Source organism: Bubalus kerabau, chromosome 21, assembly GCF_029407905.1.
Source record: "Bubalus kerabau isolate K-KA32 ecotype Philippines breed swamp buffalo chromosome 21, PCC_UOA_SB_1v2, whole genome shotgun sequence".
In the NCBI taxonomy this organism is placed as follows: domain Eukaryota; kingdom Metazoa; phylum Chordata; class Mammalia; order Artiodactyla; family Bovidae; genus Bubalus; species Bubalus kerabau.
The window spans coordinates 52396710-52457657 of record NC_073644.1 but is presented as its reverse complement, the minus strand read 5'-3'; the positions used below and the strand labels follow the sequence as shown (position 1 = coordinate 52457657).

The 60948-nt window shown below is 43.7% G+C and overlaps 1 long non-coding RNA gene across 1 annotated transcript; it reads right to left on the bottom strand.

The window, feature by feature from the left end:
• Positions 1 to 943: 943 nt before the first annotated feature.
• Positions 944 to 31887, bottom strand: LOC129635911 (uncharacterized). The gene is made up of 2 exons (XR_008706529.1): positions 31760 to 31887; positions 944 to 1259 (listed from the first exon to the last, which is right to left on the bottom strand). It is a non-coding gene; the product is annotated as an uncharacterized LOC129635911 (long non-coding RNA).
• Positions 31888 to 60948: the final 29061 nt, after the last annotated feature.

Genomic DNA, 60948 nt, shown 5'->3' with positions numbered 1-60948 from the left:
ACACTGTGTTACCCCAGGAAGCTGAATTTCAAAAACAGTGAGACAAAAAAGGGTGCAGGTGGGAGTTTTCCAGTTCAACTTTCTGTTGGAACAAAATTAGTCAAGAATGTGTTTTTATCAAGAAAGAGTCATTTTACTGAAATGCCTTGAGCTTTTGATCTCAAAGATAGCAAAGATCAGCCAAGAAATCTTAGTGCTGCTTCTGACTTTGGCCGCATCTTACATAGGGCGGCTCCTCACTGGATCAGAAACCTGGTAACAGAGCTGACTGGAGATGGGGGTGAGTGGGCACGGAGAAAAAGCTATTGAATTCACTCTGCTAATGGAAAGCTCAGTAAGTGAAGACAGCCAGACTGCTCACACCCCTGTTAGAATGTCTCTTTAAACTCTATGGGTTAATTAACAGCCATTTAGGGGCATTTCTAGAAATGCACCCAGAGCCAAGCAAGTCTGGACCCATTCTAAAACTGTGTCTTCCCCACTACTTGGAAACAAGCAGGCCCCCCACTTGCAAACTGCCCTTAACCTGGGCAGAGGCTGTGGGGAAGGGGTTGTAACGTCCTTATTTAACATGTTAATTGATGGAACTTTCCTTCTCTCTCATTGCTCCTCTACCTTTTCACATGCTGGAAGCGCAAACCAAAACCATAATGAGGTAGCACTTCTCATCTATTAGGATGGCTGTTATCCAAAAAAGTAAAGAGAACGTAAGAAGTGTTGGCTAGGAACTGGAGGGATTGAAACCCTTGTGCATGGTTGGTGGGTAAAATGCTGCAGCTGCTGTGAAAAAAAGTATGGTGTTTCCTTGAAAAATTAAACATAGATTACCATATGATCCAGTAGTTCCCTTTCTGGATATGTTGCAGGAAGGGGAATCCCTTCCAAGCCCGAAACTGGGCTCTTGTCTAACACTTGGAAATGAATTGTCTGAGGAGACACATGCGCTAACAAAGCAAGAGATTTTATTGGGAAAGGGCACCCGGGTGGAGAGCAGTAGGGTAAGGGAACCCAGGAGAACTGCTCTGCCATGTGGCTTGTAGTCTCAGGTTTTATGGTGATGGGATTAGTTTCCGGGTTGTCCTTAGCCAATCATTCTGACTCAGAGTCCTTCCTGGTGGTGCACGCCTTGTTCAGCCAAGATGGATGCCAGAGAGAAGGATTCTGGGAGGTGGTCAGACATCTGGTGTCTCCTTTTGACCTTTCCTGAATTCTTCCAGTTGGTGGTGGCTTATTAGTTCCATGTTCCTTAGCAGGACCTCCTGTAAAACAACTCATGCAAATGGTTACTATGGTGCCTCGCCAGGGTGGGCGGTTTCAATCAGTGTGCTTCCCCTAATAGGTATATCCCCACAAGAATTGAAAGCAAGGTCTTGAAGAGATATTTGTACACCAATGTTCATAATAGCATTATCCACAATAGCCAAAAGGTAGCAACAACCCAAATGCCCATGGGTGGATGAATAGGAAACAAAATATGTTATTTATACAATAGAATATTATAGAATATTATTCCATCTGAAAAGGAAATGAAATTCTGGCATACGGCACAACATGGATGAACCTTGAAAATATTATGCCAAGTGAAATAAACCAGACACAAAAGAACAGATGATTGTATAATTCTGTGTATATGAGGTACCAGGAGCAGTCAGACTCAAAGAGACAGAAATGGAGTGGTGGTTATGATAGCTTATGGTGAACAATGATGGATTCATGATCTATGAAGAAGACTTAGCTTTGGGACCAGAGACCAGGCTTGATCACTCAAGAGCTTTTGTGTAGCCGAGTTTTAGTAAAGTATAAAGGGACAGAGAAAGCCTCTGACATAGACATCAGAAGGGAGACAGAGAGTGCCCCCCTCACTAGTCTTAGCAAGAGAGTTATATAATTTTTCAATTGGTTATTACAGTAAATCAAAAGAATGTCTCAAGGTTGTAGGTCTTATAAGACCCACTCCCATAAGATACATTTCAAGATGACAGGATTAGTCAAAAGGGTCTCAAGAAGGAGAAACATGTCCTCAAGCAGGATACATTGTTGTTATCAGCCTTGGGGTTTCTTTGGAAGAAATGATGCTAAAGCTGAAACTCCAGTACTTTGGCCACCTCATGCGAAGAGTTGACTCGTTGGAAAAGACTCTGATTCTGGGAGGGATTGGGGGCAGGAGGAGAAGGGGACAACAGAGGATGAGATGGCTGGATGGCATCACTGACTCCATCGATATGAGTCTGAGTGAACTCCGAGAGTTGGTGATGGACAGGGAGGCCTGGCGTGCTGTGATTCATGGGGTCGCAAAGAGTTGGACATGACTGAGTGACTGAACTGAGCTGAACTGAACTGAACAGAGTTTTAAGGAAAAACATATCCTTGAGCAAGATGAGTTGTTTTGTTGTACAAAAATCAGCTCTGGGCTCTAGAAAAAAAAAAAAAAGTTTCTCTTTCTCTCCTCCTTGAGAACTCCTTGGAAGTGGTCAAATAGGAGATGGCAAGAGTGAATGTCAACATTCTAGGAATCAGCAAACTAAAACGGACTGGAATGGGTGAATTTAACTCAGATGACCATTATATCTACTACTGTGGGCAAGAATCCCTTAAAAGAAATGGAGTAGCCATCATAGTCAACAAAAGAGTCCAAAACACAGTACTTTGATGCAATCTCAAAAATGACAGAATGATCTCTGTTTGTTTCCAAGGCAGACCATTCAATATCACAGTAATCCAAGTCTATGCCCCAACCTGTAATGCTGAAGAAGCTGAAGTTGAATGGCTCTATGAAGACCTACAAGATCTTCTAGAACTAATACCCAAGAAAGATTTCATTTTCATTATAGGGAACTGGAATGCAAAAGTAGGAAGTTAGGAAATACCTGGAGTAACAGGCAAATTTGGCCTTGGAGTACAGAATGAAGCAGGGCAAAGGCTAATAGAGTTTTGCCAAGAGAATCCATTAGTCATAGCAAACACCCTCTTCCAACAACACAAGAGAAGACTCTACACATGAACATCACCAGATGGTTAATACCAAAATCAGATTGATTATATTCCTTGCAGCCAAAGAAGGAGAAGCTCTATACAGTCAGTAAAAACAAGACTGGGAGCTGACTGTGGCTCAGATTATGAACTCCTTATTGCCAAATTCAGACTTAAATTGAAGAAAGTGGGGGAAACCACTAGACCATTCAGGTATGACTTAAATCAAATCCCTCACAACTATACAGTGGAATTGACAAATAGATTCAAGGGATTAGATATGATAGAATGCCTGAAGAACTATGGACAGAGGTTCGTGACATTGTACAGGAGGCAGTGATCAAGACCATCCCCAAGAAAAAGAAAAGCAAAAAAGGCAACATGATGTCTCAGGAGGCCTTATGAACAGCTATGAAAAGAAGAGAAGCAAAAGGCGAAGGAGAAAAGAAAAGATATACCCATTTGAATGCAGAGTTCCAAAGAATAGCAAGGAGAGATAAGAAAACCTTCCTCAGTGATCAATGTAAAGAAATAGAGGAAAACAATAGAATGGGGAAAACTAGAGATCTCTTCAAGAAAATTAGGGATACCAAGAGAACTTTTCATGCAAAGATGGGCACAATAAAGGGCAGAAATTGTATGGACCGAACAGAAGCAGAAGATATTAAGAAATGGTGACAAGAATACACAGAACTATACAAAAAAGATTTTCATGACCCAGATAAACATGATGGCGTGATCATTCACCCAGAGCCAGACATCCTGGAATTTGAAGTGGGCCTTAGGAAGCATCACTATGAACAAAGCTAGTGGAGGTGATGGAATTCTAGTTGAGCTATTTCAAATCCTAAAAGATGATGCTGTGAAAGTGCTGCACTCAATATACCAGCAAGTTTGGAAAACTCAACAATGGCCACAGGACTGAAAAGGTCAGTTTTCATTCCAATCTCAAAGAAAGGTAATGCGAAAGAATGCTCAAACTACCGCTCAATTACACTCATCTCACACGCTAGTAAAGTAATGCTCAAAATTCTCCAAGCCAGGCTTCAGCAATACATCAACCGTGAACTTCCAGATGTTCAAGCTGGATTTAGAAAAGGCAGAGGAACCAGAGATCAAATTGCCAACATCAAAAAAGCAAGAGAGTTCCAGAAAAGCATCTATTTCTGCTTTATTGACTATGCCAAAGCCTTTGACTGTGTGGATCACAATAAACTGTGGAAAATTGTCAAATACCAGACCTTCAGTGCAGTGGCTGAACTGAAGTGACTGAGATGGAAATACCAGACCACCTGACCTGCCTCTTGAGAAATCTGTATGCAGGTCAGGAAGCAACAGTTAGAACTGGACTTGGAACAACAGACTGGTTCCAAATCGGGAAAGGAGTACATCAAGGCTGTATATTGTCACCCTGCTTATTTAATTTATATGCAGAGTACATCATGAGAAACGCTGGGCTGGAGGAAGCACAAGCTGGGATCAAGATTGCTGGGAGAAATTTCAATAACCTCAGATATGCAGATGACACCACCCTTATGGCAGAAAGTGAAGAAGAACCAAAGAGCCTCTTGATGAAAGTGAAAGAGGAGAGTGAAAATGTTGGCTTAAAGCTCAACATTCAGAAAACTAAGATCATGGCATCTGGTCCCATCACTTCATGGCAAATAGATGGGAAAACAGTGGAAACAGTGACAGACTTTATTTTATTGGGCTCCAAAATCACTGCAGATGGTGACTACAGCCATGAAATTAAGTGATGCTTGCTCCTTGGAAGAAAAGTAATGACCAACCTAGACAGCTTATTAAAAAGCAGAGACATTACTTTGCCAACAAAGGTCAAAGCTTTGGTTTTTCCAGTAATAATGTACAGATGTGAGAGTTGGACGATAAAGAAAGTTGAGCACCAAAGAATTGATGCTTTTGAACTGTGGTGGTGGAGAAGACTCTTGAGAGTCCCTTGGGCTGCAAGGAGATCCAGCCAGTCCATCCTAAAGGAAATCAGTCCTGAATATTCATTGGAAGGACTGATGCTGAAGCTGCAACTCCAATACTTTGGCCACCTGATGTAAAGAGCTGACTCATTTGAAAAGCCCCTGATGCTGGGAAAGATTGAAGGCAGGAGGAGAAGGGGAAGACAGAGGATGAGATGATTGGATGGCATCACCGACTCAATGGACATGAGTTTGAGCAAGCTCCAGGAGTTGGTGAAGGACAGGGAGTCCTGATGTGCTGCAGTCCATGGGGTCACAAAGAGTCAGACAGGACTGAGTGACTGAACTGAAGTGACTGAGAACTCCTGACCCCTATCTCTTCCTTGGGGACCCCAGACTTCTTGTCAACCTGCCTAGGAATTGACTCTCTCAGTTACCAGGGCTAGGATATGTAATTGTTTAATTTTTGCACAGAATTTCTATTTGGGATGATGAAAAAGTTTGGGAGGTGGTTGGTGATGATGGTAGTATAACAATGTGATTGTACTTAGTGCTACTGAACTGTACACATACAAGTAGTTACAGGAGTAAATTTTATGTTATGTATACTTATCATAATTTAAAAGTTGAAAAATACATGATAAAAGAAAATTTCACAGAGGTCTTCAAAAGACTTAATTATAAAATATTTAAACAATATACATAAAGTCCTCCTTGATTATGCCATGACCTCATCAGATACTATCCTTGTTTTCAATTTGAGGAATTTCCCTGTAGACAGTTTATGTATATTTCTGGTGGGATATGTTTACATATAGAATTAGTGTATTTCTGGTTTTATATTTTTTCAATTTTTACATAATTATTGTCACACTCAACTTTTCTTACTATACTTATTTCTGCCTTTATCTTTGGACTTTCTTACCATTACTTCCTCTTCTTTGTGTTTTCTAAGGCTTGACTATTTCCTCCTTGACTGATGATTCTAGGCCAATGGGTTCCCCTTTCTTTAATTCCAAACATTTTAGAGGCATAAAGACACTTAGAACATATTTGGTGTGGCCTTGAAGTCGCACGTGACTGCCCTGCCCCTTACCTGTCCTTCCTTACACCAGATCTTGTTTCTAATCAGATCACCTCACTCAACCATGAGGTTCCTGTCCAGCACCCAGCAGAGCAGTAGGCTCTAACAGGTACCGAGAAAGAATTCAAAATCAAAAATGAAAGCAATCAAACCAAAATCTTATTGTGTACTTTCCTAGTGAACCTCTGAGTCCTGCCAGGAACCTGGAGGCAGTTAGCAGAAAAGGAAGTAATGTCTGCTTTCCTTCTCCGACTTCCACCTGGCAGCACAAGAGTGTTTTTTCCATTTCATTCCACTGTTTGGAAAATTCTTGAGCCAGCACCCAGCTCTGTCTGCTGACTGCATGTTGACCCCTTTTCTGGAGAAGTGGCTCCAGGGGACAGGTCCTCTGATATCATCTTCAGCAAGTCCCAGGTGGGAACAAGTCCTTCCAAGAAGACAATTCAAACATTAATCAGAAACAAAAATCGATGAGGATGAAGGTGGGAGTTGGATACTTTTTGAAAGGCTCATTAACGGGAGCAAGACCAGGCCTGCTGGTGATGACGCACCAGACCAGACCATGGGACTCTCACTTGCAGTCACTTGAAAATGGAAAAGTGTGGGTTCTGATGCTATTTGCCAGCAGAAGGGCAACGAGGTTTTCTCTGGGAGCCTCCTGAATACTTTGCAGGCTCTCGCTGGCTGGGTCATTGAGCGCGGCAGACAGGGATCAGGTCCAACATTACCACACGACTCTGCTGGGAACAAGGTCCCAGCACTAGCTTTGGTGAGAACTTGATGAGATTTTTGTGCTTTTTAAGTTAGCATTCCAAGATAGAATAATCTCCTGGCCTTTTTTATAATTTATTTTTTACAACTTTATTGATGTATAATTAACATGCAATAAATTTAAAGTATACAGCTTGATATGTTTTGGTATGTGTATATACACTTATAAACTGTCACCTTAATCATGATATGAAATATTTCTAACACCCTTAAAGTTTCCAAGTGCTCTTTGGAATCATCCTCTTCCTTTCCTGGCAACCACCAATCTGCTTTTAGTCACTACGGGTCAGTTTGCATTTCCTAGAGTTTCATACAAATGGAGTCGTACAGCAGACACTTCTGTTGGTTTGGCCTCCTTCAACTCAGCATCATGATTTCAGATCCATTCATGTCATTGCATATATCAATCGTTCATTCACTCTTTTTGTTGCTTAGCAGTATTCCATTGTACAAATACATAATTTGTTTATTCATTCACCAGTTGATGGACATCATGGTTGCTTCCAGTTTGAGGTTATTACCAAAAAAGGCTCTGATGATCATTTGTATACCACTTTTTGTTCATTTTTCTTTGGTTAATACTCAGAATGGCTGGGTCATATTGATGGGTTTTTAAACAGAGCCCAAAGGAGCCAAGGGGTTTCTGCTTAGGCTAAGAAAGGAGTATGAAGAAAAGGATTCCATTTTGCATTTCAAACACAGCAGAAGCTCCAAGGGTATCCTCACTTGGTTGGCTTCTTCTGCCAGCATTTCACTGAAGAAAGGTTTTCTTCCTCATGGCCAAGAAGAAAAAAGTTTGAGAATCCAACTCTCCTTCTAACTATTCCACCCCATTATTTTACAGATAAAGAAAACAGCTTGCAACAAGCCCATGGCCAAGGTTGGTAGACTAGATGTCTCTATAACTTCCTAGGCCTAGGACTCTAGGTCAGGGACTTTGGCTTCTTCTCATGCATGACTTCCGCCTCCCTGCGGAATTTTGAAGCTGCCACTAGTATCAGGTTGGCATCAGATAGAATCATATCCCAAATATGTGGACATTTCCTTTAGAAGCCCATGAAGCCGGATATAGCAGACAATTTAGGCCAAGGGGTCAGGAAGGACTGTGGGGACTTTCCATAGCTGCAAAGCACTCTTCCAGGGAGTTATTCTTAGAGGTCCTTGAGTCAGTATGAGCCAGACCGTGTCAGAAGGGAAGGGGTTATTGTTCCTATGTGTCTAACCCCTTCCAAGAGGAGAAAAAAGAGGCATCTCTAAGGGTTCATCTTTTTTTTTTTAATTTTTAATTTAATTTTTATTTTATATTGGGGTATAGTTGATTTACAGTGCTGCTTTAGTTTCAGATGTATAGCAAAGGGATTCAGGTATGTATATGTATGTTAGTTGCTCAGCTGTGTCTGACTCTTTGCAACTATGGACTGTATGTAGCCCACCAAGCTCCATTGTCCATGGGATCCTCCAGGCAAGAACACTGGAGTGGGTCGCCATTCCCTTCTCTAGGCTTCCCAACCCAGGGATCGAACCCAGGTCTCCTGCCTTGCAGGCAGATTCTTTATAATCTGAGCCATCAGGGAAATGCATACACAGATATATCCATTCTTTTTTCGATTCTTTTCCTATATAGGTTATTATAGAACACTGAGTAGAGTTCCCTGTGTTATACAGTAGGTCTTGTTGATTTCTTTACTTCATTCCTCCTGCAAGGAAAATGAAAGGCCTTTCCTCCAGGCCACTCCAGTGGTCCAGCCTGGCAGCCCCAATAAGCCCCAGGTGCAGGGGATGGGGGCTGAGCCATTTCACCACTGCTTGCCCAGCTATTTGAGCTGATTCACACACAGTGTGTCTTCCTCTGGTCTCTACTCTTGAGCAGTTTACAGATAAGGCAGGAAAGAGGTCAGATCACACAGAATCTTAAAGACAGGTTCAGACTTTCCAATGCCAAGGGAGGCCACAGAGGGCTTTCACAAGATAGGCCTGGTCATCTTTCAACATTGTTGAGCACACCTGGGATTTAGGGAGAAGAGTGATAAGCCAGCTCTCCAGGAGCGGCCTCTGGTGAGCAAGACCAAAGGAGGTCAAGTACAGAGCAAAGGTACAAGCCATTTGAAGTGAAAGCCTCTACGTTAGCTCATTGCTAACCCCAACTGGAGGATTCAGAGCAGGCTTCCTGGAGGAGGTGACACATAAGCAGGGCCTTGAAGGGTGTGGTAGTTTGATGGGTAGAGGGGAGGGAAGGGAGGCTTAGAGGTCTGGAAGTGGAAAACCTGCCTTAGAAACAGATGGCCCATCAGGGTAGATGGCCTACTGGGTAAGGGAGGCAGAGAGGCAGGTTAGGACACAACAGCACAGTGTATTAAATAGGACGCTGAGGAGCTGTGGCTTTTTGTGTAGGGAGAGGTGGTCTTGAGAGCAGGGACCTGGGGCCAGGCCAGCTGCTCGGGAAACACAAGGCATCACTCATCTGCGGGGTGTTCTGGAAAACGGAGCCTCACTTATGTCTCCCACATAGGTTGTAACTTGGAGCCATCTCTGAGGGGAGCAGAGAACTAACAGTCACTCAGCCGCGTGTCTCCCCACCCCCATTCCTACACTCATATCTTCCCAGGTGACTCAGTGGTCAAGAATCTGCCTGCAATGCAGGAGATGTGGGTTCAATCCCTGGGTCTAGAAGATCCCCTGGAGAAGGAAATGGCAACCCACTCCAGTATTCTTGCCTGGAGAATCCCATGGAGGAGGAGCCTGACGGGCTACAATCCATGTGGTCACAAAGAGTCAGATACGACTGAGCTACTAAATACATATACACACAATCTCTGTATTCAAGGAGATCAGCTCACAGGGTATGGGGCTTGGAAATAATGAATGTCTCAGTTTGGTTCAGTCACTCAGTCGTGTCATGCTTTTAAAATGGTCTATATAAAATTTTTTTAAAAAATAAACTTATTTAAAAATTTCCCCAAATTCTGTTTTGACTATTCTACCAAATATTTTAGGCTTCCCTGGGAGGTCTGGCTTCGATCCCTGGGTTGGGAGGATCCCCTGGAGGAGGGCATGGCAACCCACTCCAGTATTCTTGCCTGGAGAATCCCATGGACAAAGAAGGCTGGCGGGCTACAGTCCATGGGGTTGCAAAGAGTCAGATATGACTGAGTGAGTAAGCACACACACACACCAAACATTTCAGTGGCCAAGCCTCCTCATTTCCCTCCATCACCTGAGGAATTACATCATTTCTGTGAGCACCGACCCTTTCATGCAAGGGCCAGACAGAAAGCCATCTCTTAGGGCACTTCGGCAGATAAGGGTCAACAAAGGAGAGAGGAGCCAGGAATAAGGGGAAGTGTGTTCCATGGTGTGAATTCTGTGAAACTGCCAGTAGATAGGCACTATTTTTAATCTTGAAATAAATGTGCTTTCCACCCCAAGTGACAGTCTTTGCTAACAACCATAGCGCACTGTGGACAGATCCTCGATGCAGGTCAACTTGCTTGTTTCTGGGGATGCCCAGGGTCCCAGACAAGAAGCAGAGGATTTGGAAGTGAAGGTGTGAGTTAGGGTGGAGAACAGCAGACTTGTCTAAAGCGTTTCTGACAGCACCAAGCTGTGTAATAATCTCCAAAAGAAATTCGCTTCCAGACAGTGCAAGCTTTTTCTAAATTTAGACCTGCAGTCTTTGATTGACACAGGTGAGTGATTCCAGCCCTGTGGTAACCACTGGAGACAAATACTTAGTCTCTTCGATTTTTACAAAGCAGACACATGAGACATACTCAGCAGACCTTGGCCCTAGACCAGATTGTTGTGAAAACCAATCGCAAAGCTAGATATTAAATGGGATACCCAGAAGTTCTTAGCCATCACGTTCCTCCTCAAGGAACATATAATCCAGCTAAGAAAAGAGATATGTGTGTATAAAAGGATAACATGGCATCAGTGTTTATATAACTGAGATTAGTTCTGCTGCTGCTAAGTCACTTCAGTCGTGTCCGACTCTATGCGACCCTATAGACGGCAGCCCACCAGGCTCCCCCGTCCCTGGGATTCTCCAGGCAAGAACACTGGAGTGGGTTGCCATTTCCTTCTCCAATGCATGACAGTGAAAAGTGAAAGTGAAGCTCAGTCGTGTCCGACCCTCAGCGACCCCATGGACTGCAGCCTTCCAGGCTCCTCCATCCATGGGATTTTCCAGGCAAGAGTACTGGAGTGGGGTGCCATTGCCTTCTCCGAGATTAGTGCAGCTGCAACTAAATATCTCACAAGGAGATAGAAAGTCCACAGATGGGTGTTCTCGGGCTGGTGGGACTCAAGGCCTTTCCTCTGAGCCTTCCGCCATCTCTAGGGTGCGACTCTCCACCTCTTGGTCCAAAGCACAGATGCATTTCAGGCAGCAAAAGGGAGGAAGAAACTAGGAAGGGCTATCACCAGAAAGACAAGAAATAACAAGTGCTGGCGAGGGTGTGGAACAACGCGTACACCCCCTTGTACACTATTGGGGTGCGTCTCATTGCAGTGCCTGTGGGAACAGTATGGAGGTTATTCAACAAGTAAAACTAGGGCTGCCACACGCTCTAGCAGTTCTACTCCTGGGTATTTATCCAAAGGAAACAAATCACTAACTCAAGAAGATATCTGTAGCCCAATTTACAGTGCCCTTTATTTACAGTGACCAAGAAATGGAAATAATCTGTGTCCATTGATGGAAAATGGATGTAGGGAACTTGGATACAGATACACAGAAATTCTGCTGTTTGTGACACATGAATGAACCTTGAGGGCATTATGTTTAGTGAAATGAAGTCAAACCGAGAAAGACAAATACTGTATGGTTACACTTACATGTAGAATCTTTAAATACCAAACATAGAAACAGAGACCTGATGGTTGCCAGAGGTGGAGGCTGAGAGTCATCCAATGGTGCAAACTCCCAGTTACAGGTCCCAGGGATGCAGTGTACTGCATGCTGACTACACGCGATAGCACGGTCCTGTGACTTTAACAGTTGCTAAGAGAGTAAATCTTTAAAGTCCTCATCACAAGGAAAAAAAACGTGTAACTATGTGTGGTGATGGATGTTAACTGGACTTTTTGTGGTGATCATTTAGTAATATATACATTGTTTTGCTCTTGAAACTAATACATTATATGTCAATTACATCTCAATTAAAAATGATGTACAGTATTTAATTGCATTGAAACATGCTGGTAGTACTCTTGAAAAAAGAAATATAAGACCCCAAAAAAGAGTCTGAAATAATTTTCACTGAATATTTTGAAATTAGTCTACAATTATTGCTATAGTTTACTTTCCTGGTCCTTAATCAAAATGGATATACTATAAGCTATTTGTAACTAATAATAAAGAACTGATTATGTTGAACATTTTCTTTTACAAAACTAGAGAGGATTCATGTTATTCCTCTATGGATGTCACTTGTTAATTTTATTCAACATCCTTTTTTCGATACTGGTGAATGTGTAAGTCATATCACTTGTGCACTAGACATCGTGCCTTATGGGCTTCCTAACTTTCTCATAACAGAGCTCTTTCAGTATTATAATGATACTTACAAGTCCATTTAGTGCTTTCTTTTCTGTCGTTGCTATGACTGTAGGTTGGATTTTCCAATAGTATTAAGCTGTATATTCAAGAAATATTTCCTGAGCTTCTACTATGTAGGGTGATGATGGTCTAATGATGAATAAAAATGACGTAGACCTGGCTTCATAAAATTTAACTTATTGCAAGAGTGATGGACATTTAACAAAGGTTAATATCTATGAGACATTGACTGCATGTGCTTCTCTAGCAGTCATCACAGAAGCCAGACCCTTCTGTGGGCTAATGCTCTGAGAGCAATAGAAGAATAACCTCTAACTTAAAATACTCCACAGCAGAAACCGACTGCAACACATTGATGGACAAGTAGCTACTTCTTGTGTGTTCTTCACTTTGGACACAAAACAGAATTTCACAAGTTAAGAGAAATTCAGACCAGAAGATTCTTCCTCTTGGGTGTAACTTTAAAATTTTTAGAATGGCCCTGACTGATACCATGACTCTCCTGATTTTGGTGAATTTCCTGACTCAGTTCAAGCTACTGATTCAGCAGATATTTGGCGCCACGTCAGACCATCGTGGAAACCAACACATGAGGTCTGGTGCCAAGCAATTTCCTACATTCAATAGGATTTGTACAAGAGATGAATGCATGAATAGTCACACTAAACAATTCTCTTTCCATCTTTACCTCTTTTTCCCCCTTCCTTTACTTTGTTCCTTTCTCTCTTTTTATTCCTTCTTTCCTTCCTCTTTCTTTCTTTCTGTTTTCCCTCTCAGGCTCTTTCAATTCCTTCCCCACTCATGCTCCAGTGCTTCTCTCAGGCACGTGGGATTTTATGGTCCCTTGGGTTGGAAGATTACTGACCCATCAAAGTCCAATGATGTGGAATCAGAAGATCTATTTCTTTCCCCTACCTTTTAAAGAAGTGTGTTGTAATTTCTGCAGCAGGAGTAAAGGCTTAGTGAGGAAGGTGTGTCAAGAGCAAAGACAGGCTGAAAGCTAGACCTCCTGTGCTAAACAATTAGCCAAACTGTGAATGCAAAGGGAAAGTTCTTGAAGGAAATAAAAAATGCTACTCCAGGACTTCCCTGGAGTAGCAGTGGTTGAGAATCTGCCTGCAGGGGACATGGGTTTGATCCCTGGTCCAGGAAGATTCCCAATGCTGTGGGACAGCAAAGCCCATGTGCCACAACCACTGAGCCCGCGCTCTAGAGCCTGAGATCCGCAGCTACTGAAGTTTGCAGGCTCTAGAGCCGGTGCTCTACAACAAGAGAAGCTACCACAGTGAGAAGCCCGCAGACTCCAGCTAGAGAGTAACCCCTGCTCGCCACAGCTAGAGAAAGCCCAGGCGCAGCAATGAAGACCCAGTGCAGCCAGAAAAAAAAATTTTTTTAAGTGAAAAACAAGGTGCTGCTCCAGTGAACACACAATGATAAGAAAGCCCAACAGCTTATTGCTGACATCGAGAAAGTTTTCATGGTCTATCTGGATAGGAGATCAAACCTGCTCCAAAGTTTCCTTAAGCCAAAGCTTAACCCAGAGAAAGGCCCTAACTCTTTTCAATTCTGTGAAGGCTGGGAGAGGTGAGAAAGCTGCAGAAGAAAAGTTTGGAGATAGCATAGGTTGGCTCCTGGGAATTAAGGGAAGAAGTCATCTCCATAACATCCAAGTGAAAGGTGAAGCAGTAAATGCTGATATAAAAGCTGCAGCAAGTCATCCAGAAAACCTAGCTAAGATAACTGGGACAGGAGGCTACTCTGAACAACAGATTTTCAATGTAGACAAAACAGCCTTCTACTGGAAGAAGATACCATCCAGGACTTTCATAGCTGAAGAGGAGAAGACAATGCCTGGCTTCAAAGCTTCAGAGACAGGCTGACTCCCTTGTTAGAGACTAATGAAGCTGGTGACTCTAAGTTGAAGCCAATGCTCATTTACCATTCTGAAAATCCTAAAGCCCTTAAGACTTATGCCAAATCTACTCTGCCTATGCTCTATAAACAGAAAAATGAAGCCTGGATGACAACTTATGATATACTGAATATTGCAAGCCCATTGTTGAGACCTCCTGCTCAGAAAAAAATATTTCTTTCAAAATATGATTACTCATTGACAATACACCCAGCCACCCAAGAGCTCTTATGGAGATAAATGACAGGATTTATGTTGCTTTCATGCCTGCTAACACAACCTCCATTCTGTACCCCTGGATGGAGGAGTAATTTTGACTTTCAAATCTTATAATTTAAGAAATACACTTCTTTCTTTAGAAAAATCACTGTAGTATCTAAGGACCTTTATAAGAGGAAAAAATGAAAAACGCTTACGTTTTACTATCACTGGCATCAAACTCTAATTTTCTACATTTCCTAATTCTCTGATTATGGCACCCATGTCTCCAAAAAATGAATTATGGCTCTTTGGCTCATGCAGAAAATTAATTTGAGACACTGACTGCAGAGAAATAGTCTATGAGGAAAAACTACAAGCTACTGCTTCGGGTCTGATCTGCTTGCTGGGCAGCGTAGGTCTAACTGCAGCTATGACAGCCCCCGGAGAACGCATGCTTGTCAGTTTGTCTGTCAGTTTCAGCAACAACTATGTACGTAACACACGTTACTCTAGGTAAACAGATAGGTCCCATATTAGAAAAAACACGAGTTGTTTAATCTGTAAATATTTGATTCTCTGAATCTTTAAAATGCTCCTAATGTTTTAAGGCAGATCAAAACTCCACCATGATGTATGTCAAACATGAAAATCCTCCCCACAAGAATACTTATTTCAGAGAATTGATAAACTTAGTAACTGCTAAAGGCACATCGGAAAGTATCAACTATATTTTAAATATTAAAAAAATAAAGATATCTAGTGCAGAATTCAAACCTTTATGTTGAACTAGGTTATTTAAATTAAAAGTCATTATTGATTTCATGAAGCTGGAAAACGAATTGAACTGACTTTTTAAAAAATGCAAAGAGTAAAAATGCTAACAAAAGATTGATTATTAAAGATGCTTCTAGTCTACAAATGTGAAGTAAAATAGGGCAGACCTGAACATTAAGTAACTACTGTATTGCTTTATTCCTAGTGTCTATAAAAGTGAAGTGAAAGTCACTCAGTCATGTCCAACTCTTTTGCAACCCCGTGGACCATACAGTCCATGGAATTCTCCAGGCCAGAATACTGGAGTGGGTAGCCTACCCCTTCTCCAGCAGATCTTCCCAACCCAGGAATCAAACTAGGGTCTCCTACATTGCAGGCGGATTCTTTACCAGCTGAGCTATCAGGGAAGCCAATATTTTTCTCAAGTTTGTATAGGTTAAGTACAATTCCAGTGAAATACCTGTATCTTTGGAAGAGGAGAACTAAACTTGCCACTTCTTAGGCTAAGTAGAGGACGGTTCATTAGGTCCCCCCTTCCCCACTGATTCTCCTTGCCAAGCCACTGCCAGTCGGGGGAGACCTCACCACCTCTCAGCGGTGTGTGGCTCCTCCAGTCTTAGACTCACTTCCAATCCCATCTCTGAACTCTCTTCCTCTGGGTGAAATCCCTCCCTTCGTTGCTCAATCTCAAAGGTACGCTCTGTTTCTCTTTTCCTTTTGCAGCCATTTCTATGGCCCATTAAACTCTAAATCAGAATAATGGGATGGAAAAAAAATAATTTCCTTCCCTTGAGCACAAGGAGCTATTAATCTTCCAATTTTTCACGGATGTGAAAGTTAATTATACTCCAGTTTTCCAGTGTTGCAGAGAAAAATAAACCAAAGTAGTGAACTTTCCACCCACCTGTGGATTTGTCTATCTCTCCTCTTCTACCAGTTCTATCATATGTTTTGAAATTCTGTTGTTTATATACACATTTAGGATGGATCCTCCTGGGCAGACCTCTAGTTCCCCCTCTTTTGTCAATAACACCCCTTTCTCATGAATTCTCTCTGTAGTTTGGGTGAGTCTAATCCCTCCCCCTGACTACCAGGTTGGTCCATGACACAGGCATCACTGAGGAGAGTACCACTACCCCAGCACTCCCATCCCGTGGCAATGGTTGACTTAGGAGTATATTCATCACACCGAGTGGACTACTCAGAGCCAGTAAGCACATCCCGGGGAGTTTCACTGGGCCCCTAACCAAGTCTGAATATCTTTGGGCATGAGACATCTCACCTGCCTCAGGTGATTCATATGATGTTAAGATTTAAATGCAAATCATTACATGATTAGTAGTAGAACCAATAGCTTCCAAACAGTAGAGTAATAAAAGAGGGGCAGAGGGCGGAGACCTATACAGTTGTATCCAACTCAACATACAGCACTGACGAAGGGAAAGGAAAGAAAAAAAGGGAAAATTCATGGCAAATAGAAAGCAAAAATAAGATGGTTTGCAATAAATATAGTGGATATGAGTCACTTATTTAAAGATGGATTTATCACACTGAATGAAAAAAAGAAAAGAAAATCCAGCTACACACTATAATCAAGACACTGTGCTGAAGCAAATTCATTCAGACAAATTGAAAAGAATGAAATGGGAAAAATATACCATGCAAATGTTGATCAAAAAATGGTATAGCAATATTAATGTAGAGTTAATATTGGAAAATCAAGTGGAATTACAGAAAAATAGTCCGTTTTGTAGCAAATAAGATCCTCTTTTCTATAGTTATTTCTATATTTTTAAAATTAATTAATTTTTTCTTTTTTTTTTAATTGAAGGATAATTGCTTTACAGAATTTTGTTGTTTTCTGTCAAATATCACCATGAATCAGCCATAGGTATACATATGTCCCCTCCCTCTTGAATCTAAATTAATTTATTTTTAGTTGAAGGATAATTGCTTTAAATAATGTGTTGATTTCTGCCATATATCAACATGAATCAGCCACAGGTATACATGTGTACCTATGGGAGGTTCCCCCTCTTAAACCTCCCCCTCATCTCCCACCCCATCCCATCCCTCTGGGTGGTCACAGAGCACGTGACTTGAGCTCCCTGCATCATACAGCAAAGTTTCCACTGGCTATCTATTTACACACAGTACTATGTATGTTTCCATGCTTCTCTCTCAACTGTCCCAACTTCTCTTTCCCCCACTGTGTTGACAACTTTGTTCCTATGTCTGTGTCTCCACTGATGCCCTGAACATAGATTCATTGGTACCATCTTTCTAGATTTCATCTATATACATTAATATACAATATTTGTTTTTCTCTTTCCAACTTACTTTACTCTATATAACAGGCTCTAGGTTCATCTACCTCATTAGGACTGACTCAAATGTGTTCTTTTTTATGGTCGAGTAATATTCCATTGTATATATGTACCACAACTTCTTTATCCATTCATCTGTTGATGGACATCTAGGTTGCTTCCATGTCCTAGCTATTGTAAATAGTGCTGTGATGAAAATTTGGGTACATGCGTCTCTTTCAATTATGGTTTTCTCACGGCATATGCCCAATAATGGGATTGTTGGATCATATGGTAGGTCTATTCCTAGTTTTTTAAGGAATCTCTATATTGTTCTCCATAGTGGCTGTATCAATTTACATTCCCACCAACAGTGCAAGAGGGTATTCTTTCCGCCACACCCTCTCCAGTATTTATTGTTTATATATTTTTTGATGATGGCTATTGTGACCAGTGTGAGGTGATAACTCATTGTACTTTTGATTTGCATCTCTCTAATAATGAGCGATGTTGGGCATCTTTTCATGTCTTTATTAACCATCTTATGTCTTCTTTGGAGAAATGTCTGTTTAGGTCTTCTGTCCATTTTTTGATTGCTTTCCTGATTATTGATATTTTTAGCAGGACATGTGGGCATCCAGAACAAACACTCTTTTCCAGTCTCTTGGGCATGGTCTACATTTGGACCAATAGGATGTGAGCAAAAGTATTGTGTAGTCGCTTCTTGTGTCATGTGTGTTCTTGGGGAGGGACAGCTCTGGAGGTCACTGCTCTTAATATCAACCTCGCCACATAATGCATCTCTCACTTTCTCGGGCTGTGAAGTGCTGAAACTGAGCTCATTTGCAATCTAAATGCGTGTGTACGGTGGTACTCGGAACACTGCATTAATTTGTTTATGAACGAAAGGTATGTTATTTTATTCATCTTCAGATTGCTTATAAATTGTGCACCCTTATATAATGCCTCCTATGGCTACAGTGTCGCTGCCCTTGACCCTACAGATTAAGGCTTTGCCCCCACAGTAGAGTAGGGACTGGGGAGAAACATCTGGGCGGGGGGAGGGGGGGGGCAGTGTCCCTCCTGTGGTGGCAGATGCTCACTTCCCTTGGGCCTGGATCACAAGAAGTGCTTCCTCAAGGACTCTCCCTAACCTTGTGGTCTGGAGAGAAAAAAAATCCCCCCTTGGGCTTCACACTTCCTGTCTTTACTAGTCTCTTAAGCATTCCCACTGAAATCTTGCCGCAGTCTAGCTGTGTCAGCCAGTGCTCACTCCTTGTCTCTCCCTGTGGGCACTTGTTTCTTCTTGGATTTCATTCTAGTTGGTTGTACTCAGTTCTCCCACGGGTTCAATAAAAGTTGTCAACTTGTCATTTTTCCAGCTTAAAAAAAAAATCTTTGCCATGGTGGGAGTAATATGCTTTCCTGGTTGCCACATCTAAGACAGGAACTGGAAGACAGAGTTAAGTTACTTTTTTAAAGGAAAAGAAAATATATCATTTTGCTCATTCAGTTTATGGACTGAATAGTAATCCTTTTTTCATATAGTAAATTGCCATTTGGTTCTTTAGTTAAAGTTTTTCTCCATTAAAAAAAAAAAATTGAAGTATGGCTGATTCATAACGTTTCAGGTGTGTAGCAAAGTGATTCCGTTATACATACATACATACGTGTGTGTGTTTTCTTTTCCAGATTCTTTTCCATTATAGGTTATTACAAGATCTTGAATATAGCTCCCTGTGCTATACAGTAGGTCCTTGTTGTCCATCTATTTTATATATACTAGTGTGCATCTGTTAATCCCAAACCGCTATTTTATTCCTCCTTCCCCCTTTCCCCTTTCATTCCATAAATTTGTTTTCTATGTCTAATGAATCTGTTTCTGTTTAGTGAATAAGTGCATTTGTATCATTTTTTTTAGATTCCACGTAAAAGTGATATCATAAGATATTCGTCTTTCCTGTCTGACTTTCCTTCACTTAGTCTGATCATCTCTAGGTACATCCATGTTGCTGCAAATGGCGTTATTTCATGCTTTTTATGGCTTAGTAACAGTTCATTGTGTACATTTACTACATCTTCTTTATCCATTCAACTGTCAATGGACATTTAGGTTGCTTCCTTATCCTGCCTCTTGTAAACAGTGCTGCTGAGAACACTGGGGTGTATGTATCTTTTTGAATTAGAGTTTTCTCTGAATATATGTCCAAAAGTGGGATTGCAGGATCATTTAGTAGTTCTAGTCTTTTAAAGAATCTCCATACTGTTTCCAGAGTGGTTCCACCAGTTTACATTCCCACCAACAGTGTAGAAGAGTTAGTTCCCTTTCCTCACATTTATTATTTGGTATTTATTATTTGGCCATTTGATTCTTATAATTCCATGAGGTAAGTGATTGCTACTCCCATTTACAGATGAGGTTTGGAGAGGACGCGGGAAGGAGCAGGGATTTCCTTTGATCCTGCCTGATTGCCTGGGCACCTCTGCTCTGTGCTGCCTTCTGAGATCATGGGGTGTGAGCGTGAGATTAGGGAGGGAGCTGGGGAGGAGGCAGGCCTCCTGTGGCCTTAGCCAGTGCTCGGAGGAGCTTTAAGGCCTGAGCTGGGGAATGACAAAGGTGTTCAGGGTGAGGAGAGAGAATGGCATGGTTTGTAGTGCGCTTCATATGTGGACTCCAGAGCTTCTGCTTTTCTGCATCCTGTCCAGGGAGGCCCAGCTCACTCTTAAAGCCCTCTTGCCTCCAAGCTGTCTGGGTGCCCTCTTCAGTGTCCACCCTGGATGCCCACTCTGGACAGTGCCTGGGCTCGTCTGACCTCCTTGATGCCTTCTCCCACTGAAACTGATCTATTAGGAGAAGAGGTAACGCAGCCACTTCATAAGCCTTAAAGTATCGCTCACCCACCATACATAAACTCACCACTGATCCAGCGGAACAAAGCCAGAAGGTGGAATTTCAGGGCCTCTGATGAACCTTGTAGCTTGCGACCTGGAGTGCCTGGGCCCAAGGCTGGTGGACCTGACTTGTCTTAAGAGATGGACTTGGGGATGCACCTGCCTGCAGGAGCAAATCAGAGGTGCTCCTCAGGTTGGAGCCCATTTAATGGTCCAGTCACTGGCATTTTTTTCCCAGTGGAGTTCCTGGCCAGTTTCCTAGAGGTCCTCACCCCAGATAAGACACTGACACCCTCTGTTTGTGTGGCCATAGAGCCACTAGCAAAGGGGTGTGTAATTCTGACCATGCTAAAAGGCTCGTGCACTCCCTAACCTCTGTATCCCTCAAAGAGACCCTTGGCCAGCTTGTAGCAGGCCTCTCTTCCCTCTCCTCCAGCCCTTCATCACCATCCCCGCCAGACCTCCTTCGCACAGAACCTCTGCAGAAGGCAGAAGGAACCCTGCCAGGCTCCTGTGAGCTGGTGCAGACACCCCTAGATTTTATTCAAGGTCCTTTTGGTCTTCTGTCCCCACTATTCCTCCCATTCACCAGTTTTTCCCTCACTTAATCCCCCACTCTAGCTGCTGCTGCTGCTGCTAAGTCGCTTCAGTCATGTCCGACTCTGTGCAACCCCATAGACTGCAGCCCACAAGGTTCCCCTGTCCCTGGGGGGATCCTCCAGGCAAGAACACTGGAGTGGGTTGCCATTTCCTCCTCCAAAGCATCAAAGTGAAAAGTGAAAGTGAAGTCGCTCAGTTGTGTCCAATTCTTAGCGACCCCACGGACTGTAGCTCACCAGGCTCCTGGGATTTTCCAGGCAAGAGTACTGGAGTGGGGTGCCATTGTCTTCTCCACCCACTCTAGCTACAGCCAGCTAATTATGACAAAGCAGCTTCCTGTTTGATATAGAGAGCAGATTTATGGGGGGTGGGGGTCGGGAGGAGTAATTATTTACTAGAATATCAGGAAGCAGGGGGCAGTTACACAAGAGGTTTTGGGAAACCAAGCTGATTCATATGACTCAGATAGGATTCATTTCTTCTCATTCCAATGCCTTTAGCTTTCTAAGGCACCGGGGCCTTGGAATGCAGAAGCAATTTTTCTATATTGATCTCTGAAGAACTTGCATTGGCAGAAAATGCGGGTTTGATCCCTGAGTCGGAAAGATCACTCCAGTATTCTTGCCTGGGAAATCCCATGGACAGAGGAGCCTGACGGACTACAGTCCATGGAGCCGCAAAGAGTCCATGAGGCTGCAAAGAGCTGGACACGACTGAAGTGACAGAGGACACACACCAAAGAAGTTAAACCAATAGGCACTTTTATTTTTGCTTCCAGACTTTTAATTTTGCTTTCCTTTAGAGTTTTTTCCTTGCTGGAGAGTGAAAATGTTTAATACATAATTGCATTTTGACTATGTCTTCTAGGATTGAGTACATAGAGGGTGCAACCTGGACAAACAATACAAAAATGAATTGTGTGCAGTGACTCAGCAAAGAGGAGTTTGGGAAGCCATGGGGGATTTGTGTTTATTTGACTTTGGATCTTTGACACAGGAAATACACAGGTGGTCTTTTAAAAAAAAAAATTTAAGCAATTTTAGATTATGAAAAAAATGTAAAAATAATATAGATGTCCATATAGTGGTCTCCCAACTTCCCCTGATGTTAAATTTTACATAACACAAACATTCAAATTATCAAAAGCAGAAAATTAACACTAATGCAACCCTATTAACTAAACTATAGATCTTAGTGGAATTCCAAAGTTCTCCCACCAATGTCCTTTTCCCTGTCCAGGATCCATTCCAGAATTCCACCCCATATTTAGTCATCATGTCTGTTTAGTCTCTTCTGGTTTGTGAAAGTCTATCCGTTGGAAGGTTTGTCAGATGTTGTCTTGTGAATAGACTGAGATGATGCATTTTGGCAAGAATGCCACAGAAATGGTGTCGCGCCTTTCTCTGTGTGTCACATCAGGGGTGCGTGATGTCTGTGTGTGTTATCACTGGTAACGTTAATCCTGGCCACTTGGTTCAGATGGTAAGTTGCTCCGTTATAAACTTACCATTTTTCCCTCTGTAATTAAGGGACACTTCATGGGGAGATAGTTTGAGACTCTGCAAACAGGGTGTTTGCCCTCACACTTTTGCTCACTGATTTTAGCAGCCATCAGTGGTTCTTTTCTTGCTTCTAACAGCTCTTAGTGTGAGTTTGCCCAAAGCCAGGCTTCTGTTTGCTTCATTCTCTCTACGTTTATTGACTGGAATTCTGTAGGACTTCTCCAATATTTTATTTAGTTATTTATTTATAACAGTATGAACTAAAGGATATTCATTTTATTCCAGGGTTATACTATATTACTATCATTATTTACATGGTCACTAAACTTCTTCCACCTTTGGCATTAGGAATGCCTTCAGGTTGGCACTTATGTCCTTTGACGTCCTAAATTTGGTTTTTAGTACTTCTTTCCTTCCTGGCACCATAAGATGCTTCAGTCTAATTTTATATATTTTTTTCAGCCTCATCCCTGGAATCAACCGTTTCTGCAATGAGTTCTGGTTTCTTTTATTTGCGAATGGTGTTTAGAAACTAAGACCTGGACACCTGGTGTTCTCGCTGCTAATGAGCTATCCTTTCTCCTAGGGCCTCTCAGCAGACAGACCCAAGAAACCACACACACATTCCTGAATCCTTCAGTGTGTGTGTGTATTTCATTCTAACCTTCCACCTTTCCTTATTTATTACTCTTCTTGAGCAGTAAAAAAACAAAAACAAAACAAAAGTATCTTTCATTATCCACAATATTTTCACTTTGTTCGATCTTAGTATAGCCATAAAGATAGCATATTAAAAATCAGAGACATTACTTTGCCAACAAAGGTCCATCTAATCAAGGCTGTGGTTTTTCCAATAGTCATGTATGGATGTGAGAGTTGGACTGTGAAGACAGCCGAGCACCAAAGAATTGATGCTTTTGAACTGTGGTGTTGGAGAAGACTCTTGAGAGTCCCTTGGGTTGCAAGGAGATCCAACCAGTCCATTCTAAAGGAGATCAGTCCTGGGTGTTCTTTGGAAGGAATGATGCTAAAGCTGAAACTCCAGTACTTTGGCTACCTCATGCAAAGAGTTGACTCATTGGAAAAGACCCTGATGCTGGGAGGGATTGGGGGCAGGAGGAGAAGGGGACGACAGAGGATGAGATGGCTGGATGGCATCACCGACTCAATGGACGTGAGTCTGAGTGAACTCCGGGAGTTGGTGATGGACAGGGAGGCCTGGCGTGCTGCGATTCATGGGCGACTAAGCGACTGAACTGAACTGAAAGTAGTTTCAGGATTGCTATCTTATACCCCGTGGAAAACAAATTTGCTAGCTAGAGTACAGCGTTTGCATATATATATATATATATATATATATTTGCAACTTTTCCCTAATTTTTTAAAGATTTTTGGTTCTTTGTTCCTTAGGAGTTCTTTGAGTATTAGGAGGGATTCCCAGATGGTGCTAGTGGTAGAAAACCCGCCTGCAAACGCTAGAGATGTAAGAGACTTGGGTTCGATCCCTGGGTTGGGAAGATTCCCTGGAGGAAGGCATGGCAACCCCCTCCAGATTTCTTGCCTATAGAATCCAATGGACGGAGGAGCCTGGAAGGCTGCAGTCCAGGGTCACAAAGAGTCAGACACGACTGAAGTGGCTTAGCACACAAGCACACACAGGGATTAGGAACATTGACCTGTTGTCTATGGTATATGGTGCAACTATTTTCTCCCCCTATTAGTTACTTTTACAGCTGTTTATGATAATTTTTTGCCTTGTGCTTCACTGGGTTTTTTGTTCACTTGATTTGTTTCAATTTAGTCAGATTGATCCGTGTTTTCTTTTGTTCTGACTGGGCTTTGAGGCTGAGTTAACTGAGTTAACCTCTTAACTGAGGTTAAGAGGAATTCAGCCATGTTTCTTTTCCAGTACTTTTATGGTTTAGATTGCTAATCCATTTGGAATTTACTCTCACATATGGGGTGAGGTATAGATCTAATTTTATCTTTTTCCAGTTGTTTCAGCACCATTTATTAGAAAATATCATCTTGTAATTTGAGACGCTGCGTCTCTCATATACTAAATTTCCATGAGTATTTGGGTCTGTTCTATTCTCTTTCACTAGTCTTTTTGTCTGTTTCAGCACCAACACCATGATGTTTTCATTATGGTCATTTTGAGATAGGTTTTAATGCCCAGTGGAGCTACTTCCCTCAGGAGTTTTTAATGTCTCCTGGTTTGCTCTTGTATGCTTCTTTTTCTATATGAATTTTACTTATCAACTTGTCTAATTCCATAAAGAGCTTGTTGGTGTTTTTGTTGTGGTTTCATTAAATTTTAAAAAGTAACAAGAAAAGGGAGAACTGACATAACGTTTATAACGTTATCCTATTCAACAACAACAAATGTCATTTCCATTTGTTAAAGTCTACACTTGTGTTTTTCAAGAGTATTTTTATATTTTCCTCATTTAGATTTTGCATGTTTTTCACTAGAATAAACTTAGTAAAGTTTGTCCCAAAGTATGTCATTCTCCCCAAGCTATTATAAGTGAAGTTTCTGGCATTGCTGTCTGCATACACTCTGCATACTTGACTCTATCCTGCCTTGCATCATTCTATCTATCAAAATGGAGCACCTCAGGAAGATCTTAGTTGTCTCATGAGCAGAGACCTAAATTTATATGTTCCTCCTCTGTGTCCCCTACTTATTTGGTTGAGATTTTTGCTATGACTAATTGGTGAAATGAAGCCTCTGTGTCTGACTCTGAATCTTACTCCACAGACATGTCTTAGAAACAAAAGGGTATTTCCTGTTTATCTTTCCAAATTCATGCCCCTGTTGCTTTAACTGCAGGCAGTCAGTCTAAGTGTGGAGACAGCTCTCTTCCTGCCTAACGTGACCAAGCCTTCCATGACCAAGTCTTCCTAGAAGTGGCTTGGTTATATCCTGATTATATTTTGCTCTCTGCCCATACATCTCTTCCTGGAGTTGAGCCAATGTCCAGAATCTAAATATTCTGAACCGCTCATTTCACAATTTTATCCAGGGTCAGCCTGGTAACTATTGAAGTTTACAAGAACCAGAGTCCATGGCCTGTGGGTAAATGACCATCTGATAAGGCCTCTGGGTCATGTGGGAACAGGCAATCTTGAACTTACACGTGGCGGCTGCCACCATCATGGCTTCAGCAGTGCTGGGTACACTCAGTGGGTGCTTAACAAATATCTTCTGGATGTCAGCTGGATGGATGGATATATTGACAATGGACTGACTAATGGATGGACAGGTGGATATATGGATGATTTTTAAATTTCATCAATAGTCCCTTAGGCTAGTAGTGAGTGTTTAGAGTATACATGTCCACAAGCAATCTTTCTCCTCAAACGACCAATATCCGGAAAAGCTACATAGCACAGCCAGTTCAGTTCAGTTCAGTCACTCAGTCATGTCTGACTCTTTGCGATCCCATGAATCACAGCACACCAGGCCTCCCTGTCCATCACCAACTCCCGGAGTTCACTCAGACTCACGTCCATCAAGTTGGTGATGCCAAACTCACGTCCATCAAGTTGGTGATGCCATCCAGCCATCTCATCCTCTGTCGTCCCCTTCTCCTCCTGCCCCCAATCCCTCCCAGTATCAGGGTCTTTTCCAATGAGTCAGCTCTTCGCATCAGGTGGCCAAAGTATTGGAGTTTCAGCTTCAGCATCATTCCTTCCAAAGAAATCCCAGGGCTGATCTCCTTCACAATGGACTGGTTGGATCTCCTTGCAGTCCAAGGGACTCTCAAGAGTCTTCTCCAACACCACAGTTCAAAAGCATCAATTCTTTGGCGCTCAGCCTTCTTCACAGTCCAACTCTCACATCTATACATGACCACTGGAAAAACCATAGCCTTGACTAGACGGACCTTTGTTGGCAAAGTAATGTCTCTGCTTTTGAATATGCTATCTAGGTTGGTCATAACTTTCCTTCCAAGGAGTAAGCGTCTTTTAATTTCATGGCTGCAGTCACCATCTGCAGTGATTTTGGAGCCCAGAAAAATAAAGTCTGACACTGTTTCCACTGTTTCCCCATATATTTCCCATGAAGTGATGGGACCAGATGCCATGATCTTCGTTTTCTGAATGTTGAGCTTTAAGCCAACTTTTTCACTCTCCTCTTTCACTTTCATGAAGAGGCTTTGGAGTTCCTCTTCACTTTCTGCCATAAGGGTGGTGTCATCTGCATATCTGAGGTTATTGATATTTCTCCCGGCGATCTTGATTCCAGCTTGTGCTTCTTCCAGTCCAGCGTTTCTCATGATGTACTCTGCATAGAAGTTAAATAATCAGGGTGACAGTATACAGCCTTGACGTACTCCTTTTCCTATTTGGAACCAGTCTGTTGTTCCGTGTCCAGTTCTAACTGTTGCTTTCTGACCTGCATACAAATTTCTCAAGAGGCAGATCAGGTGGTCTGGTATTCCCATCTCTTTCAGAATTTTCCACAGTTTATTGTGATCCACATATGGATGATTTTTAAATTTCATCAATAGTCCCTTAGGTTAGTAGTGAGTGTTTAGAGTATACGTGTCCACAAGCAATCTTTCTCCTCAAACAACCAATATCTGGAAAAGCTACATAGCACAGCCAGTTCAGTTCAGTCGCTCAGTTGTGTCCAACTCTTTGCGACCCCATGAATCACAGCACACCAGGCCTCCCTGTCCATCACCAACTCCCGGAGTTCACTCAGACTTACGTCCATCAAGTTGGTGATGCCAAACTCACGTCCATCAAGTTGGTGATGCCATCCAGCCATCTCATCCTCTGTCGTCCCCTTCTCCTCCTGCCCCCAATCCCTCCCAGTATCAGGGTCTTTTCCAATGAGTCAGCTCTTCGCATCAGGTGGCCAAAGTATTGGAGTTTCAGCTTCAGCATCAGTCCTTCCAATGAACACCCAGGACTGATCTCCTTTAGGATGGACTGGTTGGATCTCCTTGCATTCTAAGGGTCTCTCAAGAAAAAGGGAAAAAAAGCCTTTCGGGAATTCCTTGGCAATCCAGTGGTGAGGACTTGGTACTTTCACTGCCGGTTGCATAACACAGCCAAAACAAAAAAATAAATTTTTTTTTTAAAAAACTTGTTTAAGAAAAATTAATTAGGAAGTTGTTAACTAAAGCACTGTCATAGTCACCATTACCATCATCAGTATCACCTTAAAATTACAATAGAATAGATATTATGTATTTAAACAAGAATCTCAAGGAGAAAAACATTTGGGAATTAATTCAGAATGTGTGATAACATCAATCAACATGCTATCACACTTTCTAAAACTACTATGCATGCACTAAATACACAGTCATTTAGTAGGAGAAAAGGAGTTTGGTGTTTCCTCAAAACGGATAAAAGTATATCTTGGAAATCAAATTAATGTACACAGCAAAATAGCAAAATAAATTTGATCAACTCTAAATTGTTGGATCCAAAGGAGAAAGGAGAGCATGACCATTTTCAAGTCATAAGTTATCCTCAAGCTTTATTTCAGGCCAGAAGCTTCTACCCTTTTACAAGAGCACAACTCTGTCCTTGGTCAAAATTTCATACCCCAACCCTTTCCTCTCTCTCCCCTCTCCCTTACTAGCTCTCCTTACCTCCTCTTTCTTCTCCCCAGCTGTTAATCTCTTATTCCAAAAAGGAGCTGACAAACTCATTAACTTGAAATGTATGTGACTTATACCTATGTCTGGGATTATGGCTTCCAAGGGGATTCAAGCTTTAATGGGAGCCAAGAACTACATTGCTTTTAACATAGTATAGTGATTTTCAAAAATTTAAGTATGATTGATTTACAATGGTATATTAATTTCATGTGTGTATCACAGAGATTCAATATTTTGATAGATTACCATCTATTTGAAGTTATTACAAAATAATGGCTCTACATAAAAAAGAATGACATAATGCTGTCTGCACCAACATGGACGCCACTAGAGATTATCATACTAAGTGAAGGAAGTCAGAAAGAGAAAGACAAACATCATATGATGTCACTTACATGTGGACTCTAAAATATGACACAAATGAACCTATCCATGAAACAGAAACGAACCATGGACACAGAGAACAGGCCGGCAGTTGCCAAGGGAGGGGACTGGGGAGGAAGGAGTGGTCAGCTGGGGTTAGCAGGTATAAGCTTCTATACATAGGATGGATAAACAAGGTCCTTCTACACAGCACGGAGAACTGTATTCAATACCCTATCATAGACCATAATGGAAAAGAATATGTATATGGCTGAGTCACTCTGCTGTACAGCAGAAATTTATAAAATTATAAATTAACTATACTTGAATTTTTTTTAATTGACAAAAATAATGACTCTATTACTTCATGCTGTACCATATATCCTTGTTGCTAAGAACCATGTTTGTAAGTGAGAATTTTCAAAGTATATCAAGTCAGGAAGGAGACCCACATTGGGGGTACATATTACCCTGCATCCTTGAAATCATTCCTCCCAACTCACAGTCTTCTCTGGGGTTCCCAGCCTCCCAGGAGGAGCAGCAGTAGCCAGGACCTGAGACCAAGCTGCCCCAGTGTCCTGCCCTGGAGACTGGCAGGCAGTGGTTTCTGATCTTTAACCTACTTCCTCCGGTGCCTAGGGATCTAGGTTCCAGTCAGACCATCCTCCTCCACGCTGTAAAGCTTTCAGGAAAGACAACAAACCTTTGACTTGAGAAGTGGCTCTTGGCAAGAGCTATCAGGCCTTATCTCTACCCAGAGCTAATCATCAAGAAGTGGGCAGAACATCAAAATGAACGCGAGAGCCATCCACCCACCTGGGTTACTGGTACTTACTATTTTCCAAGCATTTCTCCATCATTTCCTCACTTGCTCCCAACAGCCGCAAGACAAGTATCATAAGCCCCAGTGCAGAGAAGAACACTGGCCCAGAGAGGTTACATAACTAGCTTTACATAGCACATTGTAGACTCTGGCAGAGATTCTGGGTAAGACTCGGACTATCTGCCTGGCAGCCTTCCTGCTCTGTTGGATGGTTCCAAATGAGAGAGGCACCTACATCTGGAAAATTCTAATCAGGTCAATAGCCCAGGAATTTGCACATCTGGTTTATAAAGGTTGCCCCAGCCTGGGACATGGTGAATATCTATACACACAGGCACATCTCAGAAGTGGATGGTTGACAAGGTGAATCCAGGCACAAACCAGCACACAGCACTGTCTTATGTGTGGGTTTTGAATTTCAAGTGGTTATTGTTCTTTAAGCCCATAGAAATTAACATTGTTACTTTCTAGATAAGGTTTGAGCATGATTCTGGGACAACTCAGCTAAAGGTTGACTCAGTAGGGCTTGCCCAGACTGGCTCTTCTCTTTTCCCATCTGAAGGCTCCTGCTGAAAATGATTTTACCTCATCAAAGTTTAAGCAAACAAGCAGGTGGGTAGAGATCGTGGGACCCAGTGTAGGTAAGCTACATGGAACCTACCCTTGAGAAGATCTGAATTCTAACCCTAGTCCTGCCTTGAAACCACTTTGGGAAAGTCTTTCCTTTCCCCAGGCTTCAATCTTCCCAAGAATGAAATGATAAAACTGGAATTGATCAGCCCTGAATTTCCTTCTGGCTCAGACATTTCATGGTTCTGAGATCTGATAAGGAGGTATGCTGTAACCCGGCACACTGGAAACACATCCTGGACGCTAGGTGAGAGACATTGTGAGTTCATTCACTGACTTGTAGTTGCTTTAGACATGTTCCCTTCTCCCTGGTAATGTCATCATCTGACCCAAATACAAATGCCATCATAGGGAAAACCTCATCTCAGACTCCTGGGATTCCCCCCACAGATCTGAGAAGCAGGAAATACACAGGCCTTCTGCAGACTAAGTAAATATCAGAGCTGAGGAAATTCCCTGCTAAGTTTCCCTGTGAAGAAGGCATCTGAGGGGTTAACACATCCCCGTGAATCTGCAGATCAGTCAGGAGCTGTGTTCAGGGCTGGAGAAAACAGACCAGAACTAGAAGATTCGAGATGATATGGAGGCCACGGCTTGATCAGAAAGAGGAAAATGACCTCCACTCACTTTCCAGGGAGACTTTATCAGTAAAACTGCAGCAGCTATAGCTGTTTAGAAGCTGTTGCATATGGGGAATGACCTTCAGGCTAACTGGGTCTACCAGATAGCTGAGGGGGCGGCCCCACACTTCATATACTGTGGAGCTCACAGTGGGCCTTCAGTGATGTCTATGGAGTGAATGCATAAACAAACCCTTGAGAAAATATTATTTTAATACAGACTTTTCTATAGTGATACTTCTTTGCAGATATATTTTTTTAATATTTCTTTTTTATTTGGCTGTACCAGGTTTTAGTTCCGGCATGTGGGCTCTAGTTCCCAGACCAGGGATTGAACCCGGGCCCCTTGCATTGGGAACATAGGGTTTAAGCCATTGGACCACTAGGGGAGTTCCAGATAGGGTTTTATAGAAAGATTTGGCAATGAAAAGCACAGTAGTTGTTAGTCTATGACCTTATGCAAGATGCGTGACTTCCTCTGCAAAACAATGATATAATAATCTATACCTTACAAGATTGTAATGAGAAGGAAATGAGGCAATTATGCAGAAGTTTTTGCCAATGGTAAAGTACCGTGTACAGGTTGCCATCTGATCCTCCTCTAATCTGGATCGACACAGAGCACTATCTCTTCCTGATCATTTAAGACCATTATTGTAAGCATCAGCCATCACAGTGTTCTTTAGCTACAGCTGCTGGTGGACACATGGACACTGTCCTGTGTAGCAGGAATGCCCTAACCCCAATCCCATTCACACCACAGAGATTCAGTGGATCTGTGGGTTGGGGCACAACCCAAACATCATCTTGCTAAAACACCCTGGGTGATTCTGATGTTTCCTGGAAGCTGTACTTAATGCATCAAAATCAAACATATTTCTCTCCTTTCCCAGGTGAGGGACAGCATGAGCAACTGTCCATCCCCTTTCTCTCCAAATCAGTGGAGTCATGATGTTCTCTGTTTAATGATCACCATGATCACCATGATCACCACCAACTTCACTTGGGACCATTTGCTGCTCGCCACCGGAGCTCCTAGCTCCTTGCTGGTTTGGTTTATAACCACAATTGCTCTCATCCCTCAGTGCCCCCACCTTTGCCCCAGTCCCTTTTTCTCTAGGTCCTGTGGCTTTTCCTTCACTCTGTGACATTTGTAAGTGAGGACTGGCCTTTGGTAGATCTCACCAACCTACCTCAATGCCCTTCTGCTTCTGTCTGCTGAACAGCCCCATCTCAGCCTGGGCCAGTCTGGTTCAATGGATCTCCTTCTGGTACCTGGAGGTGAGGGGTTGCTCTCTCATGTTATGGTCTGAATGTTTGTGTCCCGTGAAAATTCATACGTTGAAATCCTAACCGTTAATGTGATCCTATCAGCCAATGGGGCTTTGGGAGGCGATTACATCATGAGGGTGGAGCCGTCATGAATGGGATTAGTGCCCTTATGAAAGGGACCCCAGGCCTCTCTCTCAGCCCTTCTGCAGTCTGCCACCTGGAAGCAGCTTCTCACCAGAGCTCAACCGTTCTGGCTCGCTGACCTCAGATGCCCAGCCCCTGTCCTCGGTAAGCTGCCTCGTCAGTGATGTTCTGTGACAGCAGCGTGGATAGAGCAAGGCTACTTGTCTGGTTGGTTTTTTTCTAGAAGGCTTTGACACCAGCAGTGCCTGTGACCGGATGCCTGAGAGACCCAGAGGAAAGAACAGTGATGTCTGTAGGGGCTCATCGAGGGAGAGGTGGGCTAGGGCTTCCACAGACGGTGGTTAAGTGGTCGGCCCAACAAATGCGGCCCCATTGCCTCCAGGAAAAATGCAGAAGGACTCCCAGTTGATATTGTCAACTCTCTACTAATTCATGGTAAGATCAGATGAGTCATGTTTATAGACCCAAAGTTTGTTTCTTTCATAACTTAGCTCTCTTCTTTCTTCCCAGTTTTTGCTGGAGAGACAAACAGCCCAAAGCAGACAGAGGCTGTGGTTACAGGCAGCACGGTCCCAGAGAGCAAAGGCGTGAAGCACTCAGAGACAGGACAGAAGGAAGGCTCCCCCAGACACACTGCGCTGTCGCCCGCTCTGGGTTTCTCTGCAGGGCTCCTACTGAGGACGGGGCGCTGTGCCCTCTCGGCGCTGCCGCTGGGGCTTCATTGCGGAGCTTTCTTGTATGCTCTTTGGATGCTTTGGTCTTGCAGATTTAGGCCAGTTACTGGTTCACGTGGAAAAGTGCAGCTGCTTTGCTTTCTCGATGTACTGGTTTGCCAGAGCTGTTGTTTCAAAGCATCACAAACTGGGTGCTCTAGTCTTATGGTTCTGGAAGCTGCAAGTCTGAGATCAGGGTACCGGCAGGATTGGTTCCTTCTGAGAGGGGGAGGGGAAATTCTGCTCCATGCCTCTGCTGTAGCTTCTGGTGGTTTGCTGGCAACCTGTGGCATTCCTTGGCTACTTGTCTGCTTCCACTTGACTTGGCTCAGTGATGCTCAGAGAGCTGATAAAACATTATTTCTGGTATTTCCAGATGAGATAAGTGTTTGAATCAGTGAGTAAAGCAAGTTGGCCCTCACCAACACAGGTGGGCATCACCAGCCTGTTGAGGGCTCAAATGGAACACAAAGGTGAAGGAGGCGGGCATTTGCGTTTTGCCTGAGCTGTGACGTCCATCTTCTCCTGTTCTTAGGCATCAGTGCACCTAGTTCTTGAGTTTTGGGGATCAGACTGGGACTCACACCATCTGCCTCCCAGTTCTCAGGCCTTCAGACTCATTACACTGAATTACACCACCAGCTTTCCCCGTTCTCCAGCTTGCTTGTAGACTGCAGACTGTGGGATTGCTCGCCTCCATAACCACGTGAGCCAGTTTCTGTAATAGACCTCATCTTATGTCTCTCTCTCTCTGTATCCTATTGGCTGTGTTTCTCTGGAGAACCCTGACTCATAGAAGTGGGTACATAACATCCATAGCACCAGTGATAGCAACCCTAACAACCTGATTAAAATGGTGTTTTCCAGGGACTTCCCTGATGATCCAGTGGTTGAGAATCTGCCTTGCAATGTAGGAGAGGCTGATTTAATCCCTGATCGGGGAGCTAGGATCCCACATATTGCAGAACACCTAAGCCCACATACTGCAACTAAGAAAAAATGTGGCTAAATTAATTAAGTTAAAAAAAAAAAAAAAAAAGATGGCATTTGCTAGATATCCCCACGGTGGGAGGCAACTACTTCCTCTTTCTATATCTGTCCTCTGGAAGGAAGTCTCTAAGTCTGGCCCACACATGGGGTGGGAGCAGGAGTAGATTAAGTTCCCCGCTCCTGGAGGTGGGAATATGAACCTATATTGTTTAACCTTCTAAAAGGAAGATTTGTCTCTTCGGCATTTATTCATTTATTTGACCATTTATTTATATCACTATAGACTCTTGTGTCAATGCCACTTTTAACATTCAGCATTACTGCTTCTCCATAAAATTCTTGTGCAACTCTGGATATGCTGGCCTGAGTCCCAGCCTCCCTTTCCCACACAGGCCTGTTCATCCTCCTCCACACTTTGGCTTTTGCAGCATTTGCTAAGTCCAGAGTGTCTCGCACATGCTTTTTCTCCAGCCAAGTCCTAACTGTTTTCAAGTGACCAGCTCAAGACTCATCTCTCCCATGAAGCATCACTCAGGTCTATATTCCTCTTTTTCTCCCTCTCTCTTTCTTTTAATGACTTCTATAACAGCAACCGGGCTCCCCAGGAGGCTCAGTTGTAAAGAATCTGCCTGCCAATGCAAGAGCCTCAGGAGACGCATGTTTGATCCTTGGGTCAGGAAGATCCTGTGGAGGAGGAAATGGCAACCCACCCCAGTATTCTTGCCTGGAGAATCCCATGGACAGAGGAGCCTGGTGGGCTACAGTCCATGGGGTCGCAAAGAGTCAGACACGACTGAGTGAGCTCACATAACACGCTGCTGTTGTCCAGTCTCTGAGTCATGTCCGACTCTTCGTGACCACATGCACTGTAGAATGCCAGGCTTCCCTGTTCTTCACCATCTCCTGGAGTTTGCACAAACTCATGTATTGAATTGGTGATGCCATCCAACTAACTCATCCTCTGTGGTCCACTACCTCTTATAATTCTATCAGCTCCGTAAGGAAGGAGAGCAGATTGTCTCTTTTTTTTTTTCCTTTCCGAATAACAGCTATCCAACAATTCAATTCATGGAATTGAACAGAATCAAAAGCTCAAATTCAAACAGAACAGAACCCATCCAGATAGATCTGGATCGATTCTTTACACCATGCTATTTCGCAAGAGCAAATAAGCAATTTTATTTCACGACTGATATGTCATTTTCCTGTAATCAAGGCATTAACCTGAAGGCCTGTGTCCTTCTCTGGACCAGATGCTAAATCTGTTCTTTTTCATGACCGAAAATACCTGAACCCCTTCTTTTGTTCGGCAGATCTCAGGAGTCAATTTGTCTGATCAATGTTCATAATCAAGGAATTAGTGGACTAATTGTAGATTGTGTTAATATTTACAAAGCAAGCATGGGGCCTTTGTTCTGGCTGTGTGTAGGGGGCAGACACTTTTCTCGGGCCCTCCACGTGAAAAAGCAGCCTTCAGAGGGTAGCACTCCAAGACAGTGAACACTGGTTTAAAGAGGATAACAATGGCAGGTGGACATGAGGGGTGTGCAGTACATCCTCTGATTTCCAGGGCATGTTGTAACCACCATCTCCTGGTCCCCAAGTCACCCTGTCATTCTTGAAATATAACCCTGCCCCATGAATGCCTGATCAAATGGGACTGTCCATCAATACAGGGGGCAGGTCTGCCCTCCACACCAGCCTTAAAGGAGGGCTTCCCAGTGGCCAGACCAAGCCTCTTGGGTAGGCTTTGAAGGAAGGGTTGGTGGGAGAGAGGTTGGTGGGTCTCTCACTGCCCTGTGAATTTCAGGCTGAAAGACCCAGTTCAGAGCCAACTCTGTGGTCACTAAAATGACCATTTGGTGAAACCATCAGCTTGATGCTGTTCTCCTAGCCATATGACTGGCTCTTGATGTGATCGGATGTTTACTACATCAGTATCTCTCACATGTAGCTTTTACCCTTCTCAGGAAACTTTCTGATTGGCCAGGAACCTGCCCCCTATGAAACTGTCTATGCTGCTCCCCAGGGCCCTCAGGCAACACTGCAGAGTTATTCCAAGCTTGGTTTCAGGAGTTATAAGGTCATGAGAACCCCCCAGAGCAGTTCCACCCTCAGCCCTGTGAGTAGAATTGCTAAGACTGTTCCGCTACTGTTCCCCCAAAGAAGGGCTCATTTTCCCAAGCCTGGGAGCTGAGCACTGGGCAGTAAGAGTGCCAGGGCTTCTATTCATGAATTCACAACACTGACCACATTGTTCACAGTTGGGGTGGACATAAGCATAAAATTATTGTTCAGTGGTGGCCATGTGTTATATTGGCAGAGAAAATCAGTTCCAAATACCTCATTAGCACTGTACCTTCAAGCTCAGGAAAGAGATGGAAGCTTTATGGACAACTTACTGAGCAAGCTCAGCTTTCTGTTACCATCCTAAATCAAGAGGAAAGAACATGAACTGGGACATTTAAAACACAGATGAAGGAAATGTGCTCCTATCTCCTACCCAGTGAAAGGCTAAACATAAGGTCACCCGGAGGTCATCAGAGACTACTCTCATGTTCCCAAGGCTTCACAGCCAAGAGAGTCCTTCCGCGGACCAGCAACCTCAGCCATGCACTTTCAGCTTGCAATGATTAATCTTATGTGCCAACTTGGCTGGGGCACAATACCCGATAGTTTGTCAAACTTTACTCTGGATGTCTCTGTGCAAGTGTGTTTTTAAAATGAGATTAACATTTAAATTGGTGGGACTTCCTTGGTAGTCCACTGATTAAGAATCCACCTGCCAAGGCAGGGGACATGGGTTTGATCCCTGGTCCAGGAAGATGCCACATCCCCCAGGGCAACTACTTAGCCTGTGCTCTAGAGCCTATGCTCTGCAACAAGAGAAGCCACCACAATGAGAAGCCCTCTCACTGCAACTAGAGAAAGCACATGTGCAGCAACGAAGACCCAGGATAGCCCATAAAAAGTAATTAAATAAAAGCATTTAAATTGGTGGAGTTTGAGCCAAGTAGGTGACTCTCCATTATGTGAGTGGGTCTTACCTAATCAGTTGAAGGCCTTGCTTACTAGAACAAGGACTCATCTACTCGAGCAAGAAATTCTGCCAACAGATGGTCTTTGGGCTGCAGCTCTTCCCTGGTTATCTAGCCTGCTGGCCTGCCCTGCAGATTTTGGACTCACCAGACGCCACAATTTCATGAGCCAATTCCTTAAAATAAATCTTTCAATAAAAGTAAATAAGCTTCCTAGGTGGCACTAGTGGTAAAGAAGCCACAAGACATAAGAGACGCAGGTTTGATCCCTGGGTCTGGAAGATCCCCTGGAGGAGCATATGGCAACCCACTCCAGTATCCTTGCCTGGAGAACTCCACGGACGGGGAGCCTGGAAGACTAGAGTCCGTGGGCTCTCAAAGGGTCAGACAAACTGGAGCAACTTAGCATGCATGCACCTAGCATCCATGCACTGTACAACAAAGGAACTATAGTCAATATTCTATAACAGAAAAGAATCTGAAAAATAATATCTATGTGTGTGTATGTATATATATATATACACACACATATGTATGTACATGTACACATTATGTATACATAGGGCTTCCCTGGTGGTTCAGATGATTAAGAATTTGCCTGCAGTGCAGGAGACCTGGGTTCGATCCCTGGGTTGGGAAGATCCCCTGGGAAAGGGAATGGCTACACACTCCAGTATTCTTACCTGGAGAATCCCATGGGCAGAGGAGCTGATGGGCTACAGTCCATGGGGTGGCAAAGAGTCAGCCATGATTGAAGCAACTTAGCATGATAGATAGATAGATATCTAGATAGAAACTGATACAGATACAGACATCCTACTGGTTCTTTTTCTCTGGAGAACCCTGACTAATTTAGTTAACGCCTATTTTCATGGAAGGCTCCTGGATATTTTGTGGTGGTGGTTTCCCTAAAATGTTATTTGAGCTCCTAACCCCCCGAAGTCTCTGGTTCACCATTTAATTCAAAAACACCGCTCTGATCTGGTACAAAGCCTCATTCGCCCTGAATTCTGACATCCAATGTACTTTTTCAGTCAGCCTTCCAGGTTCTGTTGGTTACAGAGGCAGTATCCCTTTTTTTCACACATCTTAGGTCATGTGTAGGCTAATCATGGACAAGAGGAGACACATACTCAACAAATCTCTTCAATCTTCAAGCCCTCAGGCTCCCAGCCACTCCATGTTCCCACCACCCTAGGAGGTAGATGGCGTCCTTCTGATTTCAGATTAGAAAGACATAGCTGATTCACGCCAGGATATGGTGTGAATCTCTTGAGTAGCACAAACATGAGAACATAAGCTCTGGTTTCGATGGACATCAAATGATGCCACCAGCTTGCCTAAGCCTGACTACATTCATCTCATTACCACCCTCTCTCCTGCTTATCCAATTTCTTTACCTCTAGAATGGACACAACCACATTAGCTATGTCTGCTCAGTGTAGTCCCAAGTGCTACAGTCTTCAGTCCCAATGGAAATAATATAACTCATATCTATTGGGTATTTCCTATGTGGCAAACACTGTTTTAAAGACTTTGCATGCATCACTTCATTTAGTCCTCATAAGAATCCTATTATTAGTCCTGCGAGTCACTCAGTTCACAAACAGTAGGGCTGGCCTAGTCCTGGATGTGAACTTGCAGGGGCGGTGCTACGGCAGAAGAGTAGGGAGCAAGACTTGGTGTCCTGTGTCTGACACACAAAAGCCCGAAGTGTTGGCTAATGGACTGACCTTTCCCTGAGGACGTCACGGTCCAAAGTCCCACAGGGCAAAGTCATCTGGGAGCAGAAGGCAGAGGGGTAGGCAAACCAGAGGATAAACAGTCAGGAAGAACCCTTGGCAAAGCTTGGAGGCTCACCCGGTGTGCCTCCCTCACTCTCACGGCAGTACCTTTCCTCCTGCTGGTACCCCGCATCCATCCCAGGCTCCCAAGCCCTCCATCTTTCCACATCTTCTGCATTCAAATCAGCTTTCAGGAAACTCTCCTCAGCAAATGTACATAATTGCCCATTTTTTAAAATGAGATGTGCTCACAGTAAGGACCATGAACAATGGTAAGGACCATTCTGTTGAACTTGTGTTTGCATCCTGGTGTCTGACACAGGGCTGCCCATAGGGATGAGGCCATAGACAAGGTAGTACTCTTCCCCTAGGCTGACTAGCCCAGCTCACTCTGCTCTTTTGGCTACTAGGTCTGCTTTCTTAGACTTGCTACCATTGCCCTACTGTTGGGCTCTGCACCATCTTCTCTCCTTACCACGCAACTTACCTGCTCAGCATCACCTAACATCTGGTTTGTTGTAGGCTGGAGACTCTACTAACCAACTTCTAAGAGCCATGAAAACAGGTCCCAAGAAAGGTCAGGCTGGGGTGTGGGGGCATCCCTGTAGCCGTATACACTTAATATTTCACCTCTGGAAGACACATTTGCAATCTGGGTTCAAGCCTTCATTTATTCTCCTGTAAATGGTGATAATAACTACTACCTCATGGGTGGGAAATAAGGGAGATAATACATGCAAAAAACATATCATATGTAATTACATATTTATATTATATATAGCACTTTACACATAAAAAGCATTTAGTAAATGGCAAGTTTACTATTCATATTTTTATTTATTTTAATTAATTAATTTTTTAAATTGAAGGATAATTGCTTTTGATGTCCCAGAATTATTGTGTTTTTTTTTTTTCTTTCATCTCTTCTGTAGTATTTTCAGTTCAGTTCAGTCACTCAGTTGTGTCCAACTCTTTGCAACCCCATGGACTGCAGCACGTCAGACTTCCCAGTCCATCACCAACTCCCAGAGCTTGCTCAAGCTAATATCCATCGAGTCAGCGATGCCAGTATTTAGGTTGTTAAAATAAGTTAACACAATGTGCTATCTGGTCCCTGTGTTATTCTAGCTACACTTTTGGTACCCACCATGAAAATAATTGTCTTTTATACCTAGGGCCTCTTTTGTCCCTGACACCTTTCTGAGGGTGTTTAGTCTGCATGCCGTAATTTCCCAGGGGTGGAGGAGAAGCCTGACAAGCGCCCTGACTCCCTTCCTTCTCTTCTACATGTATTGCCTGGATCCAGAAGACTGGAATCTTTCCCTTGTCTCCACTCTTGATCCAGTCCAACTGAAGGTTCAGATTTCCTTGGTCAAGAGCCAAGCTCTTAATGGGGGACTCTGAGTAGTCGGCCTGATCACGTGACATACAGAGGTCCTGAGTTGAGTTTTGGTGCGGCCACAGAATGCAGTAGGCTCTTCTCCCAGCCCAACAGCAGCAGGGATACTAGCTCTCCACTCCTACACCATTTGTGGGAATGTACGGGTGCAGCCACTATGGAAAACAGTATGGAGGTTCCTCAAAAAACTAAAAATAGAGTTGCCATATGATTCTGCAATCCTAGGCTGGAAATACACCCAGACAAAACTATAATTTGAAAGGATACATGTGCCCCTATGCTCACGGCAGCAATATTTATAATAGCTAAAACATAGAAGCAACCTATATGTCCATCGGCAGATGAATGGATAGAGGATGTGGTATATACATATACAATGGAATGTTACTCAGCTGTTAAAGAGAATGAAATAATGCCGTTTAAAGCAACACAGATGCAACTAAAGATGATCATACTAAGCAAAGTATAAGTCAGAAAGAGAAAGACAAATAGCATATGCTATCTCTTATTTGTGGCATCTAAAATATTACACCAATAAACATATCCACAAAACAAAAACACAGACATAGAGAACAGACAGGAAGGGAAGGATTGGAAGCCTGGGATTAGTGAATGCAAACTATAATATATAGAATGGGTTAGCAGGAAGATCCTACTGTATAGCACAAGGAGCTATGTTCAACATCTTGTGATAAGCTGTAATAGCTTATGATTGAAGGAATATGCATAACTAAGTCACTTTGCTCTACAGCAGAAAGTTAAATACCACATTGTAAATCAACTATATTTCAATAAAATTAAAAATATATGTATTTGCTATCTAGCAGAGTGATCTTGGGCAAGAAGCTGTTGGCATCTCTGGCAAGGACCAGAACACCAGCAGGGAAGGGTCATGAGCAAAGCCAGCTGAGGACTGAAACTACCCAAAAGGCGGGGTCCAGACCCCTTCAACCTGTGTCTCCCCAGCCACACTCCTCCAACCTGCTCCCCTGCCCCAGTGCCGTCTGCTCACAGCTGACAGTGCACGCAGGGGAAGAAGTCATGGAGCAGCTGGCTGTTTACAAAGTGCACTCAGACTTCCCAGAAAAATCCCTTCAAGTAATGAACATGGGAGAGAAGGGAGGGGCTGGAGGAAGAAGGGGGACTGAAGGCAGCAGAGTTATCAGAAAAGCTCTGAGAGAAAGAGCAGGGAATTCCCAGCAACAGAATTCCCAGCGACAGTGGTAGAGTGGTTTTATCGTCAGAGCTAGAAGGCACCCAGGACCAGTGGCTGAAGTTTTGTGGGTGTCGCAAATGGCCTTAGGACCCTAACAATGGAGCTCTCCCCTGAGAAACATGCATCTGAGCTCTCTCATCTGTACATCTCACTTCCCCTAGAGAAGCTAAGTGTCCCACCCAAAGTCGTGTGGCTGATAGGGAGTGAAGCTAGGATTTGAACCCAGATAGTCTGGCTCTAGGGTCTGTCCAGGCTGTTGACCCTTTCAACACTCTGCCTGGATCCTAATAACAACCCATATTCCAACAGGCCAGCAAAAAGCAGCATCTTCCTGGGTAGACAATGCTGGAGGCATGCTAAGTCACTTTAGTCGTGTCCGACTCTTGCGACGTTATAGACTGTAGCCCACCAGGCTTCTCTGTCCATGGGATTCTCCAAGCAAGAATACTGGAGTGGGTTGCCATGCCCTTCTCCAGGTTGGACAGTACAGGTCCTCTAAAATCCTTCTCTCTTTTCTCTATTGTTCAGACCCTGGCTTTGGCTTCTATTAGTTGAGACATCATAGATTTTCTTCTTAGGGTCTATTTTCCCTCTCTCTATGTAGATCTTATATTTCTGTAGTTACTTACAGTCTTCAAAATCTATTATCATCCACTATTTCATCTGATCTTTGAAACAACTCTATAATTCAAGATGAGAAAAATGGAGAAAAAGGTCCCTGGGCAGGCAAGTGGTCAGAACCAGAACCGACAGCCTCAGAGTGCTGTGCATTTCAGCTCTGTCTGCTTCCTCTGACCATCATTTAGCTTTTGCTCAGAACTGGAGTGAGCTAGGAAGCCTATCCTGTGAGCAGAAGGGCCTCTGCAGCTTCTGTGATGACGGAATACTTATGTACAAGCCTATCATATGACATGTTTTATTAACCTTCAACAAAAGGATAAATCTAGGTTCATAATGCCAGACTTTAATCAAAATGTATTTGTTTAACTTTCGCTAATAGGGTGAAGCAATCTAAAATTCCTGAGTATCATCTTAGCTCCTGAATTGCACCATCTGTATCTCTCTGGTCCTCCCTGCATTTGCTTCCTGAAGTCATAATATGTTGTTGTTGCTCTGATTTCTCAAAAACTGAGCTGGGCTGGGCTGCCTGCCAGCTCTATCAAGAAATTGCACCTCCATCAAGAAATTGCACCCCTTTACATACCCTCTATGTCCTCAAATTCCACATTCCAGTCAACTGGTCCAATCTACAGTTTATATTTTGTCTTGGCAGAAATCTCAAGAAATGGTTACCAGTATCTGGATAAAATCCAGTCTTTTAAGCAATGTTCAAAACAAGATCCCAAAACAGAAAAAGAAGTTCCAATTTCCCTTGCTTCTTGCCCACAGCACGCAGACCTTGCCTCTCAAGCTTGTGTAGTGAATAGAATTGCTTCTACTTAAAGTGAATGAACATGTAGCTTTCCTTAATTTAATTATGAATCTATTCATTGATGCACTCAATTATATATATTTAGCATCTATTATATGTTACTCTTTATGCCCCAAGGCTTTCTGGAAAGGAAGTAAGGTTGATGCAGGCTTTATCTGTAAATATCACTAGTTCAGTTTAATTCAATAAGCTTGTCTTTATTGTCAGCTTACTACCCCGTGTCAAGCCCAAGTCTCCTGCCTGTGAAACTTTTCAGATTTCTTTGGACAAGGAAGATATTCACACACAAAGTAGCCTGAAACTCATGAATATTCACCTCCCATCCACAATAGGTTAACTTGTGTTGAAAAGGATTTTTTTTCAGATACAAGACACATAAAGTTTGCTGTAGCAGAAGGAAAGAAGGGGATGTGTTTTTCAGGAGACAGGAAAGTTATCTGTCTCAGGATGAAGGCCAGGTTGTCCAATGATGGGCTGGGAGCCTCCCTCCTCCTGTTGACTCAGCTTTCCAGCATCAACCCCTAGGTCAGTCTTAGTCTTTCCTACTGTGGAAGGCTTTCTCTAAGTGGCAATGGGAGGCAGGACAAGGGCAGGACAAGACTGACAATAGCTCATGTCACCCCTGCTAAGCAACCACCAGCAGAAGGAAAGGGTTTTTCTGCATGCTTCAGTGTGTCAAAATGTCCAGGAAGAACAGTGATTGGCCAGACTTTAAGGGTTATGGATCCCACGGACCAATCACTGTACGAGTGGAGAGGAGCAACTGCTGTGATTGGCCAATCCTGAGTCACATGTCCATCCTTGTGTCCTGGCAGTAGAATAAGGCAATGGCAGCCCCAGGAGTGTCACAAGTTGAGAGTTGAGGAGGTGGACTTCCTCAGAGGAAAAGGAGTGGGTGCGATTGTTATCAGAAGAAGGGGAAAAGGCCATGCAGCAGACCCAAAACAACAGATGTCCACTACAATTATGTTCCAAAAATTCATCTGAAAGTGGTTGTTTGGAACTCAAATTCTATTTCCCCATAAAAACCATATTATAACAAGTTCTCGTATTTACATGTTGTTTTATAAGGCATTTTCTTATCCATGATGTCACTTGACCCCTCAATAGCCCTGTGAGGTACAGAGAGGTCTCACATGACCCTCACTCTCAAGCCAGCCCTGAAACATCCTTTACTGGGACAGGCCTCTGTGCCAGCTCTCATGAACCCTCAGGTTCCAGGAAGAATTTCCATGCTGGGGCAGGGAGTCATACTAAGCTGTCTGCTCCTTCCAGGCCGGAGTATTTCCTCATCCTTCTCCCCCGACTTTGTCCTGGGCCCCTCAGAGGCCACCTAATGCGGATGGAGCTCCAAGGCTGTGGGCAGCATTGTGTGAAACTCTGCTTGGAACAGAAGGTAGAGGGATGAGGGAGAATGTTACCTGCTGGCACCAGACTTCCTCTCAGGAAAATAGCCTGAGATCCTATGGTGGAATGAGGAGGGGATGGGGAGTGCTGAGCTGAGCAACACTGCGAGTGGCTGGAACAATGCGGGTGCAGAGAGGGTGGGGTGGGGGCCATAAAGACATGAATATTCTGTCTTAATTTATACACTGTATGATGCTGCAATAAAACTCCCCTTATATAAATCCCTGAATTGCCGCTTAAATTTTCTAGAGCAAGACAGTAAGCTTCCCTGAGCAGGGGAGAGTAGGTGGGGAGGGGTCAAAGGGAAGGAGAAGAAACAAAGGAAGATTCAGAGAGCTCAGAAGAAGCAGGAAATTGGAGCCAGAGGTGACTCAAGGATGCCTAAGCCCTGGAATTAGCAGAAATCATGAGGAGGGCATCAGCCACTGTGAGTGTTGAGTGAACTTTTTTTTTTGATGTATTGTTACCTTCAATATTATTATATATTAGTTTCAGGTGTACAAGACAGTGACTTAATATTTTTATAGATTATACTCTATAAAGTTATTATAAAATATTATGCTGAAGCAGAAGCTTCAATACTTTGGCCACCTGAACCAAGTTTTTGGCCAACACAACATGACTTACAATAATGCCTCGGCCTGCAGTAGGAAGAACAGGTGGGGAGGAAAGAACAGCAAATGCTGAGGCAGTACACCCTGGGTGGTGGTCAGGCGGCCCCCAAAGGAGGTGGAGGCCTAGATCAGGGTAGAGCTTGAGGAAATGGGGAGAGGTGCATGTTTTGAAATGTATTTACAGATCTTGGCTTCTAATGTCATTTTCCAGTAAAAGGAACCAGGGTTCTTTACAGAACGTAAGGGCTGGAGCAAGAAATATACGAGATGAGCCTGGAGCATCTCGTAGCACCGGAAAATAGGGAAGTGCTCAACAAATGTAAAAAACCCCACAGGTATGGATGGAGAAATGTTGTGAGTAAAGATACTTCTCTTCCCCTGCCCTCTTCTGCTGATCTAGCTTGCTGTGGGCCAGCTGACAGAGGTCCCAGTGGTCAGAGCTGGGACAATTAGAGCAAGAAAATGAAGTAGGATTGCATTCCAATCCAAAGTATAAAATAAATATCCATTAGTCCATGAAGATGTAAAGGAACGATTAAGTTAATAAACAAGGGAGAAGAGACAAATCTGGGCAGAAGAATTTTAAATTAATTATGCAGATACTCTATCCTCAGCAAGGTGGAGCAGAACTCCCCACACCTCTACTGTGAGCCACACAGAGTGACTTAATTCCAACAAGTACATGATAGAAAAGTGGGAAAAACCCAGAAACTGCAGGGACATCCTGGTGGTCCAGTGGCTAAGACACCGTGCTCCCAGTGCAGGGGGCCCCGGGTTAAATCCCTCATCAGGGAACTAGATTCCACATGCCACAACTAAAGATCCCTCAGGCTGCAGCTACAGATTCCTCATGAGGCAACTAAGACCCAACATAATCAAATAAATAAATTAGAATATTTAAAAAAAACAAAAAATACAGCCCAGTAACTGCAGATGAGAAAGCTGACAAGCTCCTCTCAACTAGGTGATCAAGATCAGCAGCAGCAGGGCTAAAGCATTTTGAAGAATGTGCCCTTGATATGATGTGATGAAGTGTATTGAAAGAGGCAGGGTTTTCTTTACCTCTCAATGAATTGCTCCAATGAATAATTTAATGCATATAGACTATTCATTAATTTGAAAAATATTGACTACCTTCTATGCACCAAGCACTGGTCTAAAGGCTGAGATTTGTTCTATTGGAGAAAAACAATATACAAAGGAATAGAAAATCTTCAGGTATAATAAGCACAATGAAGGAAAGTAAAGCACGGTAAGAATGTTATGAGGGGAGAGGTGTTCATTGATAAGGGGCAGTCTATGAAGACCTCTCTGCTAAGGAAAATAAGAACCAGGATCTCAAGGAAACATGAAGTTAGCCCTGTGAGAAACACGCTTACCAGCCCACACTCAGAGAATGGACTTGGAGACAGGAGGTGAAGCGAGAAGAGGCTTTAGTGAGGGTCTTGTGAGACCAGGTGTCCGGTGGACAGGCACACCCAGAACCATTATAATGGGGTTTTTATTTTCTGCCCACTCAAGTCCTCTCCCCAGCTCCTCATTGGCTCAGTATTACGGGGTTAACAATCTTCCTGAAGTCTTTTTATCAGTGGATGTGGCCATGAGTAAAGCTTGTAGGCTTCTGAGTGGAGGATTTATATCAACTGTTTTCCCCACCTCTTTAGTTTCCCGTGCATGTCCAGGGTAAAGCCTGCGAAATTGCTCTTATGAGGAAGGGGAACCAGGAAGGGAAGAGAGCAAAGGACTGGCAACAAGCTGCCATCTTTAGAAACCTTATTCACAAGCTGGGGACATGGGTGTGTGTATATATATATATATATATATGTATATGTATATATATGTATGTATATATATATGTATATATACACATCTTTCCATTTAGTTATTTTTTTAATGAATATGGACCATTTCTTGATTTCTTATATCTTTCTCTTTGGTAGAAAAGACCATATTTTTCTTAGAGCCCTGAGGTTACTGAAGGAAGAGCACCCAGGTAGAGGCTTCCTCAGAATGGGCTGCGATCTGGGCCTCTTGTCTTCACACCCTTGTGCAGCTCTGTGGATCCAATTGAACCATTTGAAGGGTTGGTAGGTGAGTTCTGAGCCTAAGGCATGAAAGGCATTGCAACTCCCACCTTATTCTCTTGGTTTTTACTCCTAAGGAATCCAGCCTCCATCTTCTCTAGACATCCTGCTGCATACCCACGGAGAGGTCCACGCGAAGAACTGTGACCTCCTGCCAGCAGCCAGCACTAACTGGCCAACCCTCTTGGATGTAGACTCCCCATCCCTGCCAAGCCCAAGATGACTTGGCCCGTACCAACATCTGACTGACTGTAATATTGAGGAGGGCCATGAACCGGCTTCTTAGGGGGTGCTAGTGGTAAAGACCCACCTGACAATGCAGGAGACTTAAGAGACTCGAGTTCCATCCCTGGGTCAGGAAGATCCCCTGAAGGAGGGCATGGCAACCCACTACAGTATACTTGCCTGGAGAATCCCAGGGACAGGGGAGCTGGGCAGGCTACATTCCATGGGGTTGCAAAGAGCAAGACACTACTGAAGTGACTGAGTACTCACGCAGGAGCCAGAACCACCCTGCTAAGCTGCTCCTGGTTTCCTATCCTGCAGAAGCCGTAAGAGATAATAAGATGATTAGTATTGCTTTAAGCTACTAAGTTTTGGGGTGAGCTGTTTTGCAGCCTTAGAAAATTGAAATCAGTAGCAATTTTGAAGACCCCAAGCTATAATACACTTATTGTATTCAAAGCTCAGCAGGTGGGGTAGGAAAAAGTCTGGCTGGAACGGAATGAATGTGGAGGTGAGCATGGAGTAGCCTGGGGCCACATGAGGGACAACATATTTCTTCTGTTGACAAATTATAGAGAGTTTTGAGTGAAAGACCCTGATCTCATTTATATTTTAACAGAATCCCTCTGTGCAGCATTTGGGAGTAGACAGCAGCAAGGGAGTGGTGGAAACAACAATTAGTGGGCTACTACAATGGGCAGTAGGGGCGGCGGAGCCTGGTGGGCTGCCGTCTATGGGGTCGCACAGAGTCGGACACGACTGAAGAGACTTAGCAGCAGCAGCAGCACAGTGGGCAGTAGATCCGGCAGCTTCAGGATCTATTTCTGAGGCAGAGCCAAGTTTTGCCCAGGTAAGTATGACAGTGTTAGGAATGACCCCAGAGTTTTGTAAGGATGGACTTGCCATTTACTGAAGGATAAGGTTAATTGGGGAAAAAATCAAAAGTTTGCTTTGTGACTTAGCCAGTTAGATAGGAGGTGGAAATGATGACAGAAAAAGAGACGTCAAGGACAAGATCTAGACTCCTGAAAGGGAAAGGGCTGGGCTGGAGCCTTGGTGGATGTGTCCATTCCTCCTGTACATGTTTTTGATCATTTGAAACATAAAACAACGTTTGGGATCCTCAGGCTCCTTATAACCACATGTCTTCTGTTGCTGGAGGTAGTTTCCTGACTTTCTGGTCTCTTCATTGTGGTGACTCAGGTAACACAGGCTAGGATGGTCTTGGAAATATTAGCGCAGGTGAGCCCATGCCTCAAGTGACAACCAGGGACATCACATCTTCCACTTAGTCAAGAGAAACCAGAAATGCAGGTTTTTATGTGCAATCTCCCCACCTTTAAATGTCGTCATGCAATTCAATTATTTAGAAAGTTATGCAGACCACAAGACACATTGGTGGCCTGGATGTGGCTCAGGATCGCACTCTGCACTCGTGGGTTTAGATCAGTCGCTTGAGAAATCTTTCTGACTCACTCTCTTTGCCTAGAAAATGGGGCAGTACATGTCTCCTCTGCTTATCTCTCATGTCTGCTGGGAGGCAGAGGCGTGAAGTCACGGAGGGAGAAGGTTTGTAAACTACGGGCCCTACTGCAGCAGAGCGCCGATGTCTGCTGGGAGGCAGAGGCGTGAAGTCACGGAGGGAGAAGGTTTGTAAACTACGGGCCCTACTGCAGCAGAGCGCCGACGCGGCTGCGGGCACCGCTGCTGCTATCATAGGCATCAGGCTCGGGGTGCAGCATCCCTCGATTCATCTTTGTTGACATCACTAACAGCACAAGCCTCTACCCAGACTGCAATTCACTAATTCTCATGCCTCCGTTATTCATTGACTTAAAACTCACTTATTTACTTCCTACAGCACTTTGCAGTGCCTGCTCACAGGAAGTACTCAATAAGCATTCGCTCTAGGTGATGTTAATCATTCATTCACTCATTAATTCCACTACGGTTTTTCCCTTTGGCGCTAATTATGTGTCCATTGTTGCCGGGACAGCCAGGCGAGCTTGGAAGGCATCCACGTGTGAAGAACACAGCCTGCACTGAGTGCTCAGTGGAGGGGCACCGTGTGCCAAAGGAGCTCCCCAAGGGGGACTGGGTGCGGGGGGTGGGGGGAGGTAGCGGGGGTGTCAGGAAGGCCTTTGGGAAAGAGGCAAGACTGGAAGCAAGCTCTCAACTATGATAGGATTTGGATTGGAGGAGAGAAAGGAGAGCAGCTGGGGTGACCAACCGTCTGGGTTTGCCTGGAATTGAGGAGTCTCTCAGGATGTGGGACTTAAAATACTAACTCTAGGATGGTCTGGAGCCAGCCAGTCACACTGAGAGCAGAGAAACTAATGATTTTGAGTATAGACTGCGAAACCAGACAACCTGCAGTCACACTTCTCCCACTGTCCTAGCTGTGTGCTCCTAGACAAGTTACTTAACCCGTCTGAGCTCTGGTTTTCTAATTAATAAAACAAGGACCCATCTTGTGAAGTGGTTTTAAGGACTAAATGAGCAAACACAGTAGATACTCAATAAATAGTAGCCAGCAGCAGCATAATCCCAGATAAAAAGAATAAATTGTGCTTCTCTTAAATTCCCAGGACTCCAGCCCAAGCAGCTGCTATGATTCTAATAGCCATAGGGCCTACTCCTCTCGGGCTTCTCTGGTGGTCAGACAGTGAAGAACCTGCCAGCAATGCAGGAGACCCAGGTTCAGTCCCTGGGCCAGGAAGATCCCCTGGAGAAGGAAATGGCTACCCACTCCAGTATTCTTGCCTGGAGAATTCCATGGACAGAGGAACCTGGTGGGTTACAGTTCCTGGGGTCGCAAAGAGTCGGACACGATCGAGCAACTAACAAACTACTCCTCTTAGAAAAGACACTTTCGTCTGCTCTTTGAGGCTGGGTCTAACAAGAAGGTCTTAGAACATCATCAACGAAATTAAGAGCTAACCTGAGAAGTCAGACAGAGTGTCAGATAGCTGCAAGGGTTTTAGCAAAATCCACACATATTTGAGATCTTCTCCCTTCATGGGCAGAGAAGGCAATGGCACCCCACTCCAGTACTCTTGCCTGGAAAATCCCATGGACTGAGGAGCCTGGTAGGCTGCAGTCCATGCTAAGGGTCGGACATGACTGAGCAGGCTTTCTGTAAAGGCTGCAGAGTCCTTCCTCCTGCCCTGAAAATTCCAATTAGGCTGTAGGCAGCAACTTCAAGACATCAGGCAAGATTTTTGACTCTCCTTAAATTAAAAGCCAAGGAAGCAACAAGCCAGCAAGAACAGCCAGAATTCTACCACAAACTACAGTAGCTGTGTCTCCATCAACTTTCTTCACCCTCTCCTCCTGAGATATTTTGGTTCTCTTCTCTTCACAGCTTCTCTGGCACCACACCTGGTTTTGATCCTGTCCCCACCATATGCCATCCCACTCTTAACAGCTATAACCTCTTCTAAGTAACTGTTTCTTTTTATAAATATAATACAGCTTTACAGAAAGTAAACTTGGAATATTAAATATGTGAAAATAAGAAAGTAAAAATAAAAATTATCTTTAAAATTCTACCAACTAGGAATGACCACCAAATGAAGCTGATGTTGATTCTTCCAGATGTAGAAAGGTAGATGGCAGATGACAGATGGAAAGATAGATAGACAGATAGACGCCTTCGTACGTGCATGCTAAGTCGCTTTAGTTGTGTCCAACTATTTGTGACCCTGTGGACCAGGCTCCTCTGTCTATGGAATTCTTCAAGTAAGAATACTGGAGTGAGTTGCCATGCCCTCCTCCAGGGGTTTCCTCCACTGGCAGGTGGGTTCTTTCCCACTAGCATCACCTGGGAAGCCCCCAGATAGGTAGATAGATAGATAGATATAAATAGACACTCTGATGTCCATCCCTTCCTCCTTTCTTATTAAGAAAACCTTAGTTTTGAGCCCAAATAAAATTCTGTTTTCCACTTTCCCTTTCAACTAGGGATGGCCACAAAATGTGGTCTGATCCAGGAGTTCTAAACAGCTTGTTGGAGAGTTCTCAGAAAGTTCCTTTCCTGACATAAGTGCTTCCTCTTCCTCCTTAAAAAATATATATATATAGTTATTTATTTGGTTTCTTGGGTCTTAGCTGTGGTGCATGGGCTTAGTTGCTCCTCGGTATGAGGGATCTTAGTTCCCCACCGGGGACTGAACTCATGTGCCCTGCATTGCAAGGCGGATTCTTAACCACTGGACTACCAGGGAAGTCCTTTATTCCTCATTTTTCCTGTTTTTTTCCCCCCTTGCCTGGGGTATTTATACAGTTTATAATTTTAGGAAATGCTATGCTATGACAACCATCCATGGTGATTTCAATAGGACGAATTCCTAGAAATGGACCTACCAGGAAAAGGCTTGCAAAGTGTTTACACTTTTGATAGCTACTTACCGAACTCCTTCAGGAATTGTTGTACCAATTTATACTCCTATCAACTATATATGAGTCCTTCGCTCACTTTTATGTTTGCCCCTGTTAAATCCTTGCCAGTTTAACAGGGAAGAATTTTATCATCAATGTGAAAACGTACATTTCTGGTAGTGCAATGGATTCAAACGGAGAAGGCAATGGCACCCCACTCCAGTACTCTTGCCTGGAAAATCCCATGGGCGGAGGAGCCTGGTGGGCTGCAGTCCCTGGGGTCGCTAAAAGTCGGACATGACTGAGTGACTTCATTTTCACTTTTCACTTTCACGCATTGGAGAAGGAAATGGCAGCCCACTCCAGTGTTCTTGCCTGGAGAATCCCAGGGATGGGGGAGCCTGGTGGGCTGCTGTCTATGGGGTCTCACAGAGTCGGACACGACTGAAGCGACTTAGCAGCAGCAGCAGCAACAGATTTGAAAGCTTAGAAGTCTTCTTGCTATAAAATCATCTAGAAATTCTAGATAAAAGATAACAAGCATCCCTTCAAACATATTAGCTGAGATTTTACTTTAAAAAAAAAAAGGAAAATCTTGCAGCCAAAAAAAGGAGAAGAAAAGAAAAACCAAAGGAGGTGAGAGTGATACTGTGGCCATTCTGGGTGGAGTGGAGGTGGGATAGGGGTGAGGGGGGCATGCTGAGAGCTTGAGACCTGAAGAGCTTCAGATTTAATGTCCATTAACAGAGATAGGAGGTAGGCCTGAGGCCATTATGCATTGGAATTATTACTCCCACACAGAGCCAAGACCTTCTAAAGTGTATCCCCTCAATAAAACAGTGACAGAGAAAATAATCTCCTCACTTACAAAGAGAGATAAAAGGTGGCTTATCTAACTTGTTCAGAGTGCTGATAGAAAATAATATCTCAATTGGAGGTTAATTACTTGACAATATTTTATTGGTTTCACCATACATCAACATGAATCCGCCATGGAAATTTATATTTAAAAAAAATAATAATAAAGAAAGAAAGAAAAGAAAGAAAAGAAAATAATATCTCCCCTAACAATTTATAATGAGGGCCCTACATTTATCTAGATTTGGAATTCAAATTTATACTACCTGCATGATCCGGTAAGCCCCCACCTCACCCTAGATAAGAGATTACTAACTCAGGCTGAAATCGCTGTGAGATTCAAATGCCATACCCCTCTCCAGAGACTGCAGAGGAATTTCACAGATAAAACCCTGCAAAACACGAACTCACAACGCAAAATTCAAATAAGCGGCCACAAGTGAGAATCCGCAAACTCCCAATCACTTCAGATAACAGAATTGTCACATACATACCACTTTCCAAGAAACATTTTGTTAAGGTAAAATGCCTCATCTGTCCACGACCAATTCCTATTCAATGCTTTTTAACCAAAGTCTTAGTGAAAGATACAATTTGTCAAATGTATAGATGATACATAACGAAGATATCTCAGACTTTTCATATGCTGTATTACATATTCGATAAGATTTTGTAAAGATAAAAAGATAGGCTAAAGCAACGAGATGAAATGTAACAGGGAAAAAATAAAATAAATTTCTGCCATGTTAAAAATTATCAACCACAAAGGACAGAACAGGAATACTTGGCTGAAAGTAATACAGGTGAGAAAAGACTAAGAAACAAGGGGAAAGGTGTGGCAGGGAGGCGGAGAGACGTGTCACATGATAGCTATGCTTTTTTTTTTTTGAGGTGTAATTCACAAACCACAAGACTCACCCTGCTAAAGTGTACAATTCAACCGTTTTTAACACATTCCGCAGGTTGTGCAACCATCACCACTGTCTAATACCAGAGCATTTTCATCAGCCCCGAAAGAAACCCTGGACACGTTGACAGTCACTGCCCCTTCTCGCTTCCTCTCCGCCTCTACAACCATTAACCTACTTTCTGTCTCTGCGAGTTGACCTGTTCTGGACGTTACATATAAATGAAATCACACAATACGAGGCCTTTTGTGTCTGGCTTCTTTTGCTTAGAATAAATGTTTGAGAGGTTCAGCCATGTCATAGCACGTAGCAACATCTCAGTCCTTTTCTTGTGGCTGAATAGCGTTCCACTGTCTGGATGTTCCATATTTATTCATCCATCCATTCTTAGCTGAGGAGCATTTGGTTTCTTTTCACTTTTTGGCTCTTCCAAAATAGAGCCAAATTCTAAAATCTATTTATAATAGATTATTATGAACAATTCAGTTATGAACATTTGTGAACAAGTTTTCATGTGAAAATACTTCCTCCTATTCAGTGGTTTGTCTTTTCACTTTCTTGATAGTCTTTTTTTGAAGCAAAAAAGTTTTTTTTTACTTTAATGATATTCAATTTATCTATTTTTTTCACTTTTACTTTCGGTGTCATAGCAAAGAAATAATTGTCTCTGCCAAGGCCACAAAAATTTACCCTTAGGTTTTCTTCTGAGAATCAGAGAAGGCAATGGCACCCCAATCCAGTATTCTTGCCTGGAAAATCCCATGGACGGAGGAGCCTGGTGGGCTGCAGTCCACGGGGTCTCGAAGAGTCGGACATGACTGAGCGACTTCACTTTCACTTTTCACTTTCATGCATTGGAGAAGGAAATGGCAACCCACTCCAGTGTTCTTGCCTGGAGGATCCCTGGGACAGGGGAGCCTGGTGGGCTGCCGTCTATGGGGTCGCACAGAGTCGGACACAACTGAAGCGACTTAGCAGCAGCAGCAGCAGCAGTAGCAGCAGTTTCTTCTGAGAATTTTATAGTTTTAGCTCATACTTTTAGATCTTTGATCCATTTTGAGTTAATTTTTGTATATGGCGTGAGATGGGGTCCAACTTCATTCTGTTACATGGGATGGTCAGTTATCCCAGCACCATTTGTTGAAAAGACTACCCTTTTCCCCATTGAATTGTCTTGGCTCTTGATAGTTACATTCAGTGTACTTGCCAGAAGGATCCCCCTCCCCCCAAAAAGCCAAGAGAAACACAGAATTAAGTAATAGCATGCCCAGGGTACCAACACCTCTTCTCTGGGACTTGTATATCCATTGGTGCCTTATCATTCGGGTCATCTCTGTCGGTTCTCAAGACTTGGTTCTGAGTTGTACCTGGGTGTAAAAGACAGTTAGGACTTTGTATTCTCCAATGTTGTACATAAATTCCAGTTTTTTTCAGCACCAGTGGTAGATATTATTTCTCTGAGTCACCAGCTATTTGTTCCCCATTAACAATTAAAATGCTAGGAAATTCCATCAGTTCAACATACAGCTGGCTTTTCCCCAAAAGCAGCTGTTCAGGCTCCAGGAGTCTGAAGTGACCTCAAGAGAACTTGGACCCAGGCCACATTGGAGGGAACACTTGGGGAGCCAAGTCTCCCACTTCTGGAAGACAGCCCACAGGCTCGGGAAAAGCAGCGTAGGATGCAGGGTAACTGGATTTACTTGGATGCTCTGAGTTTCTGAGTCTTTTCTTTGGTTAAAGCCACAGAGATGCACAGAGACAAGCCTCCCTGAATTGCTTGGATAACATCCTTCACCTGGATTTCCCAGCATTTTGTTTACATCTTTACTATGGTTTGATCAACATAGTCTTGATCTCCGGTGGCCTCGGCCTTCAGCGGCTTAAAGGGCTTCGGTACCGGCCAGAGATTGAGGTTGGAGGCGGGTCACAACAGTGAAGACACTAAATCCTAAACATTAGATCAATCATCAGTGACAAGGCTCTGACTCTTGGGCTTTGCAGAAAAAGAATCCCCACAAATATGAAAAATACTGAAGTAAGTAGAGTGTTTATTGTTGTTTCTGTTGTTCAGTTGCTCAGTCATATCAGACGCTTTGTGATCCCATGGACTGCGTCACACCAGGCTACCTTGTCCTTCACCATCTCCTGGAGTTTGCTCAAACTCATGTCCATTGAGTTGGTGATGCCATCCAACCATCTCATTCTCTGTCACCCCTTCTCCTCCTGCCCTCAATCTTTCCCAGAATCTGGGTCTTTTCCAATGAATCAGCTCTTCACATCAGATTGTCAAAGTATTGGAGCTTCAGCTTTAGCATCAGTTCTTCCTATGGATATTCAGGGTTGATTTCCTTTAGGATTGACTGGTTTGATCTCCTTGCTGTCCAAAGGACTCTCAAGAGTCTTCTCCAGCAATACCATTCAAAAGCATCAGTTCTTCATCACTCAGCCTTCTTTATGGTCCAATTCTCACATCCATACATGACTACAGGAAAAATCACAGCTTTGACTAGATGGATCTTTGTTGGCAAAGCAATGTCTCTGCTTTTTAATACACTGCCTAGGTTTGTCATAGCTTTTCTTTCAAGGAGCAAGCACCTTTTAATTTTGTGGCTGAAGTCACCATCCACAGTGATTTTGGAGTCCAGGAAAATAAAATTCGCCCTTGTTTCCACTTTTGTTCTGTCTATTTGCCATGAAGTAATGGGACTAGATGCCATGATCTCAGTTTTTTCAATGCTGAGTTTTTAACTAGCTTTTTCACTCTCCTCTTTAACCCTCATCAAGAGGCTCTTTAGTTCCTCTTTGCTTTCTGCCCTTAGAGTGGTATCATCTGTATATCTAAGGTTGTTGATATTTCTCCCGGCAATCTTGATTCTAGCTTGTGATTCATCCAGCTTTGCATTTCACATGATGTATTCTGCATAGAAGTTAAATAAGCAGGGTGACAATATACAGCCTTGATGTACTTCTTTCTCGATTTGGAACCAGTCTGTTGTTCCATGTCCAGTTCTAACTGTTGCTTCCTGACCTGCATACAGATTTCTCAAGAGGCAGGTCAGGTGGTCTAGTATTCTCATCTCTTGAAAAAGTTTCCACAGTTTGTTGTTATCCACACAGTCAAAGGCTTTATCATAGTCAATGAAGCAAAAGTAGATGGTTTTCTGGAATTTCTTTGCTTTTTCTATGATCCAGTGGATGTTGGCAATTTAATCTCTAGTTCCTCTGCCTTTCTAAATCAGTTTGCATATCTGAAAGTTCTTTGTTCACGTACTGTTGAAGCCTCGCTTGAAGGATTCTGCTAGCTTCTTTGGCAATGCTTTTTTTTGTGATTGGAATGAAAACTGACCTTTTCCAGTCCTGTGGCCATTGCCGAGTTTTCCAAATTTGCTGGCATACTGAGTGCAGCACTTTAACAGCATCATCTTTTAGTATTTGAAATAGCTCAGCTGGAATTCCATCACCTCCACTAGCTTTGTTCATAGTAATGCTTCCTAAGACCCACTTGACTTCACACTCCAGGTGTCTGGCTTTAGGTGAGTGATCACACCATTGTGGTTATTTGGGTCATTAAGACCTTTTTTATATAGTTAGTTCTTCATTCTTGTCACTCCTTCTTAATTTCTGCTGTTAGGTCTTTGCCATTTTAACATGGGCGTAGCAAAGGACAGAAATGCAAGAACCTAACAGAAGCAGAAGAGTGTGTATTAGGAGAGGGAAAAAGAATAGTATATGTGGATAGACACACAGGCAGACTCAGAGACTCGCACCCTTGTGGCAGTTTAAGTCACTTATATGGGGCATCTCTTCTGGGTTTCCTTTGGCCAGTCATTTTGATTTGCCTGGTTCAGCATCTATATTTGGTATATCTCAGAGTCTTTCCATGCGTGCACACACATTTCTTAGCCAAGATGGATTCCACTCGAGAGGCCTACGGGTAATGAACATCAGTTCGCATCACTCCCCTTTTGACCTCCAAGGAGGCTTTCTGTGCCTGAGAAGTCAGAGGGGGTCTCCTGACTTGGAGAATAAGAAATGCTTGGTCTCTTATCTTCTATCTGGGCAAGGGCCAGCTTCCTCTCTCAGTTGTCCTGCTATTGATATTTTGGAGTTTCAGTCCACAGGATACGAATCACCAGTCATTTTACCCTGGGGGAGCTAATACATACAGAGAATTTGTTATGTGGCAGGCATTGTTCTAGGAACATTTAGGTCCATTTTATAGGTGAAGAAACTAAGTGTGTAAATAATTTTAGAAAGATCACACAACTTGTAAGGATTCAGATTCCTGGAGTCTGGCCCCAAATCCTTAATGGTTTAAGCACCCAGACTCAGAATCCGGACTCATGGAGGACACGGTCTGCCTGTGCTGCTTGCTGCAGACCCGCAGTACACGCACACTGAGGGCTGTGTAAGAACTGCAGACATCGTCCAGAACTAGAGAATGTCATAGCTCAACGTAAACCTAGAGGTGAATGTCATAGCTCAACGTAAACATAGAGGTCATCTAGTCCAGCCCTCTCATGTTACACGTAACAAAAGCAAAACACAGAGAGGGGAAGTGGCAAAGCTGGGACCAGAGTTCCAGGTTCTGGACTCCCGGCAAAGCACTTTCCCCTTCACTCTCAATCCATTTAATGCAAGAGTGTCTACAATGTAAGGAACGTCTAGGTGAGCAGGGCCTGTGTCCTTGGAGGACACAGGACACAGGATGTGCTTCTTGCCCATTTTCATCCCAAGTCACATGGTCTCCCAACTCAGGAGTTCAGCAGGGCCCCGGCCAGGCTCACTGCTGAGCTGTACCTCACAGGGAGGTGTACCAAATGCAACTCACAAGGTCCAAGCCAAGTGCTCCCCTTCCTTCCTCCACCCCAGGGGTGAGAAGCAGGCTGAGAAACATAAATATGGGATTCCTGGGATAGTTCAAAGGAGTGTGGGGACTATGGGACAGAGAAGAGTCAAAACGCCTAATGTAACCAAGCAGGACCCTATGAAGCCTTCCTGGGACGGGCCTTTCCCCATACCCTCCTGCTTTAGCTACCTGTTGTTGTTGCTGACTCACGGAGTGGTATTTGACTCTTTATGACACTATGAACTGAAGCCTGCCAGGCTCCTCTGTTCATGGAATTTTCCAGGCAAGTATACTGGAGTTCAGATCAGTTCAGTCTCTCAGTCATGTCCGTCTCTTTGTGACGCCATGGACTGCAGCACGCCAGGCTTCCCTGTCCATCACCAACTCCTAGAGCCTACTTAAACTCATGTCCATCGTGTTGGTGATGCCATCCAACCATCTCATCCTCCGTCGTCCCCTTCTCCTCCCACCTTCAATCTTTCCCCGCATCAGGGTCTTTCCTGAGTCAATTCTTTGCATCAAGTGGCCAAAGTTTTGGAGTTTCAGCTTCAGCATCAGTCTTTCCAATGAATAGTCAGGACTGATTTCCTTTAGGATGGACTGGTTGGATCTCCTTGCAGTCCAAAGGACTCTCAAGAGTCTTTCCCAACTCCACAGTTCAAAAGCATCAATTCTTCAGTGCTCAGCTTCCTTTATAGTCCAGCTCTCACATCCATATATGACTACTGGAAAAACCATAGCCTTGACCAGACGGACCTTTGTTGGCAAAGTAATGTCTCTGCTTTTTAACACGTTGTCTAGGTTGGTCATAACTTTTCTTCCAAGGAGCAAGCATCTTTTAATTTCATGGCTACAGTCACCATTTGCAGTGGAGCCCCCAAAAATAAAGTCTGTCACTATTTCCACTGTTTCCACCCCTTTACCTGCTCTTTAAAAGTGCTTTGCCAAAACCCTTCTGGGAGCTTGAAGATTTTCAGGGCATGAGCCACTTGGTCTCCTTTTCTGGCCTTGCACTAAATCTTTCTCTGCTCCAAACTCCAACGTTTCAGTTTGTTTGGCCTCACTGTGCTTCAAGCACACAAGTTAACAACTTGGGTTAACAATAACACTGGTCTTACCACCCTGCAAATTTCTCTAGAGAACTCCCAGCCCTGGTTGGCACTCTCTGAACCTTATCTTAGTGGCGCACCTGCGCAGTTAAAAGAAGACTCCTGTATTTTGCTGTACTGGGGATTTGCAAGTCTAAGTCTCCAGAAGCACAGTGAGCCTGCCCCAGGCTGCAGACCAGCTCACTGTAGGACTGGCCTCCTCGTGCCCTGCTCCACACACTGTGTGCTAGTCACTGTTGCTGTCTCCTCATTCTGAATTGATCTTTAATGAAAATCAGGCCACTCGTTTGAAATCTGAGACATTGACACATGGCATTAAATGTTTCAAGGAGATAAGTGTTTCTCAGCTGGGGTAGTTTTGTTTCTCGGGGGATATTTGGCAACACGGACAGACGTTTTTAATTATCACAGCTTGGGAGGCGCTGCTGGCATCCAGTGGCCAGTGGCCAGGGAGGCTCCTCAACACCTTACAAGGCACAGAGAGCGCCCTCAACAAAGAACCACCTGACCCATAACATCGTAGTGTCGGGTCTCTAGATTCTAGAGTATGTTGGGGAAACGAGGGTAAGAGGAGATACAGGGGGCCGTTATTTCAGATTAATCCAAGAAAAAGATAGTCCAAACTGCTGCCTTGGGTCGGGTCCAGAGGGGACAATTAGAAGCCCTAGGTTTGACTTGCCTGTGTGTTTGTGTAAAGGGGAGACTGTCTATCTTCTCAAAGAGTCCTGTGTAATCGACTCCTTGCCTGTCATTCTTAGAGAGGCCTGCCAGCCCAGAGCAAGCATGGGAAGTGAGCCCTGGCTGTGTGCTGCCCAGTCTTGCCCCAGCCTCACCCGGGCTAATGGGTCGTCCGGATGAAAGTGCCTGCACACCTGCGCCCAGCCTCACCCGGGCTAATGAGCCATCTGGATGAAAGTGCCTGCACACCTGCGCCCCAGCCTCACCCGGGCTAATGAGTCATCCGGATGAAAGTGCCTGCGTACCTGGACTCCCAGGAAAGAAACCACGCACCCCGGGACCCTCCCTTCCTCCCCCTCAGGCAGCTCTCCCAGGACCAAGGGGCCACCTCTCAGGCTCCACTGGAGTCTGGCCCACATCTGTGGCCCAGGAGTGGTCTTGGGTAGAAATTCTTGGTAGTGAAGCTCCCCTGTGGGAAACACATCCTCCTCTCAGCCCCTACTTTTCAGCCAACACCTCATACTTTGTGTCGGACCTGATTCCCCTACCTGATACCCCTACTTCCTCAGGCTGAAAGAGACAGGAAAATAGATGCGAGGTGTCACATGGTAGGGAAAAAAGTTTGCGGCACACCCAGTTTTTCGGGCAAGTTGATAGCAAGGAAAATGAATAGCAAATTCATATATCAGGACCAGATTTTGATCTTAGAGTGACTCTGTTCTTTATCTCATGTAAATAAAGGTTTATGCTTTTTTTTTTAAGGCATTGATTCCCATCAATATATGGGAAAATATTTTGGTTGCCTTAGATCTGTTTGTATTTTAGGGCAAGTGCCCAGATCAGATATGAGTTCTTATTGGCTAATCATACTTCATTCCAGAATCTTGGAGGCATTGTTGTTCCTTATTAAGGTTCCTACTAGAGGACCATTTTCTGCAATCAATCCACTCGACAAACTCTGGTGGAGCTCAGGTGAGGGCGAGGCCATGCGGACAAAAGTGAGTAAGCCTCGAGTACTCCCAAACCAGCACGCCGTGGACTTACAAGTAGTGATGGTAACTCATTGCAGCACAGTCTCAGCACACCCCGTCAGCCTGCCCTGTGAGGAAGAATCCCCTAAGTGACATTCTCACCTGATTTTGCCCTCTGTGGAGCCATTATCTGACCTGCCCCTGGAACAGCAAGTGGGGTTACTTCTGCAGGTGCCTAATAGATATATGTTGGATGAGACCAGGACTATGTGAATGCAACTAAAGCCAACAGAAAGAATTAATGAGATATA